This window comes from Triticum urartu, chromosome 3A (assembly GCF_056163025.1).
Source record: "Triticum urartu cultivar PI428250 chromosome 3A, HENAU_Tu73, whole genome shotgun sequence".
NCBI classification, from domain to species: Eukaryota; Viridiplantae; Streptophyta; class Magnoliopsida; order Poales; family Poaceae; genus Triticum; species Triticum urartu.
Window position 1 is genome coordinate 428,593,377 of NC_141875.1, and position 72,089 is coordinate 428,665,465.

A 72,089-nucleotide genomic window follows, 5' to 3' on the forward strand; every position below is an offset into this window, starting at 1 on the left:
TGGCTTTACGCAAAACTGTAACCATAGAGCTTTCCACCAGCCATATATGCATATAGTATAGCTGTTTCATTCCATTACTCTCTATGTGTTACATTGCCAGCATATTCCATGTGCTGACCCGTTTTCGGGCTGCAACTTCTCATGTTGCAGACTTTTCAGACGACGAGTAAGGTGTTTTTAGGTCGTGGTCCTATACTCAGTGATGCCGTTGGAGTTGATGGACCCATTTATCTTCTGAGTCTTGCGCTGTTATCGTTATTAGATGGCCTTAAGCCATATTTATTGTAATAAGTTCTCTTTGAGACAACGATGTAATAAGTGTGTGATTGCCACTCTTCTATAAATCCTTCGATGTACTGTGTGGTGTCAGCATTACTGATCTAGGGATGACACCTGAGCACAGAGCACTTGATCCATTCGGGCCGGGTCGCTACAATATGTGGTATTCTTTTGCCGTTCTAAGCAAATTTGTATGTGCCATCTCTAATTTTCAAAAAAATTATCTTTTGTGTGTTCGTTTCGCTCGCGGAGCAGTGAGGGGTGGCTAATATTTTCCATGCTAGATGTGTTATTCTCACAATGAGTGTTTATTCACTTGTCATTGCACGAGAGTAAGGCAAAGGTCTTATGGATGCCCAGTCCTGAAATAAAAATTGAATTTACTTTATGTTATCAAATAATAAATTCCTTGGGAAGTGATGGTATGGAAGGCACCCGTGGATATGGTTAGCCATGGAAAGTGAAAGTATGGTGGAAAAAGTAATAAACTTTATTTTCTGTTTGGGAACCGCCTACAATATTCTAGCATTGGAAGTGTTGAGAACTCTAAGTCATTTTTGTTGGTGGGATGGATACACCTCCCAAAATATTTTTATCTCTAAATTTTTCTCTTTGAGCTCTAGCACCTCTACAAATCCCTACTTCCCTCTACGAAGGGCCTTTCTTTTACTTTATGCAATTTTTATTTTGAATTTGAGTCTCCATCTTCTCTTATAAAAGCACCAACTAGGAGGCAATATAATCGTACTTGAGTATTGGGTGTAGTTAATATGCAAGTGTGTTTCATGAATGGATCAATGATTGAGCATGATGGGCTAGGGATAGCTTATTTTAGCATTGATATTTTGAAAGACATGGTTGCTTGTCGATATGCTTGAGTATTTAAGTTATCATGTCAAAACTAGACTATTGCTTTGAACAATATAAAAGTCCAAATGTCCATGCTATAAGGAAAAGAATATGATATGACATGATAGCCAGCATTCCACATCAAAAATTCTGTTTTATCACCTACCTACTCGAGGACGAGTAGGAGTTAAGCTTGGGGATGCTGATACGTCTCCAACGTATCTATAATTTTTTATTGTTCCATGATGTTATATTATCAATCTTGGATGTTTCATAATCATTTTATAGTCATTTTATATCATTTTTTGGTACTAACCTATTGACATAGTGCCAAGTGCCAGTTGCTGATTTTTGCATGTTTTTTACATCACAGAAAATCAATACCAAATGGAGTCCAAATGCCACAAAACTTTACCAAGATTTTTTATGGACCAGAAGACACCTAATGGGCCCTGGCTGCGCCTGGGGGTTCTCCGAGGAGAGCACAACCCACCAGGGCGCGCTAGGAGGCCCAGGCGCGCCCTGGTGGGTTGTGCCCACCTCGGGTCCCCCCCCCCCCCCGACCGCCTCTTTGCTCTATAAATACCCCAATATTCCCCAAACCCTAGGGGAGTTCACAAAATATTGATCCAGCCGCTGCAGAGTCCAGAACCACCAGAATAAATCCAATCTAGACACCATCTCGGATGGAGTTCACCACCTCCATTGGTGCCTCTCCAATGATGCGTGAGTAGTTCTTTGTAGACCTTCGGGTCCATAGTTAGTACCTAGATGGCTTCCTCTCTCTCACTGAATTCTCAATACAATGGTCTCTTGGAGATCCATATGATGTAGCTCTTTGTGGTGTGTTTGTTGGGATCTGATGAACTTTGAGTGTATGATCAGATCTATCTTTTTATATCCATGAAAGTATATGAGTTTCTTTGATCTATTTTATGCATGATCTCTTATAGCCTCGTATTTCTTGTCTGATATTTGGGTTTTGTTTGGCCAACTTGATCTATTTATCTTGCAATGGGAGGAGGTGCTTTGTAGTGCGTTCGCTCTTACGGTGCTTGATCCCAGTGACAGAAGGGGAACCGACACGTATGTATCATTGCTACTAAGGATAAAACGATGGGGTCTATCTCTACATAGATAGATCTTGTCTACATCATGTCATCGTTGTTATTACATTACTCCGTTCTCCATGGACTTAATACACTAGATGCATGCTGGATCGCGGTCGATGTGTGGAGTAATAGTAGTAGATGTAGGCAGGAGTCAGTCTACTAATCTTGGACGTGATGCCTATATAATGATCATTGCCTGGATATCGTCATGATTATTTGCAGTTCTATCAATTGCCCAACAGTAATTTGTTCACCCACCGTCTGCTATTTTTCTCGAGAGAAGCCACTAGTGAAACTTACGGCCCCGGGTCTCTTTCTCATATATTCGCCTTTGCGATCTACTTTTCCTTTGCATTTATTTTCAGATCTATTAAACCAAAAATACTTTGCTGCACTTTATTTTATTTAGCGTTCAATCTATCAATCTACTACAATTTTCTCTCACGTCTGTTTGCCAATTTGTGGCACCGTTACCCGAAAGGGATTGACAGCCCCTTTTACACGTCGGGTTGCGAGTAGCTGTTATTTGTGTGCAGGGGCTATTTACGTTGTGTTGCTTGGTTCTCATACTGGTTTGATAACCTTGGTTTCTTCACTGAGGGAAATACCTACCGTCGTTGTGCTGCATCATCCCTTCCTCTTTGGGGAAATACCGACATAGTCCTAGCCGACATCAAGCTTGCACATTTTGTTAGCACCTTTAGGATCAAAAAAACCTTCTGGTTGGATCATATAAAACTCTTCTTTAAGAAACCCGTTAAGGAATTAAGTTTTGACATCCATTTGCCAGATTTCATAATCATAAATGCGGCAATTTCTAACATGATTCGGACAGACTTAAGCATCGCAACGGGTGAGAAAGTCTCATCGTAGTAAACCCCTTGTACTTGTCAAAAACCTTTTGCGACAAGTTGAGCTTTGTAGACAGTGATATTACCATCAACGTCTGTCTTCTTCTTGAAGATCCATTTATTCTCAATGGCTTGCCGATCATCGGGCAAGTCCACCAAAGTTCATACTTTGTTCTCATACATGGATCCTATCTCAGATTTCATGGCCTTAAGTCATTTCTCGGAATCTGGGCTCATCATATCTTCTTCATAGTTCGTAGGTTCGCCGTTGTCTAACAACATGACTTCCAGGACATGATTACCGTACCACTCTGGTGCGGTACGTGCTCTGGTTGACCTACAAGGTTTAGTAGAAACTTGGTCTGAAGTTTCATGATCATCATCATAAGCTTCCTCTCTAGTTGGTGTAGGCGTCACGGGAACGGTTTTCTCTTATGTGCTACTTTCCAATTCGAGAGAAGCTACAATTACCTCATCAAGTTCTCCTTTCCCCCCACTCACTTCTTTCCAGAGAAACTCCTTCTCTATAAAGGACCCATTCTTAGCAACAAAGATCTTACCTTCGGATCTGTGGTAGAAGGTGTACCCAATAGTTTCTTTAGGGTATCCTATGAAGATGCACTTCTCCGATTTGGGTTCGAGCTTATCAGGTTGCAGCCTTTTGACATAAGCGTCGCATCCCCAAACTTTAAGAAACAACGGCTTAGATTTCTTGCGAAACCATAGTTCATATGGTGTCGTCTCAGCGGATTTAGATAGTGACCTATTTAACGTGAATTCGGTTGTCTCTAATGCATAACCCCAAAATGATAAAGGGAAATCGGTAAGAGACATTATAGAATGCACCATATCTAATAAAGTACGGTTACGATGTTTGGACACACCATTGCACTGTGGTGTTCCAGGTGGCGTGAGTTGTGAAACAATTCCACATTATTTTAAATGAAGGCCAAACTTGTAACTCAAGTATTCACCTCCGCAATTAGATTGTAGAAACTTTATTTTCTTGTTACGATGATTCTCCACTTCACTCTGAAATTCTTCGAACTTTTCAAATGTTTCAGACTTGTGTTTCATCAAATAGATATACCCATACCTACTCAAATCATCTGTGAACGTCAAAAAATAACGATACCAGCCACGTGCCTCGGCACTCATCGGACCGCATACATCGGTATGTATTATTTCCAATAAGTCATTAGCTCACTCCATTGTTCCAGAGAACTGAGTTTTTGTCATCTTACCCATGAGGCATGGTTCGCAAGTATCAAATGATTCATAATCAAGTGATTCCAAAAGTCCATCTACGTGGAGTTTCTTCATGCGCTTTACACCAATATCACCTAAACGGCAGTGCCACAAGTATGTTGCACTACCATTATCAACTTTGCATCTTTTGGCATCAATATTATGAATATGTGTATCACTACGATCGAGATTCAACAAGAATAGACCATTCATCAAAGGTGCATGACCATAAAAGATATTATTCATGTAAATAGAACAACCATTATTCTCTGATTTAAATGAATAACCGTCTCGCATTAAACAAGATCCAGATATAATGTTCACGCTCAACACTAGTACCAAATAACAATTATTGAGGTCTAAAACTAATTCCGAAGGTAGATGTACAGGTAGCGTGCCGACGGTGATCACATCGACCTTGGAACCATTCCCGACGCGCATCGTCACCTGGTCCTTAGCCAATTTTCGTTTATTTCGTAGCTCCTGCTTCGAGTTACAAATATGAGCAACCGAAGCAGTATCAAATACCCAGGCGCTACTACGACCATTAGTAAGGTACACATCAATAACATGTATACCAAATATACCTTTGTTCACTTTTCCATCCTTCTTATCTGCCAAGTATTTGGGGCAGTTCCGCTTCCAGTGACCATTTCCCTTGCAGTAGAAGCACTCCGTTTCAGGCTTGGGTCCAGCTTTGGGTTCCTTCATGGGAGCAGAAATTTGCTTGCTATTTTTCTTGAAGTTCCCTTTCCTTCCCTTGCCCTTTTTCTTGGAACTAGTGGTCTTGTTAACCATCAACACTTGATGCTCCTTTTTGATTTCCACCTCCGCTGATTTCAGCATCGTGAAGAGCTCGGGAATTGTTTTTGTCATCCCTTGCATATTATAGTTCATCACAAAGCCTTTGTAGCTTGGTGGCAGTGACTGAAGAACTCTGTTAATAACACTCTCAACTGGAAGATCAATTCCCAGCTGAGTCAAGTGGTCATGATACCCAGACATTTTAAGTTTGTGTTCACTGACAGAACTGTTCACCTCCATCTTAAAGCTATAGAACTTGTTGGAGACTTCATATTTCTCAACCCAGGCATTAGCTTGAAATATCAACTTCGGCTCTTGGAACATCTCATATGCTCTATGGCATTCAAAACGTAATTGAAGTCCCGCTTCTAGGCCATAAAGCATGGCACACTGAACTATTGAGTAGTCATCAGATCGAGTCTTCCAGACGTTCATAACATCTGCAGTAGCTCCTGCAGTAGTTCTATCACCTAGCGGTGCATCAAGGACATAATTCATCTATGCATCAATGAGGATGATCCTCACATGATGGACACAGTCCGTGTATTTGCTACCATTATCTTTCTGTTGGGGAATGTAGTAATTTCAAAAAATTCCTACGCACACGCAAGATCATGGTGATGCATAGCAACAAGAGGGGAGAGTGTTGTCCACGTACCCTCGTAGACCAAAAGCGGAAGCATTAGAACAACGCGGTTGATGTAGTCGTATGTCTTCACGATCCGACCAATCAAGTACGGAACGCACGGCACCTCCGAGTTCAGCACACGTTCAGCCCGATGACGTCCCTCGAACTCCGATCCAGCCGAGTGTTGAGGGCGAGTTTTGTCAGCATGACGGCGTGGTGACGATGATGATGTTCTACCGAAGCAAGGCTTCGCCTAAGCACCGCTACAGTATTATCGAGGTGGACTATGGTGGAGGGGGGCACCGCACACGGCTAAAAGATCAAATCAATTGTTGTGTCTTTGGGGTGCCCCCGGCCCCCGTATATAAAGGAGCAAGGGGGAGGTGCGGTCGGCCAGGAGGAGGCGCGCCAGGAGGAGTCCTACTCCCGCTGGGAGTAGGACTCCCTCCCTTCCTTGTTGGATTAGGAGAAGGGGGAAAGAGGAGGGAGAGAGGAAGGAAAAGGGGGGGCGCCGCCCCCCTCTCCTTGTCCTATTCGGACTAGAGGGGGAGGGGCGCACAGCCCTGCCCTAGCCGCCTATCCTCTTCTCCACTAAGGCCCACTATGGTCCATTAAGCCCCCGGGGGGTTTCGGTAACCCCTCGGTACTCTGGTAAAATCCCGATTTCATCCGGAACATTTCCGATATCCAAATATAGGCTTCCAATATATCAATCTGCATGTCTCGATCATTTCGAGACTCCTCGTCATGTCCGTGATCACATCCGGGACTCCGAACAACCTTCAGTACATCAAAACTCATAAACTCATAATATAACCGTCATCGAAACTTTAAGCGTGCGGACCCTACGGGTTCGAGAACTATGTAAACATGACCGAGACACGTCTCCGGTCAATAACCAATAGCGGAACCTGGATGCTCATATTGGCTCCCACATATTCTATGAAGATCTTTATCGGTCAGACCGCATAACAACATACGTTGTTCCCTTTGTCATCGGTATGTTACTTGCCCGAGATTCGATCGTCGGTATCTCAATACCTAGTTCAATCTCGTTACCGGCAAGTCTCTTTACTCGTTTTGTAATACATCATCCCGCAACTAACTCATTTGTTGCAATGCTTGCGAGGCTTAAGTGATGTGCACTACCGAGTGGGCCCAGAGATACCTCTCTGACAATCGGAGTGACAAATGCTAATCTCGAAATACGCCAACCCAAAAAGTACCTTCGGAGACACCTGTAGAGCACCTTTATAATCACCCAGTTACGTTGTGATGTTTGGTAGCACACAAAGTGTTCCTCCGATAAACGGGAGTTGCATAATCTCATAGTCACAGGAAGATGTATAAGTCATGAAGAAAGCATTAGCAACAAACTAAACGATCGAGTACTATGCTAACGGAATGGGTCAAGTCAATCACATCATTCTCTAATGATGTGATCCCGTTAATAAAATGACAACTCATGTCTATGGCTAGGAAACTTAACCATCTTTGATTCAACGAGCTAGTCAAGTAGAAGCATACTAGTGACACTCTGTTTGTCTGTGTATTCACACATGTATTATGTTTCTGGTTAATACAATTCTAGCATGAATAATAAACATTCATCATGAAATAAGGAAATAAATAATAACTTTATTATTGCCTCTAGGGCATATTTCCTTCAGTCTCCCACTTGCACTAGAGTCAATAATCTAGTTCACATCACCATGTGATTAACACCCATAGTTCACATCGTCATGTGACAAACACCCAATGGGTTTACTAGAGTCAATAATCTAGTTCACATTGCTATGTGATTAACACCCAAAGAGTACTAAGGTGTGATCATGTTTTGCTTGTGAGAGAACTTTAGTCTACGGGTCTGCCACATTCAGATCTGTATGTATTTTGCAAATTTCTATGTCAACAATGCTCTGCATGGAGCTACTCTAGCTAATTGCTCCCACTTTCAAAATGTATCCAGATTGAGACATAGAGTCATCTGGATCAGTGTCAAAATTTGCATCGACGTAACCCTTTACGACAAACCTTTTGTCACCTCCATAATCGAGAAACATATCCTTATTCCACTAAGGATAATTTTCACCGCTGTCCAGTGATCTACTCCTAGATCACTATTGTAATCCCTTGCTAAACATAGTGTAGGGCATACAATAGATCTGGTACATAGCATGGCATACTTTATAGAAAATATGGTTGAGGCATAGGGAATGACTTTCATTCTCTTTCTATCTTCTGCCGTGGTCAGGCTTTGAGTCTTACTCAATTTCACACCTTGTAACACAGGTAAGAACTCTTTCTTTGACTGTTCCATTTTGAACTACTTCAAAATCTTGTCAAGGTATGTACTCATTGAAAAAACTTATCAAGCGTCTTGATCTATCTCTATAGATCTTGATGCTCAATATGTAAGTAGCTTCACCGAGGTCTTTATTTGAAAAAACTCCTTTCAAATACTCCTTTATGCTTTCCAGAAAATTCTACATTATTTCCGATCAACAATATGTAATTCACATATATTTATCAGAAATGTTGTAGTGCTCCCACTCACTTTCTTGTAAATACAGGCTTCATCACAAGTCTGTATAAAACTATATGCTTTGATCAACTCATCAAAGCGTATATTCCAACTCTGAGATGCTTGCACCAGTCCATAGATGGATCGCTGGAGCTTGCACATTTTGTTAGCACCTTTAGGATCGACAAAACCTTCTGGTTGCATCATATACAACTCTTCTTAATAAAACCATTAAGGAATGTAGTTTTGACATCCATTTGCCAGTTTTCATAAAATGTGGCAACTTGCTAACATGATTCAGACAGACTTAAACATCGCTGCGAGTGAGAAAATATCATCGTAGTCAATCCCTTGAACTTGTCGAAAACCCTTCGCAACAAGTCGAGCTTTATAGACAGTAATATTACCGTCAGCGTCAGTCTTCTTTTTGAAGATCCATTTATTCTCAATGGCTTGCCGATCATTGGGCAAGTCAACCAAAGTCCACACTTTGTCCTCATACATGGATCCCATCTCAGATTTCATGGCCTCAAGCCATTTTGCGGAATCTGGGCTCACCATCGCTTCTTCATAGTTCGTAGGTTCGTCATGGTCTAGTAACATAACCTCCAGAATAGGATTAGCGTACCACTCTGGTGCGTATCTTACTCTGGTTGACCTACGAGGTTCAGTAACAACTTGATCTAAAGTTCCATGATCATCATCATTAACTTCCTCACTAATTGGTATAGACGTCACAGGAACCGGTTTCTGTGATGAACTACTTTCCAATAAGGGAGCAGGTATGGTTACCTCATCAAGTTCTACTTTCCTCCCACTCACTTTTTTCAAGAGAAACTCCTTCTCTAGAAAGGATCCATTCTTAGCAATGAATGTCTTGCCTTCGGATCTGTGATAGAAGGTGTACCCAACGGTCTCCTTTGGGTATCCTATGAAGACACATTTCTCTGATTTGGGTTCGAGGTTATCAGGTTGAAGCTTTTTCACATAAGCATCGCAGCCCCAAACTTTAAGAAACGACAACTTTGGTTTCTTGCCAAACCACAGTTCATAAGCCGTCATCTCAACGGATTTCGATGGTGCCCTATTTAACGTGAATGCGGCCGTCTCTAAAGCATAACCCCAAAATGATAGCGGTAAATCAGTAAGAGACATCATAGATCGCACCATATCTACTAAAGTACGATTACGACATTCAGACACACCATTACGCCATGGTGTTCCGGGTGGCGTGAGTTGCGAAACTATTCCGCATTGTTTCAAATGTAGACCAAACTCGTAACTCAAATATTCTCCTCCATGATCAGATCGTAGAAACTTTATTTTCTTGTTACGATGATTTTCAACTTCACTCTGAAATTCTTTGAACTTTTCAAATGTTTCAGACTTATGTTTCATTAAGTAGATATACCCATATCTGCTTAAATCATCTGTGAAGGTGAGAAAATAACGATACCCGCCACGAGCCTCAATATTCATTGGTCCACATACATCAGTATGTATGATCTCCAATAAATCAATTGCTCGCTCCATAGTTCCGGAGAACGGCGTTTTAGTCATCTTGCCCATGAGGCACGGTTCGCAAGTACCAAGTGATTCATAATCAAGTGGTGCCAAAAGTCCATCAATATGGAGTTTATTCATGCGCTTTACACCGATATGACCTAAACGGCAGTGCCACAAATAAGTTGCACTATCATTATCAACTCTGCATATTTTGTCTTCAACATTATGAATATGTGTATCACTACTATCGAGATTCATCAAAAATAGACCACTCTTCAAGGGTGCATGACCATAAAAGATATTACTCATATAAATAGAACAACCATTATTCTCTGATTTAAATGAGTAACCGTCTCGCATCAAACAAGATCCAGATATAATGTTCATGCTCAACGCTAGCACCAAATAACAATTATTTAGGTCTAATACTAATCCTAAAGGTAGATGTAGAGGTGGCGTGCCGACGACGATCACATCAACTTTGGAACCGTTTCCCACGCGCATCGTCACCTCGTCCTTGGACAGTGTTCGCTTAATCTGTAGTCCATGTTTTGAGTTGCAAATATTAGCAACAGAACCAGTATCAAATACCCAGGTGCTACTGTGAGCTCTGGTAAGGTACACATCAATAACATGTATATCACATATACCTTTGTTCACCTTGCCATCCTTCTTATCCGCCAAATACTTGGGGCAGTTCCACTTCTAGTGACCAGTCTGCTTGCAGTAGAAGCACTCAGTCTCAGGCTTAGGTCCAGACTTGGGTTTCTTCTCTTGAGCAGCAACTTGTTGGCTGTTCTTCTTGAAGTTCCCCTTCTTCTTCCCTTTGCCCTTTTTCTTGAAACTGGTGGTCTTATTGACCATCAACACTTGATGCTCCTTCTTGATTTCTACCTCCGCGGCCTTTAGCATTGCGAAGAGCTCGGGAATCGTCTTATCCATCCCTTGCATGTTATAGTTCATCAGGAAGCTTTTGTAGCTTAGTGGCAGTGATTGAAGAATTCTGTCAATGAAGCTATCATCCGGAAGATTAACTGCCAGTTGAATCAAGTGATTGCAGTACCCAGACATCTTGAGTATATGCTCACTGACAGAACTATTCTCCTCCATATTGCAGCTGTAGAACTTATTGGAGACTTCATATCTCTCAATCCGAGCATTCTTTTGAAATATTAACTTCAACTCCTGGAACATCTCATATGCTCCATGACATTCAAAACGTCGTTGAAGTCCCAGTTCTAAGCCATAAAGCATGGCACACTGAACTATCGAGTAGTCATCAACACGCGACTGCCAGGCATTCACAATGTCTGCAGTTGCTGGCGCAGGTGGTACACCTAGCGGTGCTTCCAGGGCATAACTTTTCTGTGCAGCAGTGAGGATAATCCTCAAGTTACAGACCTAGTCCGTGTAATTGCTAACATCATCTTTCAACTTTGCTTTCTCAAGGAACGCATTAAAATTCAACGGAACAACAGCACAGGCCATCTATCTACAAACAACATAGACAAGCAAGATACTATTAGGTACTAAGTTCATGATAAATTTAAGTTCAATTAATCATATTACTTAAGAACTCCCACTTAGATAGACATCTCTCTAATCCTCTAAGTGATCACGTGATCCATATCAATTAAACCATAACCGATCATCATGTGAAATGGAGTAGCTTTCAATGGTGAACATCACTATGTTGATCATATCTACTATATGATTCACGCTCGACCTTTCGGTCTCAGTGTTCCGAGGCCATATCTGCATATGCTAGGCTCGTCAAGTTTAACCTGAGTATTCTGCGTGTGCAAAACTGGCTTGCACCCGTTGTAGATGGACGTAGAGCTTATCACACCCGATCAACACGTGGTGTCTGGGCACGACGAACTTTGGCAACGGTGCATACTCGGGGAGAACACTTTTATCTTGAAATTTAGTGAGAGATCATCATATAATTCTACCGTCAATCAAAGCAAGATAAGATGCATAAAAGATAAACATCACATGCAATCAATATAAGTGATATGATATGGCCATCATCATCTTGTGCTTGTGATCTCCATCTCCGAAGCACCGTCATGATCACCATCGTCACCGGCGCGACACCTTGATCTCCATCTTAGTATCATTGTCGTCTCGCCAATCTTATGCTTCTATGACTATCGCTACCGCTTAGTGATAAAGTAAAGCATTATAGGGCGATTGCATTGCATACAATAAAGCGACAACCATATGGCTCCTGCCAGTTGCCGATAACTCGGTTACAAAACATGATCATCTCATATAATAAAATTTAGCATCATGCTTTGACCATATCACATCACAACATGCCCTGCAAAAACAAGTTAGACGTCCTCTACTTTGTTGTTGCAAGTTTGACGTGGCTGCTACGGGCTGAGCAAGAACCGTTCTTACCTACGCATCAAAACCACAACGATAGTTTGTCAAGTTGCTGTTGTTTTAACCTTCGCAAGGACCGGGCGTAGCCACACTCGGTTCAACTAAAGTTGGAGAAACTGACACCCGCCAGCCACCTGTGTGCAAAGCACGTCGGTAGAACCAGTCTCGCGTAAGCGTACGCGTAATGTCGGTCCGGGCCGCTTCATCCAACAATACCGCCGAACCAAAGTATGACATGACGGTAAGCAGTATGACTTATATCGCCCACAACTCACTTGTGTTCTACTCGTGCATATGACATCTACGCATAAAACCTGGCTCAGATGCCACCTTGGGGAACGTAGTAATTTCAAAAAAATTCCTACGCACACGCAAGATCATGGTGATGCATAGCAACGAGAGGAGAGAGTGTTGTCCACGTACCCTCGTAGACCGAAAGCGGAAGCGTTAGCACAACGCGGTTGATGTAGTCGTACGTTTCACGATCCGACCAATCAAGTACCGAACGCATGGCACCTCCGAGTTCAGCACACGTTCAGCCCGATGACGTCCCTCGAACTCCGATCCAGCCGAGTGTCGAGGGAGATTTTTGTCAGCACGATGACATGGTGACGATGATGATGTTGTACCGACGCAGGGCTTCGCCTAAGCACCGCTACAGTATTATCGAGGTGGGCTATGGTGGAGGGGGGCACCGCACATGGCTAAAAGATCAAATCAATTGTTGTGTCTTTGGGGTGCCCCCCTCCCCCCCTATATAAAGGAGCAACGGGGGAGGTGCGGCCGGCCAGGAGGAAGCGCGCCAGGAGGAGTCCTACTCCCACCGGGAGTAGGACTCCCTTCCTTCCTTGTTGGGTTAGGAGAAGGGGGAAAGAGGAGGGAGAGAGGAAGGAAAAGGGGGGGTGCCGCCCCCTCTCCTTGTCCTATTCGGACTAGAGGGGGAGGGGCGCACGGCCCTGCCCTAGCCGCCTCTCCTCTTCTACACTAAGGCCCACTATGGCCCATTAAGCCCCCCGGGGGTTCCGGTAACCCCTCGGTACTCCGGTAAAATCCCGATTTCATCTGGAACATTTCCGATATCCAAATATAGGCTTCCAATATATCAATCTGTATGTCTCGATCATTTCGAGACTCCTCGTCATGTCCGTGATCACATCCGGGACTCCGAACAACCTTCGGTACATCAAAACTCATAAACTCATAATATAACCGTCATCGAAACTTTAAGCATGCGGACCCTACGGGTTCGAGAACTATGTAGACATGACCGAGACACGTCTCCAGTCAATAACCAATAGTGGAACCTGGATGCTCATATTGGCTCCCACATATTCTACAAAGATCTTTATCGGTCAGACTGCATAACAACATACATTGTTCCCTTTGTCATCGGTATGTTACTTGCCCAAGATTCGATCGTCGGTATCTCAATACCTAGTTCAATCTTGTTACCAGCAAGTCTCTTTACTCGTTCCATAATACATCATCCTGCAACTAACTCATTAGTTGCAATGCTTGCAAGGCTTAAGTGATGTGCATTACCGAGTGGGCCCAGAGATACCTCTCCTACAATCGAAGTGACAAATCCTAATCTCGAAATACGCCAACCCAACAAGTACCTTCGGAGACACCTGTAGAGCACCTTTATAATCTCCCAGTTACGTTGTGATGTTTGGTAGCACACAAAGTGTTCCTCCGGTAAACGGTAGTTGCATAATCTCATAGTCATAGGAACATGTATAAGTCTTGAAGAAAGCAATAGCAACAAACTAAACGATCGAGTGCTATGCTAACGGAATGGGTCAAGTCAGTCACATCATTCTCTAATGATGTGATCCCGTTAATCAAATGACAACTCATGTCTATGGCTAGGAAACTTAACCATCTTTGATTCAACAAGCTAGTCAAGTAGAGGCATACTAGTGACACTCTGTTTGTCTATGTATTCACACATGTATTATGTTTCCGGTTAATACAATTCTAGCATGAATAATAAAAATTCATCATGAAATAAGAAAATAAATAGTAACTTTATTATTGCCTCTAGGGCATATTTCCTTCACTTTCAACTTAACTTTCTCTAGGAATGCATTAAAATTCAATGGAATAGTAGAACGGGCCATTTATCTACAACATAGATTTGCAAAGACTATCAAGACTAAGTTCCTGATAAATTAAGTTCAATTAATCAAATTACTAATGAATTCCCACTTAAATTAACACCCCTCAAGTTATCTAAGTGATACATGATCCAAATCAACTAACCCATGACCGATCATCACGTGAGATGGGGTAGTCATCAATGGTGAACATCTCTATGTTGATCATATCTACTAAATGACTCATGTTCGACCTTTCGGTCTCCAGTGTTCTGAGACCATGTCTGTACATGCTAGGCTCGTCAAGTTTAACCCAAGTATTTTGCTTGTGCAAAACTGGCTTACACCCGTTGTATGTGAATGTAGAGTCTATTACACCGATCATCATGAGGTGCTTCAAAATGACGAACTTTAGCGATGGTGCATACACGGGAAGAACACTCTTATCTTGAAATTAAGTGAAGGGGTCATCTTATAATGCTACTGTCGTTCTAAAGAAAATAAGATGCATAAAGGATAAACATCACATGCAATCAAAAATACGTGACATGATATGGTTATCATCATCTTGTGCTTTTGATGTCCATCTCCAAAGCATCGGCATGATCTCCATCATCACTAGCATGACACCTTGATCTCCATCGTAGCATCGGGGTCGTCTCACCAACTATTGCTTCTACAACTATTGCTAACACATAGTGATGAAGTAAAGCAATTACATGGCGCTTATTGATTAACACACATGTCATACAATAATTAAAGACAACCCTAAGGCTCCTGCCGGTTGTCGTACTCATCGACATGCAAGTCGTGAAATTATTACAAAAGATGATCATCTCATACATCAACATATATCACATCACATCTTGACCATATCACATCACAATATGCCCTGCAAAAACAAGTTAGACGTCCTCTACTTTGTTGTTGCAAGTTTTATGTGGCTGCTACGGGCAACTAGCAAGAATCGTTCTTACCTACGCAAAACCACAATGGTGATATCAAGTTTGCTGTTTTAACCTTCTGCAAGGACCGGCCATAGTCAAATGTGATTCAACTCAAGTAGGAGAAATAGACACCTGCTAGCCACCTTTATGCAAAACAAGTTGCATGTTAGTCGGTGGAACCGGTCAGTACGTGGACATGTAAGGTTCGTCCGGGCCGCTTCATCCCACAATACCACCGAATCAAAATAAGACGTTGGTGGCAAGTAGTATGAACATCACCGCCCACAACTCCTTTGTGTTCTACTCGTGCATATCATCTACACATAGAACTGGCTCATGGTGCCACTGTTGGGGAACGTTGCATGGAAAACAAAAAAATTCTACGCACATGCAAGTTCTATCCATGGAGATGTATAGCTACAAGAGGGGGAGCACATCTACATACCCTTGTAGATAGCTAAGCGGAAGTGTTTATCAATGCGGTTGATGTAGTCGTACACCTTCACGATCCGTCCCGATCAAGTACCAAACGTACGTCACCTCCGCGTTCAGCACACGTTCAGCTCGATGACATCCTCGCCTTGTCGATCCAGCAAGAGAGGCGACCTAGTAGATGTGTTCTGGCAGCACGACGGCGTGGTGGCTGTGCTGGTGAAGAACAATCTCCCCAAGGCTTTGCTAAGCACAACGAAAACTATAGCGGAGGATAAACTAGAGGGGGGTTGCTGGCACACGTCCTAGTGAATCTTTTTGTGTTCCGGGTGCTAGCCCTACCCTTATATTTATATGTTGAGCCCTGGGGTCGTTTCTTGGATAAAGAGCCTCCTCGAAGTCGGTTTAGCCCGCAAGGCAAGAGTCCTTCTCGGACTCCGGGACCAAACACCATGGTTCCCGGTGTCTAGCCCAGACGCCATGGGCCTCGGCGTATGGCCCAGGGTCCCTGGCTTCAGGTCCCTGACCTCTGCAAAACTTTCTTTTGCACCAACCTAAATCCCCATGGGCCTTACCCCTTGGCCCAACCATATCATCCTATATATAAATCTTTACCTCTGGGCCATTCCGGAGCTCCTCATCATGTCCGGATATCATATGGGACTCCAAACAACATTCGGTCACCAACATACTCATATAATACTATATCGTCAAAGAACGTTAAGCATGCGGACCCTACGGGTTCGAGAATGACATAGACATGACCGAGACGCTTCTCCGGTCAGAAACCAATAGTGGGACCTAGATGCCCATATTGGTTCCTACATATTCTATGAAGATCTTTATCGGTCGAACCTTTAAGACAACATACATACTTAGTTCCCTTTGTCGGTCAGTATGTTACCTGCCCGAGATTCTATCGTCGGTATCTCCATACCTAGTTCAATCTCGTTACCGACAAGTCTCTTTACTCGTTCCGTAATACATTATCTCGTAACTAAATCCTTAGTCACTTTGCTTGCAAGCTTCTTGTGATGCTGTATTACCGAGAGGACCCACGGTTACCTCTCCGTCATACGGAGTGACAAATCCCAATCTCGATTCATGCCAACTCAACAGACACCTTCGGAGATACCTGTAGAGCATCTTTATTATCACTCAGTTATGTTGTGATGTTTGATAGCACACAAGGTATTCCTCCGGTATCAGGGAGTTGCATGATCTCATGGTCAAAGGATTATGTATTTGACATTAAGAAAGTAGTAGCAATAAACTGAACGATCATATGCTAAGCTAACGGATGGGTCTTGTCCATCACATTAATCTCCTAATGATGTGATCTCGTTATCAAGTGACAACACATGTCTATGGTTAGAAAACCTTAACCATCTTTTGATTAACAGGCTAGTCTAGTAGAGGCTTACTAGGGACACGGTATTTGTTTATGTATCCACACATGTGTTTAAGTTTCCGATCAATACAATTCTAGCATGAATAATAAACCTTTATCATGACTAAGGAAAAATAATAATAATAACTTTATTATTGCCTCTAGGGCATATTTCCAACAGTGATCATGCCCCTATCCTTTGGGACTCTGGGATGGGACAAATCCCTAGAGGTAGTAGTTATAAGATGGAGAAATCGTGGCTCCTGAGGGGAGACTTTTCTAGTTTAGTGTTGGGGAACGTAGCATGCAATTTCAAAAAAATTCCTATGATCACGCAAGATCTATCTAGGAGATGCATAGAAACGAGAGGGGGAGAGTGTGTCCATGTACCCTCGTAGACCGAAAGCGGAAGCATTAGTTTAATGTGGTTGATGTAGTCGAACGTCTTCTCGATTCAACCGATCAAGTACCGAACATACGGCACCTCCGAGTTCTGCACACATTCAGCTCGATGACGTCCCTCGAACTCTTGATCCAGCAAAGTGTCAAGGGAGAGTTTCATCAGCACGCTGGCGTGGTGATGGTGAAGTGATCCGCACAGGGCTTCGCCTAAGCACTACGACAAATATGCCCGGAGGAGTAAACGGTGGAGGGGGGCACCGCACACGGCTAAGAACAATTGATGTGTCTTAGAGGTGCCCCCCGCCCCCATATATAAAGCAGGGAGAGGGGAGGAGGCTGGCCTAGGGCGCGCCAAGTGGGGGGGGTCCCACTTGGACTCCTTGTCCAATTCGGCCCCCCTTTCCTTTTACCGGAAGGGGAAAGGGGGAAGGAGAGGGAGGAGGACAAGGAAAGGGGGGCCGCGCCCCCTCCCCTAGTCCAATTCGGACTCCTTTCCTCGGGGGGGCACCCCTTGTGGACTGCCTTGCCTCCCTCCTATGGCCCATGTGGCCCATATTTTCCCCCGGGGGGTTCCGGTAACTCCCCGGCTACTCCGATACTTTCCGAAACACTTCCGATGTCTGAATACTATTGTCCAATATATCAATCTTTACCTCTCGACCATTTCGAGACTCCTCGTCATGTCTGTGATATCATCCGGCACTCCGAACAATCTTCGGTCATCAAAACACATAACTCATAATACAAATCGTCATCGAACGTTAAGCGTGCAGACCCTACGGGTTCGAGAACTATGTAGACATGACCGAGACACCTCTCCGGTCAATAACCAACAGCGGAACCTAGATGATCATATTGGTTCCCACATATTCTACAAAGATATTTATCAGTCAAATCGTAATGACAACATACGTCATTCCTTTTGGCATCAGTATGTTACTTGCCCGAGATTCGATCGTCGGTATCTTCATACCTAGTTCAATCTCATTACCGGCAAGTCTCTTTACTCGTTCTGTGATGCATCATCCCATAACTAACTCATTAGTCACATTGCTTGCAAGGCTTATCATGATGTGCATTACCGAGAGGGCCCAGAGATACCTCTCTGATACCCGGAGTGACAAATCCTAATCTCGATCTATGCCAAACCAACAAACACCTTTGGAGATACCTGTAGAGCATCTTTATAATCACCCATTTACGTTGTGACGTTTGATAGCACACAAGGTGTTCCTCCGGTATTCGAGAGTTGCATAATCTCACAGTCAAAGGAATATGTAAAAGTCATGAAGAAAGCAATAGCAATAAAACTTAACGATCATTATGCTAAGCTAACGGATGGGTATTGTCCATCACATCATTCTCCTAATGATGTGGTCCATTTCATTAAATGACAACACATGTCTATGGTTAGGAAACTTAACCATCTTTGATTAATGAGCTAGTCTAGTAGAGGCATACTAGGGAAAATTTGTTTTGTCTATGTATTCACACATGTATCAAGTTTCTGGTTAATACAATTCTAGCATGAATAATAAACATTTATCATGATATAAGGAAATATAAATAACAACTTTATTATTGCCTCTAGGGCATATTTCCTTCATCCAGTAGCTAGGATTTGGAATGAGCCCACCTCTGGTTCCACTTCCATAGATGATTGGTAGGATAAGCTTAGGAAAATCACTAAGGGGTGGAGCTCTAATGAGGAAGCTCAACTTAGGAGATACAGGAAAATCCTACTAGAAGAATATGATAGATTAGATATTAAATCTGAAACTATGCCCCTCTCTGAAACTGAACTTTCAAGACTGAAGTTCACCCACATTGAGCTTCAGAAAAATTGGTTATAGGAGGCGATTAAAGCTAAACAAAGATCTACAGATAGAGATATCAAGGGGGGTGACATAAACACTAGCTATTTCCATGTTGTGGCCAGCCAAAGGAGGAGGAAAACTGTTATCCACTCCCTGGATGGCCCCCATGGGCCTGTCACTAATACTAAATAAATGTTAGATATATCCAGTAAATTTTGTAAAGACCTATTCAAACTAGAGGACAGGGAGGGGTTTCATTTAAACCCCTATTTTTTCTCTGATGATGAAAATGTCAATAGTGCTAAAAATGAGATTCTATAAGCCCCCTTCTCTGAAGAGGAAGTTAAGAGTGTTGTCTTTGAATCTTATCCAGATGGAGCACCTGGCCCTGATGGGATTCCTTTTTTTCTTTTATCAACATTTCTGGGCCCTTATAAAAAAGGACCTCATGGCAATGTTTGAAGACTTCCATAGAGGAAGGCTTGCTATTCATAGGTTAAATTTTGCCATGCTGACCATCATCCCAAAAGAGGTTGATGCTTCACCTATGAAGAAATTTAGGCCTATTAGCTTGCTAAACTGCAGCTTTAAGATTTTAACCAAGGTTCTAACTAATAGACTAGAAATAAAACCCTTCATAGGCTTATAGCTAGTAATCAGTCTGCTTTTCTTAAGGGGAGGTACATACTAGAGAGTGTGGCCACTACCCATGAGGTGCTTCACTCTGTCCACTCTAGTAAAAGACATGGTCTGATCCGCAAGTTAGATTATGAAAAATCATTTGACAAGGTTAACTTGGAGTTCCTGGAAGAGCTCCTTAAGATCAGGGGTTTTGGTGGGAAGTGGATTCACTCGATCCAGCAAATTACCCATGGGGGATCTGTTGGGGTCAAGCTAAACAACACTGAGAATGACTTCTTCCTGACTGGGAAAGGTCTTAGACAAGGAGACCCCATCTCCCCACTTCTTTTCAATTTAGTAGTAGATGCACTCACTAGGATGTTGATCAAAGCTGTTGGCCACCAGCTAATTGTGGGACTGTGTCCTGAGGTTTATCCTGGGGATATCATTTGTCTACAGTATGCAGATGATACACTATTGTTCCTAGATAACAATATTGAACATGCTAAAAACCTCAAGATGGCCCGGAATTGCTTTGAGCAAGTCTTTGGTATGAGAATTAACTATAGTAAGAGTGAGCTCATCCCTATCAATATGGATAGTGAAGAATTCGGTTGCTTTTTAGAGGCTCTTGGTTGTGCTGGAGGTTCCTTCCCCATTAAATACCTTGGGGTTGCCCTCCACCATGATAAACTGAGAAGGGAAGACATCCAACCTCTAATTGATAAAAATATGAAAATAATTGATGGATGGAGGGGGGAGCTACTCTCCTACAAGGGTAGGCTGATCCCCATTCAAGCATGCCTAGCTAGCATACCTATCTACCTTTTATCCTTTTTCAAATTCCCTAAGTGGGCCATTGATTTATTCAACTCCCAAATGGCAAATTGTTTATGGAATTATTTTGAGGGGCATAGGAAGCTCCATTTAGCTAACTGGAAAATGGTGTGCATGAAAAAAGAGTTTTGTGGGTTAGGGATTCCAAATCTCCAAGATGTGAACCTTTGTCTCCTAGGATCTTGGATTAAAAGATACTATGAGGGGGGAGGAAAACCTCGGAAAGAGATAGTAGATCAGAAATACATGAGGGGAAGACTCAACTTATTTGCCCCTAAATCTAGTCTAAATATCTCTAGGTTCTGGAAAGGAGTTAGATCTATCATCCACGCCTTGAAATTTGGGTACAGATGGAAGGTGGGCATAGGGGACAGAATCAGGTTCTGGGAGGATACCTGGTTTGGCACCTCCCCCCTAGGAGTGCAATTTTGGCCTATTTATACAATTTGCAATGAACAGGCCAAGCGCATTAGAGAGGTGTGGGATGGAGATAACCTTATGCTTACTTTCAGAAGAAATTTCAATGAAAACTCATGGAACAATGGTACCAAATTGTGAAAATTGCACATGGGATTGTGTTTAGCAATGATCCAGACTCTCTTATTTGGCAGTTGGAAAATAAAGGGGTTTATTCTTCTAGCTCTTTGTACCATGTGATTAACTTTAAGGGGGTGCAGCCGCTGTTTATTCTTGCTGTGTGAAAACTTGTTGTGCCCCTAAAAATCCATGTCTTCCTCTGGTTGTTTTCACAGAATAAGCTCATGACTAGAGATAACATGAGGAAGAGACACATCATCAAGCCTCTTGACTGTGTGTTTTGTGCTGAAAACGTATCAAATGTCCACTTGTTCTTTGGGTGCATGGTAGCTAGGAATGTTTGGTCATTTGTTGGTGAGTTCTTCCAAATCCAGATAGGCACGGAATCTGTCGCTCGTTTATGGGTTTCCAATAAGAAAAACTCTAAGTTGAATACTATTAGTTCTGCTGTCCTATGGTGTTTGTGGAAATATAGGAACTCTATGATTTTTAACAACACCATTTGGACTTCCATTACACAGGTTTGGGGTCTGATCCTCAGAATACTCAAATTCTAGGGTGTCTTGTCTCCGGAAGCGGGGAGATCAAAACTGGAGGAGTTTCTGGGAGCTCTGACTAGTTTCCTTCAACAACCCTTGTGGATCACGAGTGGCTGACACTAAGGAAGAATGAAGTTGATGCTCGCTGGAGTATGCTCAAGATCTTAGGAGAAGACGATGGCTTCCAATCCCCTGCCAAGAAGCGAGACCCGATGGACAAAGACACCACAGGCAACCCGGCATCAACTCTCATGGCCTGCTGGTCGCCCCAAGCTGCTTTGGCGCGGCTGTTCAAGTTCGGGAGGTCTAGGGCCCTGGTCATGATGTGAAGGCACCTTGGGGGTGTGTTGCTAGGTTACTTTGGCCCGTGTGTTTATCCCTCCCTGACATGTGTGTCCTGAAGGGGTTTTTAGTTCTCCTCACCCCCCCCCCTAGTTGGGTTTGCAGAACCTCACATGTTGGGTTTGAGTCCCCTTTTGCCTGTAATGTTGCACTGGATACTGTGGATTTGGTTTCATTCTGGTAATGGAACCGGGGAGAGACCTCCCAGTTCTTCTAAAAAAATCCATCGTGTCATCGGGTAGTTACCCGCCGCCGATGGCCGTCTCGCCCCGTTGTCCTCTACTCCTGCGCCTCGTCCCCTCTCCGCTCCGACGGCCTCCCCTGCCACAACACCTCCTCACCTGCCCCGCTCCGACTGTGGTGCCGGCGCCATGGTCACCTCCTCCCCGCCGTTGTTGATTGGCCACACCGCCGCAGCTGATTGGTCGCGTCCTCCTGCTACCTCCCATGTGGTGCCGCGCTCCAACCCTCGAACGACAGGATTTGGAAGGAGGCGAGCACATGTCGTCGGCGGTGAGCCCCTATACTACATGCCCGCATCGTCATTCTTCTGCCATTGGGTCACCGGCGGGTGGGCCCCGACAATCCATTCATTAGATTATGGGCCTAAAAGAATTAGAGAAAGAAGTTAACAGGAAGTGAGGAAAGTTGCTTCGAGATAACTTCCCCTAAATTTACGATCGTTCCGTAGAACATGTTTTACAGAAGAAGAAAAACTGGAGGAGTTGTTGGAGTTGCTCTAAGTTAGTTGTGTAGGGGGGAGGTGTGATAATATGGGAGGCACTATTTTGTAAACAAAAACCAAAAAGAAAGGTAGGCTACACCTCCAAAAAATGAAGAAAAATAAATGCTTGGATGTGTATCACTCACTGATACAGTGTACTACTACAGTCACTGATTCGTGTGTTTATTTACTCCAAGAAAGCAAAACCGAGATGAATCCAAATGCAACACGTACGGCTGTGTGATGCTATTCCGTCCCCTACCCAACCGATGCGACGGTGCGCGAAGCTCCGTGGACGTGTCCCGGCAACTGCAAAGCAAAAGAACATTGCCAGAAACCGTCACGGTCAGAAGCAATAGATGCACGAGATGGAGATGGAAACAGTAGCAGCACCGGCGGCCGGCGGCAGCGAAGGAGCGACGACGGCGTCAGGGGAGTACTGGAGCGAGGCACTTAAGTCGTTCCTCGACCACATCCCCGTCTCCTCTCTCTCCGGCGCGCTCCGGCCCTCTCCCTCCCCAGGTACACGCGCCGAGCACGCATGCCACTCTCTTGCATCCTCATTCTGTGCGCCAGTCCGCTGGTGTCATGGCCGTCTTGGTGTGCAGCGTTGGAGCTCAACCTTGATGCCTGCGTGCTGGACGCCATCGGTTCCATGCGCCGCGCCAATGCGAGCGGATCCGTGATCGTCGACGAGGTCCACCGTAGCCTTAGCAAGTTCGTCGACCGCGACATAGGATACGTTGATTTCCCTAGCCTCGTCTTATGGGCACTCGAGGTAATTCTGCTTTGGCTGTCTGTAGATTATTAGTCGTGAGGTTTTACTGAAAGCCAGGTCTGAGCATCTTCTTCGGCTGCATTGCTTCTTCCTAGGAACTTGACAGGGTGAGCACTGAACGACAAGACAAGAGTTCCGACTTCCTCTCAAGTCTGAAACTGCATCCTCAGATTGCAGAAACCAAGGTACATTTTCCTCTACTTTGCAAACGTGTAGCCTACTGCTGGATGTTCATCGCTGCACTGAAATGGATGTGATCCAATGAAATATATGATTGCTTATGGTCCCGGTTCTTGCTCTGATGAACAAAACAGATTTCATGGTTAGCGAAGCTGTTCCTATGGGAGCCATTCTTCCCTGTTCGGTCCCATGATACGCTCTTCCATGCAATGCTGCTCTTCTCCAAACACCACAGGCTCAATGTGATACCTGTTGTTGAGTCGGTCAACTCCAGTGTTGACGGATTTCTTACTCAAGTACTAAGTTGATGCTCAACGCTTTTGAAGGCAGAATTGAATTATGAAAATAACTGCCAATGAACCGCACTACAGAATGCAGTCATGGAGCCGCTTCTCCAGTCAAGTGGTCTTGAATGGCTCGATAAAATCGCAGATAAACAGCTATCTGAATTTAGGTAAGCCCTGTGCTGAAAATCAAGTACCAAAACTAATTTAGGACCGTTTGTTATCAGTAATGTACTTGCTTGTTGCCAGATTTGCCAATGCGAGCAAGCCTGTTCTTGTGTACTCGGATGAGACTCTGGCCTATACATTTCGTGTTCTTTCGAAGGAGAAGACAGGAGTTGCAGTTATCGACCGAAAAACTCGGCGTTTGATTGGAATGATTTAGTGCAGCGATGTTTACCTGCTGTTGGACGATAGCTCCTTGTTCAGCAACAGAAAGCAAGTTTTCTGCTCTTTTTCTTCTCATCCCACTCAATGTTTGACTGAAGATAACTTTTGGTAACAAATAAAAACTGCACGTTGTTTATCAGGATCATGAGTGCTGAGGAATTCATCTTGCTGAAGAACAAGGATGAAAAATCCAGAACGGGGCATTCATCAGAATCTGATAGCATCCCCAGCCTCAGAAGCAGAGTGCAACAACCTGTTGTAACGAACCGGAGGTCCGACACCCTGAAGCAAGCAATGGAGAATCTAGCAGCCTCGGGAAGCAGCTGCAGCTTCATCGTGGACGAGCAGGGGCACGTGGAAGGAGTCGTGACGCCAAGAGACGTCATCTCTGTCTTCTCCCCGCCGTGCATGGACTCGAGGATCGATGGGGGCACCTTCTTCTCGGCCGCGCTTGAGCAGGCCGGCTGCCGCGTTGAGAATGGACAAATGATTAGGAACTCCTAGGCTCTTAGCTAATGATGATCGGATAGATTGCGTTTCGTTGGGGCAGAGTGCAGATAACTAACTCATCAGTTGATCTGTTTGCTCTTCACTAATAGGAGCATTTGGCACTGTCAAAAGCTACTGTCACTCTGTTCTTTTTGGTTAGTACTTGTTCACAAAAGATAAATCAGCAGTTCATAATGACGGTGGACATAATGTAAGAGGAGGGAATTGGTGGAATCGTTTCTTGTATTGCTGAGCCGGGCAAGTATATATTGTGTACATGTCTTGTAGGACAAAAAGGCATTGTAAAGGCGAACCAACCTGTGGTTGAGATGGTTAGGTGGACAGTGGTATCCCCAACCCACCAGGCTTCATAAATCTCAAGATGATATGCCGGCTCAGGTGCTCATAAGGGTAGGGTGTGCGTGTGTGCGTTCATAGGGGTGAGTGTATGCGCGTGTATATGAGCGCTTGTGTCTGTACTGATGCTAAAAAAGGCATTGTAAAGATAATACAGGAGGGATATGGATCGACTAAGGCAACTTTAACCGATCCCCTATCTGGCGCTAAGAGATGATAAATTTGGTTATCCTCCCTTATGCCGCACCTAGCCGATTCCCTAAACCTCCTAAGGGGGATAAATTATCCTCCACTGCCAAAAAAGCCCTAATCTCCCTAAATATGCTCGTGCCGTGTGCGGCTGAGAAAAACTCCTGCCTCCTCTGTCATACCGCAGCCGTCGCCAACCCCCGCCGCCGCCGCCGATGACCGACCTGGCCGTCGGAAGTGGAGCCAGGACCATTCCTCCACCCCGCCGGCCACCGCAGCCCGCGCCGAAGAAGAGCTTGGGGATAAAAAAAGTCCATCGGGTTCAAGCTCCGGCTACAACCGCGGCAAAGGTCGTCGGGGTGGAGAGCACCTCTCTGGCAACGGCCTGCTGCTCCTTACGGTGCCGAAAGAGCTCGAAAGGCGACGACGACGACATCGGCCCTAGCCGAGGAGGCTGCGAGGAAGAAGAAGAAGAGAAGAAGAAATTGACTCTGTTAGAGATATGATAGGCAAATCAACACGACGAAGAACGAAAAGCAACCAGGGGACACGAGATTTAACATGGAAAACCCCTCCAACACGAAGGGGGGATCACGAGCGCCAGCCAACAAATCTTCACTCTATCGGGGGAGGTTACAAACGCCGGGGATTACAATTGATCAACTTGTCCCGTGCGGCGGCTTACAAAGGATATATATAACACATGTGACCTAGGTCAATACTGATCCGTATTGCCGGGGGGCACCCCCAGCCTACCAGCGACAGGCCTCGCTCCGCCCGCTTGTCAGAAGTTAGCATTTCTTTTTATACTTGAATTTGGATCACAACATAACAGACTCCGATGGCACGTGCGGCATCTCCGACGACACCCACGGGCACAGCTCAGGCGCTTCCGGCATCGGCAGCCGGTAAGAAAGGTCGCGGCCCCAAGTGCTCGATCAAATGCCTACATGGTAAAAAAAACATGTTCAACATTTCAGCCGATCGGTGATTGTTGGTAGCCAGTGGTGATGTAGTTTCTTTGTTTCGTTGTTGTAGCGTGGAGATGAACACAAACGAATTCTTAGCTTCTTTGGAGTTGTCGGCCACGATGGGACTTGATGAGCTCTACTACGGCTCCATTTGTCACCATTTGGAGGTGGCCCAATACATGGAGCAAGAGGAGGTGGTCGGGGAAGAGGAGGTAGCCAAGGAAGAGGAGGAGGCCGATTAGGTGGTGGTCGTTGGGGAGGTGACCGATGATGAAGAGGAGGTTGTGGTGGTGACCGAAGCAAGCACGCGGCCGTCAAGGTCACACAACGCCAACTACATTGCAAAAGAAGATGTTGCTCTTTGCGATGCTTGGATGAACATCCCCATGGATGCAATGATTGGAACGGATCAAACCAAGACTATGTTTTGGGAGAGAATTGCCGATCAACAACATATACATGCTATGTGTTGTGGTGATTTTGGATCAAACATTGTGTTTGAAGTCATGTCTTTTGGGTGAACTATGCATGTTTTATTTGAAAATTATGATGATGAAACTATATGTTATGACGGTTATGTTATGCATGTTTGGATTTTAATGTTTTAATGATGTATATTGTGAAGTGTTTAAAGTTCATATGACTAAAACAAAAAAGCTATACAAAATATTTTTTTTACTTCACTAAGTTTATGGGACCGGCTAGATGTGGCCACCTATAAATGAGGATGATTTTCCTACACTAACTTTACTTGACCGGAATACTCCACTAACTTATAAGGGATTGTTTAGAGTTGCCCTAAACTGGATAATTAGGATTTAGGAAACGGTTTTGAGAAGAACAACACGAATATGAAGCAAAAGTTGTGCCATGTGTGCTACGCGCCCGTCGGCCGATGTACTGAAATTATCCGCCGCCTGAACAGCCGTTGGATCCCTGAGCTGTTAGCTGCCTGAGCTAGTGTATGTGTCCTGCATGCTCCCCTCATTATTCCTGTAACTTGTGCATTGTTGCAGAAACAAGACAACAAACTTGTCCCCTGACCCAATAGAGCTATGCCCAGCTTACCACCGCCGCCAACCCGCTCCCAAAATCAGCCCGCTACCGACGTGCAGGAGCTAAGTTGAACTCTTTGCAACACCATGGTGTACCATATCATGCGTCTCATGCTTGGATCAGACGCAAAATCAAGCTCACCGAGGGGCCCTGCTTGGAGAACAGGCGCGGCCTCTACGCCAGCATGATGGCGACGAGCTCCCATGCCGGGAACCCCTTTGACGATTTCTGCAACTGAAGCTATGTTTCTGAGACATGCGTTGTGTTGCAATGCTTTGCCTTGTACGCTCTAACATCATGCGCTCCTCCAACGCTTTCTGCAACCGGGGCTATGTTTCTGAAGCAAGACCCCTGTCGCAGAAGAAAAATATCTTCGTTGTTCAATCATTTTTTCTGAAACAAGACCTTTCTTGCAGAAACTTTCTAAAACTAGGCCCTGTTGCTAAAAAAGACTTCACCACCGAATTATTTTTTATTTCTAAAACAACATCTCTGTTGCAGAAACCATCTGAAACAATACAGTTGTTGCAAAAAAAATTGGCTGCAGAGGACTTGTGAATGCTCGATCAAGACTGATCCGACGGCTATACAGGCGGCGGACTTTGCCCATGCATCCGTCGGCTGAAGGATAGCTTTTTCCTCACAGGAAAGCCTTAAAAATAAATTAGCCAGATAAAGAGTAAAAGTGGGTTCCCCAAAAAAAAGTAAAATTGGGCAGTACGCAATCTCCAAACCGTGAGAAGAAGTCACTCTATGAAACGTCTTGTCTGGCCCCGTCTCACATCTTTGAAATACCAGTAAAATAAATACTGAAATATGGTTTTCAGCTTACTAATACTCCTTCTGTAAACTAATATAAAAGCGTTTAGATCACTACTTTAGTATTCTAAACACTTTTATATTAATTTACGGAGGGAGTACGTTATGAGTTTTTCATCGGCCTCTTGGGGACGGGCGAGGATAAAACTCTTTGCCTCCGCGATGACATTTGGGACCCAGCCGAAAGGGTCTCACAGGAGGAGAATGATGGGCTCGCTCTTGCTTTCCTTCTGGAGGAGATCGATAGAGTTGTGCTCGATATAAAATCGGACACGGCGCCAGGGCCGGATGGGTGGCCGGTCGAGTTTCTCAAAAAAATTGGCCTAACCTTAAGCACCTTTTCTATGCCATTGTGAATGGTTTTGCATTAGGCACCGTCGACCTCGCTAGATTAAACTATGGGGCGATCAGCTTGATCCCCAAAGTAAAAGGGGCTAACGACATAAAACTCTTTAGGCCGATCACCCTGATCAATGTCCCTTTCAAGATTTGCACGAAAACCTACGCATCCTGCTTGGCGCCTGTTGCACAACGGGTGATTAGCCCAAGTAAGACCGGGGTTTTGAAGCATCATAACATTCTAGAAGGCCCTCTAGCGCTTCTTGAAATCGTTCACGAGCTTAAACGAACCAAGTCGAGAGGCATTCTTCTCAAGTTAGATTTTGAGAAGGTCTACGACCGCGTGAACTGGGAGTTCGTGCGTGAGGTCCTCATCAAAAAGGGCTTTGATGGGGGCTTTGGTCACCGTATCATGCACCTGGTGAGTAGTGGACACACGGCGATGACCATCAACGGTGAAATGGGCAATTTCTTTCGCAACAAGCGTGGCCTTAGGCAGGGGGATCTGAGCTCGCCTTTGATTTTCAATTTTGTTGCGGATGCTCTAGCGGCTATGATTAAAAAGGCCAGGGCTGCGGGTCACATTAAAGGGTTAATCTCTGACCTCATTCCCGGTGGCGTGACTCACCTGTAGTACGCAGACGACACGATGTTGTTATTCGAGCCGGACGATCATAGCATTGCTTCGATTAAGTTATTGCTACTAACTTTTGAGATATTGTCCGAGCTAAAGATCAATTTTCTCAAAAGTGAAGTGATCACCATAGGGATGGATGATCGCGAAAGTAGGCGGGTGGCTAACTTGCTCAACTGTAAGCTTGGGAAGTTTCCGATAAAATATCTAGGACTGCCAATTTCGCACAAGAACCTGACCATAGCCGAGTGGGCGCATCTTTATGGCAAAGTGGTGAATCGAGTTAGTCCGTGGAGAGGGAGGTTTATGTCTTCAGCCGCTAGGTTAATTTTGAGAAGTTCATGCCCAGCTTTACAATGGGCTTGTTCCTCCTTGCCGATGGAGTGCATGCCCGGCTTGACACGCCGCACGCCCGGTTCTTTTGGGAAGGAACTGGGACGAAACGCAAATACCACTTGGTCAAGTGGGCTGCGGTATGTAGACCAAAGAAGTTCGGTGGTTTGGGGATCACGAACTCAAAACTTATGAATGTTGCCCTGCTCACCAAATGGTGGTGGCGACTCGCCCAAAATGAGAAGGGTCTCTGGGCGGACATCCTTCGGGAAAAATACTTCCCGGATGGCAATCTGTTTAAAGCCAAGCCCAAGGGATCGTCGTTTTGGAATGGCATCCAAGCAGTGAGACCAGCATTTGCGGTCGGGGCTCACTTTTCAGTCAATAGCGGAAAGTCTACGTGTTTCTGACTGTATTGTTGGAGGGGCCAAACTCCGTTGTGGCAATCACACCCGGAGTTGTATCATCTCGCCACAGACACGCACATTCTGGTAGCTGATGCCCTTAGAGTGCACCCTCCGGCGATATCCTTCCTCGGGACTCTGGAGGCAGGAGAGGCCGAGGAGTGGAATGCACTTGTGGCTAAGGTCGAGGGGAAGAGGCTCAGCCAGGATAAGGACGAGATCTTGTGGAGGCTAACGACTTCACGGAAATTCTCGGTCAAATCCTTATACGAGAAGCTTACGGAGGGGAATGAGCTCGATATGGCTAGGGGGCTGTGGAAGGCTGGCATTCCCCTTAAGATCAAGATTTTTATGTGGCAAATGTTCCGCAATCGCCTTCCAACCTCGGACAATGTGGCCAAGCGCAATGGGCCGGTGAATGGGACATGCGCCATCTGTGGTCTTGGGGAAGACGCTAACCACGTATTCTTCATATGTTGTCTCGCTAGATTTGCGTGGAGTGCGGTCAGAGACACTTTTAATCAGAATTGGAACCCGCAAACTAGCGTCGATATGCTTAACTTGCTATCCGCACAGAGGGGTGCGAATGCGAGGGTAGTTTGGCGCTGCGTAGGGGCGATGCTTTGGTCCATTTGGACCGTGAGGAACAAAATTACTATCAAGCACAAGTTTCCTGCTCACCCCGTTGAGATTCTTTTCAAATGTCATCTTTACCTACAGGCTTGGGCGCCATTGGGGAAGCAATGTGACAAGGATCGCATGATCGAGACGATGGAGCAGATCCAGCTGTGCATGACGAGAGCAAGACTTCAAGAACAACAAGCTTGAGCCTTTTGCGTTTAGTTTATTGGTGTCGCGAACCTTGCTATGAAATATCAACGCGTGTTTGAACTGTTAGCCTTATTTTTACCGAGACGTCGAGCCTGTTGAACTGTTGTCTGTTTGATTTGTAAACCTAAAACTTATGTGAATGCTGCCTTGTGGCTTTATTAATTTAAAACCGGACGCTTCGTGTGTCTATGTTTTTTTTTTTAAAAAGCCTTGCTGAGTGTTTTGAACCACGGCGTCTGCTCTGCCGTCCATAGAGATATGTAGCTGTCGCGGTGTTCAGACCCGTATCTCTCGCTAGGAGATGACCACGTAAAAAAAACAGAAGGAACTGCTTGGCTGAACGGAAGTCACGGCTCAAGCTCCCTCCCGCGTCGCCCATCATCGATCGCCTTGTGTCCGGTGGCTTTGCGGTCTGGCGGCGTGGCGGCCGCGCGCAACAACCAGCAAAATTGCTTGCGGCCTCAAAAAAAGCACTAGGTACCTGTGCTAGAAAATGCGGGGTGAGCGGTCCGAGCCGTCCCACTTGCACCCCTCCTCCATTGTTCATCGGCGCTTCAAACGTAAACCGGTGGGTGCACGTGCGATGCACCTACCTACCTTACTGGTAAATACCCTATTAGGTACCAACGGCACACGATGGCGCTCGCCTCGCGCACTGCCTCTGGAGCGCTCTTGCTTGCTCTCTCTCCCTCTCTCTCTCTCTTATATATAGTCAACCAAACGAAGCAAGTGGCCAAAGCAGCAGCAAGAGGAAGGCTCTTTGAAAGAAAGCTCAAGAAGGAAGTCGATAGAGAGAGACAAAGGGAGAAACAATGGACGGGAGCAAAGGGCCGGTGGTGGTGACCGGAGCGTCGGGTTTCGTAGGGTCATGGCTCGTCATGAAGCTCCTCCAGGCCGGGTACACCGTCCGGGCCACCGTGCGCGACCCGGGTGAGCCTCCGTCTCTCTCTCGACGTGGTAGCTAGCTAGCTTGACCGCATTCCTGATTTGTTTTTTTTTATGTCAGCCAACGTTGAGAAGAACAAGCCGTTGCTGGAGCTTCCCGGAGCCAAGGAGCGGCTGTCCATCTGGAAGGCCGACCTGAGCGACCAAGGCAGCTTCGACGACGCCATCGCCGGCTGCACCGGCGTCTTCCACGTCGCCACGCCCATGGACTTCGACTCCCAAGACCCCGAGGTAAATATCAATATCCGGGATAGCCACGGAAATACTGCTGCTAGTACGCAGTATCAAAAGCTGAGGTGAATGCAGAACGAGGTGATCAAGCCGACGGTGGAAGGGATGCTGAGCATCATGAGGGCCTGCAAAGAGGCTGGCACCGTGAAGCGCATCGTCTTCACCTCCTCCGCCGGCAGCGTCAACATCGAGGAGCGGCAGCGGCCAGCCTACGACCAGGACAACTGGAGCGACATCGACTTCTGCCGCCGCGTCAAGATGACAGGATGGGTGAGACGACAGCAGAGAGGCTTCTCTTCTCCACCTCTACTTGTTGAAGCAGCAATAATAACATGTGATGAGTCGGGTTTTGCAGATGTACTTCGTGTCCAAGGCCCTGGCAGAGAAGGCCGCCATGGAGTACGCCAGCGAGAACGGCCTGGACTTCATCAGCATCATCCCCACGCTCGTCGTCGGCCCCTTCCTCAGCGCCGGCATGCCGCCCAGCCTCGTCACCGCCCTCGCGCTCATCACCGGGAACGAGGCCCACTACTCGATCCTGAAGCAGGTGCAGCTGGTCCACCTGGACGACCTCTGCGACGCCATGACCTTTCTCTTCGAGCACCCGGAGGCCAACGGCCGCTACATCTGCTCCTCCCACGACGCCACCATCCACGGCCTCGCCACGATGCTCCGGGACAGGTTCCCCGAGTACCGCATCCCGCACAAGTTCCCGGGGGTCGATGACGACCTCCAGCCCATCCACTTCTCCTCCAGGAAGCTCCTCGACCACGGCTTCAGCTTCCGGTACACCGCCGAGGACATGTTCGACGCCGCCATCCGCACCTGCAGGGAGAAGGGCCTCATTCCTCTCGGAGACGCCCCGCCGCCTGCAGCCACCGGCAAGCTGGGAGCTCTTGCTGCGGGGGAAGGCCAAGCCATTGGTGCCGAGACATAATAAGCCAGCACTGCTGCTGCATGAATACTATTCTTGTGTTCGGAATTTGCATGGGCAGAGCCCTGTAACTGGTGGGATATCATGGACTATGAGTGCATCATTTTTTTTCCACCTCGGTAGTAGTATGAAATAAAATTAAAAATGACGCATAAACTTTATCAGTATTATTTTTCATATTCACTACTCCCTCCGATCCAAAATGAAGTGTCGCAGTTTTGAACTAGGCTTCAAAACTGCTGACACTTATTATTATGGATCGGAGGTGGTAACATTTACGCCTTTACTTGGGCTGAATGTTGCTGTTTTTCATGGGATAGAGAACAAAGGATGCTCTATTATTTAATTATTAATCTGGTAGAATGATGGTCAAAATTTGTTCCCCAGAACCACATATTTACATCTCTATAAACGATTGATGATATGGCTATATAGATATTAACCTAATTTCCTGTTCTCCCAGGAAAAGAAAAGAATGAGCACCACTGCCTATCTCCCCTCTTAGCGCTCTGCAGAATTGAACTTGTTCCAAGCTTCCTGCACAACGGAAGCACGATGATTTAGTCTCGATTATTGCAATAAGTAATCACACATCAAATCATAGCCTCCATTAAACATAAAATTCCAGGTTTTTACTAGTTTGGCGTTCATGAAAAAGTCCGCATGTGGTTTTCAACTTTATGCAGTAGTACGTCTTAACAACAAACGCACCTTAAGAAGATCAAACACCTTCTCACAGATGTACTTTTGTCTAATTGTAGCACCCCTTTGTTGTAATTTATCAGGATGGACACAAAGGGTTGCCTTCCTGTATGCTTTCTTCACGGCAGCAGCTGTAATGAGATCTGTGAGGGGAACTGACTGCCAGCCACTGTCTGAACCAAGTATCTGCCCACAAGAAAAGGATTAAAAGTGACTTTTTCAGGAAAGCTTTTAGATATAGTGATTTGACTATGGGTAGTTTAATTCAGCCAGAGTAATTCAAATTTGGTATCACTGCATAAATGATAAGGTACAGAATTGCTCAAGCATGAGTGAATTCAAGTAATTACATCCATGAGAAGATTTTTCTCCAAATGAAGCAGATAAACAGATGAACAACAAGTCAGATTTACAGATGATAACATGAAAATTAAATGGTTTGTAAATTTGATTCAACTGTGCTTCTAATACCTTTCATGCATGGGTAACCTTTCCTTTATTCTATAACACTATATAGTGTGACAATAACTTCAAATATTAACCGTTACATATGCTGCATCCAACGGTTGAGAGATGGCAAATCCGAGCATTATCATCCGTTGGACAAAGTTTCAACACATAGAATTATGCCACTGTGTTCTAATTGAACTCCCACTGTATCATCTCATGTATTCTAGAAGCGTCTTTCCCCATGCTTAGCTGATTCTCTAATTAAAAGAAGAGACAGAACAACCTGGATTCTAGAGGATCCCTTGCGTTATTTGGGCCTTCCACTCTCCACACATAGTCTGAAGAAGACAGATTGTCAGTTCCTTGTGGACAAAGTGGCGGCCAAGACCCCCCCCCCCCCCCCTCCCCCCTGGCAAGGTAACAACATCAACTCGGCAGGTCGATCCGCACTTGTCAAATCGGTCTTGACATCACTTGTGATTTACCACATCACCGCGCTTGATGTGCTACCGGGCACCAAAGAAAGTATCACCAAGATTCAGCGGGCTTTTCTATGGGCGGGTACTGATCAGGTTTCGGGCGGCAAATGCAAGGTGAATTGGAGAACGGTTTGTCGCCCTACAAATCTTGGCGGATTGGATATCCTGGATCTTGACAAGTTTACCTGCGTGCTCAGGCTGCGATGGCTCTGGTTTGCTTGGGTGGACCCACAGAGGGCTTGGGTTGGCCTTGAAATACCTTGTGATGATGAAGACAAATACTTATTCTATGCCGCGATGATGATAACCATTGGGGACAGCATGACCGCAAGTTACTGGCACTCTCCCTGGCTCCATGGACCAAAGCCTAAAGACATTGCTCCGGGCATCTTCGCCCTTTCCAAGCACACCAATTCCTGCGTTGCCAAGTCCTTGCAGAATAATGACTGGGTCAGGCACATAAACCTGTAAGGTGGACTCTCCGTTGCCCGCATCCAGCAATTCTTCGACCTTTGGTCCAAATGCCAAGAGGTCCACCTTTCGTCGGGTACCAGTGATGGCATCCATTTGGAAGTTCACTGCCGATGGATGCTATTCTGCCGCCACCGCTTACCGGATGCAGTTTGCCAGTTTGATCAATTCAGAGATGCCACATATGGTTTGGAAGGTCTGAATTCCACCTAAGATTAAATTCTTCTCATGGCTTATTCTTCAAGATAGGATTTGGACGGCGGACAGAGACCAAACTACGGTCTTTGCCAACTTTGCAAAAGAGAACCTGAAACCGCTGCTCACCTGATGTTCAAATGTGGATTCACTATCAGAGTTTGGAACATAATTTACAATTGGCTGGGAATACAATCGGTGACTCCTAGCTGGAGCAACCTTCAGACAATCAAGCAATGGTGGAGATCTAATGAGGGTAGGCCAGGCTACTCCAGGAAAACCAACAAGTCTTTACAGATGCTCATATGTTGGGAGATTTGAAACGAGAGGAACGCTAGGGTGTTCCATTCCAAAGCTTCCCATCCTATGAGAGTGGCCGCGACGATTAAGGATGAGGCAAAGACTTGTTGCCGGGGCTAGATTCTTGGGCGATTTAATTCCGGGAGAGTGATCCCTTTTGTTCGGACCTGCGTCGTCCTGTAACCTTAAAAACATTGTCTTACTCCTTAATTAATGAGATGAGGCAAAGCTTTTGCCTCCGTTCCATGAAAAAAGTTGGGATAGAGTTGGATCTTGTCCAATATGATTCGCAGGAAAGGAAATTAATATCGGGATTGTATTTTTTAATGCTATTATGTATCTGATGACCTGCAAAGCACGTATAATTTATCAGTTACTTGTAAAGATTGGAGCCCCATTCACTCATCTCCCATGCTTTTTCCTCTCTATTCTGACGGGTGGGGCCAGCAAACCTACAAAGACAACAGCAACAGAGCCCTCCCGAACCCCCCTCCTTTTGTCTCACATCACCCAATTACCTCCTGCTGTCTCCCACTGTCATGACCGGCATATACTACAGCCCAGGCTTCCGCGGCGCCCCAGTTTATCTTATCGTTATTAGGGGCTTAGCCCAGTTATCGTATTTGGAGATTATATAAACTCATGTACCCTCCCCCTCCCCCTCCCCCCCTCCCTCCTCTCTCTCTCTCTCTCTCTCTCTCTCTCTCTCTCTCGCGCGCGCGCAACGGCGGCGGCACCCCAGCGACCACGCCATCCCTCCTTCCACCCCTACAACCTAAGACCACGCCCTGGCAGGGACCCGATTCCTACCAATCCGGTATCAGGTGTCTCAGGCTTGATCATGTCCGCGCCACCGCCCACCCCCTCCCTCCCGCTGCCGATCGCATCCTCGTCGCCGATGACCACCGTGGCCAGCACGCCGTCCCTGACCGGGCCGGTCTCCTCCGCCGCCTGGACGCCACCCGCGCCCGCCCCCGCCGTGCTCACCTCGGAGGAGATAACAGCGGCGCTCCGGGACCTGACTCAGGCGGTCCAGGGCATCTGCACCTTCCTCGCGGGGCACTATGGGCTGCCGCCGCCCGCCCCCCGTCACCACCATCACGGGGCCGCAGCAGCTCCCGTGGCAGCCGCCACCACCGGCGACTTCCGTCGCATCCATCATGCCGCTGCCGCAGCAGCCGCCGCCACCGGCGATCTCAGGGCTGGGCCTTCCGTTGACGGCGCCCGGGGTGCCCATCCACCAGGTCTGTTTCCCCCCGTCGCCATCTCCGCCACCGGCCTGGCTCGCCGGGTCCATCGAGTCGGTCTATACGATGGCCTCAAGATAGCCGCACGTGATGTCACCGCCGGCGCCGCCCCCGACCATGCAGTTCGGCGGGTCCTCAGGTGCCGCGGGTCCCTACGATGGTGTGGACAGGCCCCTTTTCCATGGCTGTACTCTGCAGCCCGCACACTCGGCGCCGTCGCCCTCGCTGTTCCGCGCGGATGACACATACCCGCCCGTCGTCCATGCCCAGCCACCGCCGAGATTCTCCAAGCCGGAGTTCGCGACCTACGACGGCACCGTCGACCCCATGAATTGGCTCGACCAATGCGACCAATTTTTCAGGGGGCAGCGCACGCTCGCGTCCGGCCGCACCTGGATCGCCTCCTATCATCTACGCGGCGCCGCCCAGATGTGGTGTTACGCCCTCGAGCAGGACGAGGGCGGCATGCCGCCATGGGAGCGTTTCCACGATCTGTGCCTCTTGCGCTTCGGTCCCCGCCCTCCTATACGCGGGAGCCGTCTGGCGAAGCTTGGGCGCCTTCCGTTCCTTACCACAGTGCAAGACTTCGCCGACCGCTTCCAGGCACTGGCGTGCCACGCCCCCGGCGTTTCGGCTCGTCAGCGAGCTGAGCTCTTCGTCGGCGGCCTACCGGACCACATCCGCGTGGACGTGGAGATGCGCGGGCCACAAGATCTCCAGACGGCCATGTACTACGCCCGCGCGTTCGAGCGCCCCGTTGTGGCCATGCAGCAGGCACCACCGCCCCAGGCCGCTGGGCTGCCGCCCTGGCCGGAAGTTCCCGCGCAGGGTCGGCTTGCTCAGGCTTCCGTGGCCAAGCAACTCAAGCGTCGCTGCCAAGGGTTGTGCTTCAACTGCGACGAGCCCTACGTGCCCGGCCACGTCTGCCCGCGACTCTTCTACCTAGAGGCTGCGGACTACATTGAGGAGGACGCTGCCGCCGCCGGGCTCGGCGACCTGCCCGCCCCAGCTGACGCGGAGGTGTTTGGCGCCCGTTAATCACCTCGAGTAGTTCCGCAAGCGTTTCCCCGCCTTCCAGCTCGAGGACGAGCTGTTTGTGCAGGCGGGGAGAGATGTTATGACCGGCATATACTACAGCCCAGGCAGTTAGGGGCCTGGCCCAGTTATCTTATCGTTATTAGGGGCTTAGCCCAGTTATCGTATTTGGAGATTATATAAAATCATGTAAAGACTCGTTTCAAGTTAAGCAGAAGCAATCATATTTGCTCGGCTTCCTGAAGGGAGCCGGGAGACCTAACCCTAGCCGCCGCCTCCTGCGCCCTCTCTCTCGCGAGCGCGCACGCAACGACGGCGCCCCAGCGCCGGCGACCACGCCTTCCTCCATGCCATCCCTCCTTCCACCCCTACAACCTGAGACCACGCCCTGGTAGGGATCCGGTTCCTACCACCCACTACCAATGCCAGTCGTGCCAACTGCCAAAACTCATCTAAGCTAGCATACAATGTTTTCGAGTAAACCAAATTACACCTTGCTAGATTGGCATGTGGGGAAGAGTGTATCTATTTATTGTGAAGGTTGTTCGACCCACATGTGAACTTACCACCAACTCTAATCTTTATAAGTAGGAAAGAAATGAAGCAGACAAAAGGATAAGCAACAAATAAAATATTAATAAATCATACCATAAAAATTAAATGGTTTGTAAATTTGATTAAACTTGGCATCTACTGTAATATCTTTCATGCATTGGGTAATATATGTTCAGAATAGACTTCTAAAAGCTATAACAAACTGGAAAACTGTCCTCTAAAGCTCTCGACTACTCACCATACACAGCCTTCCCGGTTTAGACATCTATCTTCTGGATAAACTGGATAAGTGGATATGTATACATATATTCCACGACCAAACTGTTACTCCATAGTTTTCGGGTAACATATTATTTTAGCTGAAGGAGATTCCGTACCAGATTTCTGTGATAGTGTTTCTTTGTATTGTGCAATAATTCCAAACCCAACTAAATTCAAAATTTACTGAATTGAGTTGTCTAGAACTTCTTGTGTTTTCATCATGGATTTACAGTGTCCCATACTGATTGATAAACTCAATATTTTCTACCATTTACCCAAAAATAAATTAAATTGCAAGAATGTTACGATGTTTGATTTTCATATTTTCCTTTCAGCTTATGTGGTTAATCAGTTATGCTTAGTGCATTACAGTACTTTCTGGTACTACTGTAACAGCATAAGCATGTAAAGGAAACTGTTAGGTATAATTCCATAAAAAGTGGAATTACAGAAGTTGACTTTAGAGAGTTGTGTTGTGGATGTTTTGAGTCATTTCTTAAGCTGATCATTTCTGTAACTGAGTAATAAGTGGAAGCTCCCAACTCTCAAAGTCATTTCTTAAATTTCCTGAAATCAATTTAGCACAGAATTTATTGGAAGTCAAAAGTAATATATATTCTAAAACTGAAAATGGACATGCGAAAGGTATACAAGGCTCAGCGAAATTTATAAGCAACAAAGAAAAATGGTTGAAACAGAAGTCATGTAAGTCAAAATACGTACATATTGCAACGTAGAGAGCAATGCTCGTAGATTTCCTTCCTTTCCATTTGACCATCTCTTGACTTCAGGATCAAGGAATTCAGCCAATCTCTGTATCAAAGATATATGAACACCAGATTGCAGAAGAAAAGACTATTAAGAAACAGTGCAATATGTTTGCCTTCCTGGTGAGTGATAACTTATTGTCTTACGTGTTTTTCTGTTTGCTCCCTCTGAGCCAGCATGTCCCGCATATTCTTTTCGGCTAGAGCTTTTTCCTGAAAATTGGTGATGATGAAACTACCAATAGATGTCAAGACTAACAAGTGAAGGAGAAAACAAAACATCTGAGTATACCGCTCGTTCAGCTGTCCGTTGGTGCCTCTCCGATCTTGCTTTGTGTCTTAGCGCTGATTCAAACTCAGTTGCTGTAAATAAATGCCAAAACATTCAAATAAGGCAAAGAACATAAAGTTCCCACAAATCATCATCACATAACATACTGTAAAAAATATTACAGGAAAAGGTTACGATGACATGACAAAAATTGTCCCCCCTTATACAGGGAAAAAGGTTAGAAACACTTCTGGATATCAGCAGTACCTTGATTACAAGAATCTGTGCTTCTTCCATGGTCGTTAGAAGCTGTCTTCTGAAATTGTGTGTTCTATTTATTATCCAGCATCAAGACCAAGGATGAGAAATTACTTAGGGCATCATTAGTAGCTGCTTAGAGTAAATAAAAAAATAGTTTGGTAGCTGTGCCAAAAAGTCTTTTGTAACAACATCAGTTACCTGATTAGTAGCCTTAAAACTATCTTTGAATGGGACCCTGGCCTTTTCTATTCGCTCCTTAGCATCTGCAGCAGCCTTTGCCTTTTCAATTGCCCTCTCTCGAGCTTCTGCAGTTGCTCTCTCAACTGCTGCACGTTCCACTTTTATTCTAGCTTCTCTAGAAGCCTTCTCTGCAACTGCCTCATCACTTGCCTTCTCTTTAACTCGTGCTTCTGCAGACGCTCTTTGTCGTGAAGAGGTAATCCTTTCTAATGCTATTCTTTCAGCCTTTGTACGAGCCTCAGCGAATGCCCTCTCATGAGCTTCTCTGGTAGCCCTCTGAACAGCAAGCCTATCTTTTGCCCGCTCCCTCTCCCTCTCCTTCTCTTCTTCTAGTTCTCTAATTGGTTTCTCCTTACTTTGTTCTTTTTCCATTTTGTATTCCCTTTCTTTATCTTTATCTGGTCTTAGGGAGACATCCTTTTCAATTTCAATTTCTGCCTTTCTTATATCATCTCTCCCTTCAATTCTCTGGGCATCAGAGGTCTCTTTTCTTGATTTCTGAACAAACTTTGATGCACTACCCTCTCCAAAAGATTGCTGATCCTTCAAATTTACACTCGATATTTTGCCTTTGCCATCTCCTTCACTTTTGCCGCCTGTCTTTTTCCCTTGTAACGCTGTGTCTCTTATTGTCGAATATTCACTATCTGCTTTTATGCAGTTCTCTTCAAGATTTACAAGGAAAGATATGCTTTCTTCAGACGTCAGAGCAGAAATAGATTCAGCATTTTGAGGCAAGTGATGCATGCTAGTGCATGCTTCTGAGAATGAAGCATGCATATCTTTAGAACATGTGGTATAATTATTGTAATCATCGGTGATAACTTCAGCTCCAGAATGAAGTACATTACCCACCCTATTATTCTTTGCAATTATTTCTGCATATACATCATTTAGTCCTCTGGTGGCACCAGTTTCCGTGGATGTCTGGCCTTCCGCCGTATCATGGTTTAACGTTTTTTCCACCAGTGTCGTCTCACTGTTCCCTAACAAGGTATTCTTTGCTTCTTTTCCGTTACCATGGGATACAAAATCCTCAATTGTATCCATATTGTTTGCCAACTCTTGAGGTTCCAATAATGACTCCTGAGATTCTGGGAGTTGATCTGAGTGTTTGGCAGAAGTAGCACATGTTCTAACATTGTTTTCCATCAAGTCACTGTCTGCCACAAATACATTCAGCACCTCTGCTTCGTCATTTTCATCAGCATCGGTATCAGAAGTAACACTAGTTTCCTTTTCAGGAGATCCCGCATCCCAGTATACATCTTCATCTTGGGAATCTTCATGCAGGCTTTCTTTCTCCTCAATTACAAATCTCTCCATTTCTTTATGGATGAGCGTTTCTGAAGGTAGTTCAGTTATTTTTTCTTGTTCACTTTGCAGGCATGCTTCATCAACAAAACTGAACATCTTGTCTTCCTCATAAGTTTTAGCCTCCCTGTGAACTGTATTTGACAGCTTTGGGGACCACTGGTCTTCGTAATATTCTGCAGGCTCTTCTAATGTGGCTACTTTCGCTTGAATCGTCTCAATTTCATCAATGATAGGAACTTCCGGATGTTCATCTGATATTTGATTCCTTGCGGAAGTGCAAAGTGTCTCATCAGCACATGGAATCTCAAGTCCCTCTTTATTGTTGTTTTCTTTGTCATATTTTCCTACTGGTGGAGTTTCTTCAGTACTAGCATCAGAACAATTTTGGTTACCATTGGCATGACCTACCGGTATACAAACCTTCAAAGACAAACTGGATGTATCTGGAACAACATGCAGCTTTGGAGGTATGCCATTCATACATGAAGCCTCAAATATCCCATCATCATCATGACCTTTTGGAGAATTGCTTTGCCCTACATGTTCTTTGATATGAGAATCGTTTGTTTCTTGGTATACCACCCTTTCCTCCCATAGTGAACCTTCAGGAGCTGTAGGAGCCTCATGTTCAACCACTAGAGCAGCTGTATCATCTGCTATAAGATTTACATGTAACGTTCCCAGCTCTGTTATTTCATTACAACCCAACAATTTCCCATCTCTTTCCAAATCACCTGCATTAACCCCTTCTTTTACTTTCTCAGAATGGCCATGCTTAGTGAAGGGATTTGTTGTTGGACCATTATCACCTTCACATGCAGCTGTGCTAGTTGCAGATTTCCGATGATGGCTAACCAGATCGTAGAATTCAGCATCTGATGCCCACTTGCCTAGTTGATCAACTTTACTGTCACTTTGTATTATCTGCTGAGGCTTCCCTGGAGATAGAACCCCTTTTCCGTCTTGATAACAGTCAGCTATCTTAACTGCACTACTGCCTCTGTGTTTATCCAGGAAACTTAGATTCTCATAGTTTTCCTCTTCTGCTAACTTTCTTGAGGTCAGCTTCTCTTCAAATATATTCACCTCTTCAGGACTCTTATCTTCCTTGATTTCTGTCGATTTTGTGCCTCTATGATGACCTGGCCTCTTCCGAAGTTTAAAACTGTCCCCTTTTCTCTCCATCAGTTCTTTTGCAGCTTTTAACCTCGCTTCAGCAAAATCCATTGCTTCCTTTATAGCATCAGCAGCAGCAGAGTTAGGATTGACCTCAGAATCTCTGTCAGATTTACTTTCCTTGTTATTAAGAAAATTAGATGGTAGGATTGATGGTGGCTGTACTTTGATGGGCGGTGTTTGAATATGGGTGTTGGACACCCTTAAGAATGGATAGTCGGGGGAAGGCACTTCCTCACTTGATGCTGAATGAGTGCTAGATCTCTTGTGGTCCTTTTCATCTTCATAGAGATTTTCAGAATTGAGAAGACAAGTTGAGATATTTTGCTTCACATCCGTTGCTTCCTTTATAGCATCAGCAGCAGCAGAGTTAGGATTGACCTCAGAATCTCTGTTAGATTTACTTTCCTTCTTATTAAGAAAATTAGATGGTAGGATTGATGGTGGTTGTACATTGATGGGCGGTGTTTGAATGTGGGTGTTGGACATCCTTAAGAATGGATAGTCTGGGGAAGGTACTTCCTCACTTGATGCTGAATGAGTGCTAGATCTCTTGTGGTCCTTTTCATCTTCATGGAGATTTTCAGAATTGAGAAGACAGGTTGAGATATGTTGCTTCTCATCCGTTACAGCATCACCATTTACAGGGAGTTGTGGTGGGCTAGTCTCCTTATTTTCATCATTAGCAGTTGCACCATTGCTCTCCTCACTTGATGCTGAATGAATGCTAGAGCTCCTGTGATCCTTTTTATCTTCATAATGATTTTCATAAATGGGAAGGCATGGAGAAATATGCTGCTTCTCATCAGCTACAGAATCACCGCTTGCAGGGAGTGGTGGTGGGCTCATCTCCTTATCTTCACCATTAGCAAGTGCACCATTGTCCATTACTGGAACATGATTCGTTGCTGAATCATTTGACAAATTGCAAGAGTCAACCACGTAACTTATTGAAGGCTCCACCATGCAAGTAGTCATTTCAACTAGATCATCTAGCCTTCCCCTGGTTGCCTTATTATATGACATGTTGAACTGTTGTTCACCATCTGGAGGAAAGGAGATTGGAGAAAACTGTTCCTCATCAAACTGTTGGTCATAGACCACATTTGGATAGTGTTGATAGAGTAGAGATGGCTCAGAATCCATTTCAGCAGATTCTTTTCTGATTGATGATCTGTAGAATTGAAAATAATGAAGAATGAGTCAGAAACAAAGCGTGTGCATTCGCTTTTTCCAATAGTAATGGAAACAAGCTTCTGTCAAACAAATGTAAAGAAGATGATGACAACACAACATTCGCAAAGCAAGTTGTCAGGTATGCCACATGCATAACACGTGCTGCTTAAATGAAAACAAAGGATTTAACTTGTGCACGCGACCTCGGTAACAGTTGAAGGATTGATCTTACAGCAAAAATGGTTAATAATGAACAGGCTCAAATCCACAAGTAATGGTTTCACATTGATTTTGAAGCCCTGTCAAGAACAGATTTCAGGAAATAAAATCCTACTTATTTGTTTTCTTGCGGGGGAAAATCCTGCTTGTTTAAATCAAAACTCAAAAGATGACACAGATGATGTGATATCTGGGCCCGGGCAGCAATTCAACACTAACAGTGTGCTTCCATTAAATCTACGTGCTTCCATGGACCACATGGAGCTGATTGTTGGCTGTAGGCTCTATGCATGAGTAGCAGCCGATGGAGTTCATCCACACACGTGGGCAATCATGAACTAACAAATGTAAGAAAGAATTTGCACTGTGGGTCAAATTACAAGATCTATATATGGAAAGCAAGTATGATTGGCCTGGTCCAAGCATTACTAATTTACACAAAAAGGGGGTATGAAAAGGCCAGGGGATGTGGGATTTCCGATAGAAGCCGAATAATCAAGCCGCTTGCCAACAACAACAACAACAACAACAAAGCCGTTAATCCCAAACAAGTTGGGGTAGGCTAGAGGTGAAACCCATAAGATCTCGCGACCAATTCATGGTTCTGGCACATGGATAGCAAGCTTCCACGCACCCCTGTCCAAGGCTAGTTCTTTGGTGATACTCCAATCCTTCAGATCTCTCTTTACGGACTCCTCCCATGTCAAATTCGGTCTACCCCGACCTCTCTTGACGTTATCCACACGCTTTAGCCGGCCGCTATGCACTGGAGCTTCTGGAGGCCTGCGCTAAATATGCCCAAACCATCTCAGACGATGTTGGACAAGCTTCTCTTCAATGCCATTAGTGAAAAATTGCTCCTACTCAGTAATAACTACTTTTGCTTTAAGATCTGTAAACACTTTAAGGTGGACTGCCCAAGCAAATTCTAACCAACTTAATCTCACATTAAAGGCCAACTTGGCATGTTTGTTTTGTCCTATAGAAGAAACAGAATAAAGTTTGATATTTATTCTAAAAAAGGAATAAAGTTTGATATTCCTTCATGGCTTTAAGAGAGAGGTTACCAATTAGTTCATATGTGAAGAGAATTAGAAATGGCCAAGCAAAAGCACCTTTAAGAGTCACCACTCGCCAAAATGCTAAAGGCACCCTATTAGTCTATGAATCAGCTTGGTGGCAGTTGGTTACCTTCAGCAAGTTAAAGTGGATATTCATGGCATGGGAGTTAAGAGACAAGCATTTGTATTTTGGAAGATCCAACAAATTCCCAAGTGGCAAACCTTCATAAGTTGACTAGTACCACAAATATGTGAGGCCCTTGCTCAAAATAGACAAAGGAAGTCAGTCACATTTTACCACGGAACTACTGCTAAATTAGGCGGTGAATCGCAAATAAAATGCAGGAGCAGTAAGGGGAGAATTTGGTGGAAAAAGGGGTGAATACACTACATGAATAGATCTGATAGATAAATGTTTCCTTAGGAATCATGTGCTATTTCCAATCTGATAATATCTTTCCGTGAAATTGTAGTCTCCATATAGTAACTTTTAATTCATAAGTGACCATCACTGAGACGAACGTCTCACAGAAAATTCCTAGCAACAAGTACACGTACCACGCATGTGACTGATTATACTAGAAATAAGCCCTGAACAGCAGCATCTGAAATAAGATCTGAAGGTGGAGTTATGGTTTGTGCGTAACCACCCAAATTCTTCTAGTTCAAACCAACTGGAAAGGTGAGGAGAAAAGGCACCACTTGGCCCAAAAGGAATCACCTTTCTGCAAAAGAAGTGCACCCAAAACAAACAGAGGTACATATAGCGTAGCTAAACTATCCAATCGCATAGTTCCACAGTATGCATGGAGCTTAAATGGTGACAAAAGTTAGCATCTCTACCCAGCAGAGGCATTATAGTACACGTAGCTCGCAAATGACATGCCACCACACTCACCGAAAGACAAGCAGAAATTGAATAAAATCTTATAAAGGAAAAATAAAGCTACAAAGTGGTCGTGTATAGGTATAGCAACATTTGTCCTAAAAAAGCGGTGGCATTGACGCGTCATATATCGCGTAGGAAACATTCTGGGATACACGAGGAATGGCTTTATGGTGTCCAGTGTCCACCCCACGGCTCGTCGCCTCTAAACCACGATCAAACAGGGCCTAAAAATGGCGTGGAAGGCCAGCATTCTTATCCCCAAAACACAGAGCACGCAACAGTAGCACAGCGAGGGTCATAGAGAAGAAGAAACGCAAAATTCCAAGAATGAGCACAGAATCCATACCTCGAGCTCCCGCTCCATGACTCGATCTCGTCCGGCATTCCCTCCGGCTCCGCGAACATGTCCTCGTACGGCGCCGCGTACTCCCCGAAGCCGGCCCGCGTGAAGATCTCGCCGTACCTCCCCGCGCCGCCGTCGCTCCCCGCTGACGCCGGGGGCAGGTCGAGGTACGGGATGGAGCAGGAGGCCGCGACGCCGCCGAACACGTCCGCGTAGTCCGCCGGAGCCCCTGCGAGAGGGGGCGCGAACCGCGGGCCCCCGCCGAACACGTTCCCGTACGTGGCCGAGTCCGACGCCTTCCTCCGGTGCCTCCGCGCCCGGTGCCGCGGTGGCGGTGCGGTGGCGAGGTCCTCCATGCGGGCCTCGCGGCGAATTGGAGAATGGGGGGAGAGGGGAGCAGGCACCAGCAGTCCAGCAGGCAGCAGGCAGCAGCCTCGCGTCGCACTGATTCAAATAGCTTTGCTACGCTACGAGTAGAATTTGGGTTCGAGTACGGGGGGAGGAGCGGAGCTTGGGGCCTGGGGCGATTTGGGAAGTGGGCGCGGGGGGACGAGTGGTAGGTCGAGCCGGCGCCTGTAGAGCTCTTTTGTTTTCTTTCTTTGTTTCTTTTTTGATTGATGATTGGTGACATGGTTGTGCCGGTAGAGAATCCGCGTATATTTTGGGTCGACACATGGTGGAGCCCGGATGTCCAGTCACCAGCGTCCTCGCCGTCGGCCCAGGGAAGGCCAGGTTGTCTTGAACAATTTACTGGAGAGGCGACTTGACTTCTGTCCGGCAGCGGCCCCACCACACCTACTTCTACTGCAACTCACATACTGTAAAAAGAAAACTACTCCTACTGTATGGCAACAGCTTTTCGTTTCGGCTCCCAGACTACAATTTCACTGCTCAGAATAGATCAAGAACAAATGGGTAAAACTTCAGCTCACTTGTGTGTTTAATGGCATCTTGTAATCAATCAAATATACTAACATCACTTTTCTCGGCCATGGTTGTTGTCATCACCTTCCCTCTTCCTTTCTCCGCAACATCCAGCAGCTACAAAGAACATGCCAAGAGGTTCATTGTAATACCACAAATGGAACGGAGTTTCATATCTAGCATGAACATTGCTGGAAATTTTGTATATCCTTGCGGATCTTACTAGTTGTTGCCACTCTAGCAAAGCACTCATGCTGGTAATAAATTAGACTTTTGAAAAGCTTTTCACTCACTTTCCAAGGCCTCGGTAGCAAAGCTCCTACAATATAGAACACCCCCCCCCCCCCCGGCCCCCCGCGCGCCAACCCAAAAGAAAGCTCAAAGGTTGGATACACGATATTATCTCAAATGGCAAAAACAGTGATCCTACTAAAATGGAGTTCTAGATGCATGGATCAACTGTAAGAATCGGCTTCCTCAAGGTGATCCTCTCTACCCCTATCTCTTCATTATGGTAGTTGGTCTGCTTCAACAACTTATATCGCACAATCTACATACCGAGTATCTATGTCACGTAATTTTTACTCATCTACCATCTACGATGCTTCAATTTTCGACAATACTCTAATCGTCGCAGCCGCTTCACCTTCAGCTGCTTCATCCCTCAAAGCCCTCCTCAAGGAATTTGCTCTCTCAAGTGGCCTCACCATCAACTTAACTAAAACAAGCTTTGTACCCTTACGCATTGACCAATCTAGCGCGACCACCATCGCAAACATCCTAGACCGTTACGTTTCTTCTTTCCCTCAAATTTACCTGGGCATCTCCTTGTCTCCCATTCGCCTGCCACCAAATAACTTTCATCCAATACTTGAACGCTACAAAAAGTTCCTCGCCGGTTGGCGCGCTAAGCTCCTTGCTAAAGGAGACCTCCTAATCCTTATCATAGTTGTTCTATACTCACTCTTAACCTACTCCATGTACATTTTTCAAATCCCCAAAATTTTCTAAAAGCTATTCATGCGCTTAGATGTGCCTTCTTTTGGATGGCTGAGGACACCTGCTAGGGAGCTCGGTGCCTCATTGCTTGGAATAACGTTTGCAAACCTAAAAAGTATGGTGGTTTAGGAATTAGAAACTTGCACATTCAAAATATTTGCTTACTAATGAAATTTGTTGTTAACTATCACATTCCAGATTTTTTTCCCCCAAATATGGTATGTTAAATTTTTACAGTGAATAAAAACTTTTCTAGGAAATACCTATGGTTGCCTAGGAATGCTTGTCAATGACTTTGATTTATTTGATTGTTTGCCTAGAAGGATGAAAATCCAAATGCCACTAGTGAAACCCTAGCTAGCTTTGGTAGAGACCAAGCCATTTTAAAATATTGTTGGGCAAAACGCTAACTTAAATAAGTCCCAAGAATATCAAAGCCAAAATGATTCCCCTAAAAGAATTTGAGTTGGTTTTATTTTGAAATCATTTCAAAGGCCAAAGGGAATTATTCAAAAATAGTTTTGTATTTTATTTGGCAGGAAATAATATATCATAAGTCCAAATAATAGTCTTAGCCCTCTACCATTTTCCAGATTGAATTTGAAACACTTTTGGTTTTGAAACCAAGTTCGAATTCAAAATGAAAATGTAAGTGCAGTAAAAATATGTCCATTTTGTCCCAATGAAATGTTCAAACATTTCTAAATATTCCATTTGGAATTTAGAAAACAATTACTGTTTGAAGAAAATTCAAATTCAAATTCATTTGAAAAAGACACAGCAAAACAGAAAAGAAAAAGGAAAGACCAAACAAAAAAGGATAAGACAAAAAAGGGCCCAACTGGACCAGCCAGCCGAGCCGAGGCCCCACTAGCCAGCCCAGCTCATCCCGCGCCCCTCTCTCTCTCTCTCTCCCACTGACTGGTGGAACCCGCGCGTCAACACCTCTTCCCAACCTCCGGCACCCAAGCATGCACATCGCCCCGCAACAGTCGTGCACGCCTGCGCCCACGTCTCCCACGTCCATGCGCTCTGGCCGCCCCAGCGCCACCGCACCTATTTAAACCCAGGACCCCCTCTCCATTTCGCCCAACCTCACAGCCCACATTGCCGTCGGCGAGACCCCCGAGCACCACCTCTGACCTAGCCACCTTCGGCCAATTTTCCGAACTAACATAGAGTTGCCCGAAACACTTTTCCCACCGCCGCAAACTTCTGTTCTTCCACGATCCCATCTGGAGGCCTTTTCTGGTACTCTTCCGAAAGGGGAATCGATCACGGAGGGCTTCTGCATCATCCTTGCTAACTTCCGATGATGCATGAGTAGTTCACCACAGACCTACGGGTCTATGTCTAGTAGCTAGATGGCTTCTTCTCTCTCTCTTTGATCTTCAATACCATGTTCTCCTCGATCTTCTTGGAGTTCTATCCGATGTAATCTTCTTTTGCGGTGTGCTTGTTGGGATCCGGTGAATTGTGGCTTTATGATCTGAATATTCATGAGAGGTAATTGAGTCTTTTCTGGATTTTATTATGCAAAATTATTATATATTTGTATTTCTCTTCAATCTATCCATTTGGTTTGGCCAACTAGATTGATTTATCTTCAGTGGGAGATGTGCTTTGTTATGGGTTCAATCTTGTGGTGCCCAATATCCCAGTGACAGAAGGGGACAAGACACGTATTTGTATTGTTGCCATTAAGGGTAAAATGATGGGGTTTATTCATATTGATTGGGTTTACTTTGTCTACATCATGTCATCTTCCTTAAGGCGTTAATCTGTTTTATGAACTTAATAGCATAGATGCATGCTGGATAGCGGTCAATTGGTGAAGTAATAGTAGTAGACGCAGGTAGGAGTCGGTCTACTTGGCTCGGACGTGATGCCTATATACATGATCATTGCCTTGGATATCGTCATAACTATGCGCTTTTCTATCAAGTGCCCAACAGTAATGTGTTCACCCGTCGTATGATATGAGTTCGAGAGAGAAGCCTCTAGTGAAAACTATGGCCCCCGTGTCTACCTTAATCATATTACAAAACCAAAATTCATTTGCTGCAATTTTATTTCTTTTATTTTGTTTTGCAATTTATCCATCTACCTATACAAGATTTAATCCTTGCAGGTAACGAGTTCAAGGGGATTGACAACCCTCTTGCCCGTGTTGGGTGCAAGTATTTGCTTTTGTGTGTGCAGGTGTTATTCATGAGGCTTTGTGTGATTCTCCTATTGGTTTGATAAACCTTCGTTCACACCGAGGAAAATACTTATCTCTATTGTACTGCATCTCCCCTCCTCTTCGGGGAAAATCCCAACGCAGCTCACAAGTACCAGTCCGAGGACTACATCGGTGCATAGACACATCAAAAATATCATCATGCATGATTGCCTCTAGGGCATATATCCAACAAGGGTGTCATGTAGCCCGACAAGTTTGACCAGTCATTGGCGTCCTGGCCGTTCTGGCCTTGCAGGTGTTCATGGATCGTCTGCTAGTACATGGTCCTGGTGTTTCGGAGCCCGAACGGCCCTCTTGGGCCAGGGTTTGGTGGTGAAGATGCCACGAGGGATGGCGAAGAAGCCGATGCAATCTGAGGGATCAGCGGGACGCACATACGAAGATCGTCGTGGTTGCTGATGACGAAAGCCACGACGTTGATGTAGATCATGTAGAAAGGGTGGTGCGGTGGGTTGATGTTGACCTAGCCCGCCCAGTCGATGGTGAATGTGACGGAGCCAAATGTTAGGCTCTCTCGTGGCGGGAGGCCACTTGAAGCTGAGGAAGATCCGATCTGAGATCGGTCTCCAGCCGAAACAACCCATTGAGGGAGTCCTGGATTAGGGGGTCCTCGGACAGCCGGATTATATACTTTGGCCGGACTGTTGGACTATGAAGATACAAGATTGAAGATTCGTCCCGTATCCGGATGGGACTCTCCTTTGCGTGGAAGGCAAGCTTGGCGATTCGGATATGTAGATCTCCTCCCTTGTAACCGACTCTGTGTAACCCTAGCCCCCTCCGGTGTCTACATAAACCGGAGGGTTTAGTCCGTAGGACAACAACAATCATACCATAGGCTAGCTTCTAGGGTTTAGCCTCTCCGATCTCGTGGTAGATCAACTCTTGTAATACTCATATCATCAAGACCAATCAAGCAGGAAGTAGGGTATTACCTCCATCGAGAGGGCCCGAACCTGGGTAAACATTGTGTCCCCTGCCTCCTGTTACCATCCGCCTTAGACGCACAGTTCGGGACCCCCTACCCGAGATCCGCCGGTTTTGACACCGACATCGGTGCTTTCATTGAGAGTTCCACTGTGTCGTCACCATAAGGCTTGATGGCTCCTTCGATCATCGGCAACTGTGCGATCCAGGGTGAGGTTTTTCTCCTTGGACAGATATTCGTATCCGGCAGCTTCGCACTGCGGGCCAACTCGCTTGGCCATCTGGAGCAGATCGAAAGCTACGCCCCTGGCCATCAGGTCAGGTTTGGAAGCTTGAACTATACCGCCGACATCCACGGAGACTTGATGTTTGATGGATTCGAACCCATGTCAGGTGCGCCGCACAGTCACGATGAGCATGATTTAGCTCTGCCGTCAGACAGTGTTCGGGAGATCACACCTGTAACTACTCCGGCCCTCAATCCGGAACAGATCGTGCCATCCGAGGACGGGTGGATGGACCCCGCTACGGAGGCCACACACTCAGCGGCGATAGAGCCGAATACTGACTTCACTTCCTACGAGACTTGTGTTGCCGGACCTTTGGATTCGTCCCTGGCCACGGTCTCCAAACTGCCTGCGTCCGTACCTATCAAATCTGATTGGGCGCCGATCACGGAGTTTTCCTCCGCGGATATCTTTCAGCACTCGCCCTTGGGTGATGTGCTAAATTCATTAAGGTCTCTCTCCTTGTCAGGAGGCCCTTGGCCGAACTGCGTTCGGCTCGAGTGGGAAGCGGACGACGAAGAAATTCGTTCCCCACCCACCACCCACTTAATAGCCACTGTCGACGACTTAACCGACATGCTTGATTTATGCTCTGAAGACATCGACGGTATGGACGACGATGCGGGAGACGAATAGGAACCACCGCCCGCAGGGCGCTGGACTGCCACTTCATCACATGATGTATACATGGTGGATACACCCAAAGAAAATGACGACAAGGAGTGGGAGGAAGCAGCGAAGGACAATTCCCTCGAGAAGCAACCAAAGCGACGGTGTAAGCGCCGCTCTAAATCCCGCCCCGGCAAAATAGCGATAGTAGTGCAAGAAAGAGTAACACCCCGGTCGACCCCAAAGGAGACAACGACCACATGAACCTCGCGGTGGAGCAGGGTGAACCAGCGGACGACGAACATAGTACGGAGCCGCTGTCCGGTCACGACGACCCCGAGGGTAAAACTCATCAATCTGTCTCCGAAGACATGAATAGTCCGGACGGCGATGCACACATCATCCCTGAAAGACACTTGGAACAAGAGAACCTTCATAAAAGGCTCATAGAAACCGCACGGAGCCTGAAGAAGCAGAAGCAAAGGCTTAAGACCGCGCAGAATACGCTCAACAGCAGATGGAATAAAGTGCTTGACACAGAAGAAAAGTACGGCGGTAATCGCTACACAATAAGCTTTCCAAAGCGCAAGTTGTTGCCTGAATTCGGCGACGAGGCCTTAGAGCCCACTCGGTCGGAAAATAAAACTGCAGATCAATCGGACCGACCACCCCGTGGTTGCGACAGGGCGGCTAACGATGACGTACACAAGTCAGCACACAACCTACGTGAGGACCTACACAAAAAGCCAGTTTGACCAGGTCCATTTACGGACCTAGGAAGCACGTTTCGGCACAAAATCATCACCGCCCAAATGACTATACTGACAGAGTATTAGTTCGGAATCAAAATCGAACACTACAACCGTCAGACACGCCCAAATACAGGGGTGTCGCGCACCCCCTATGCTTCACCGACGAGGTACTGGACCATGAATTCCCAGAACGATTCAAGCCCGTGAACATAGAGTCATACGACGGAACAACAGACCCTAGGGTCTGGATTGAGGACTTTATCCTTCACATCCACATGGCTCGTGGAGATGATCTCCACGCCATCAAATACTTACCCTTAAAGTTAAAAGGACCAGCTAGGCACTGGTTGAAAAGCCTCCCCGAAAACTCAATTGGAAGTTGGGAAGAGCTCGAGGACGCTTTCAGGGCTAATTTTCAAGGGACCTATGTCCGACCTCCGGATGCAGACGATTTAAGTCACATAATTCAACGACCCAGAGAGTCAGCCCGAAAGCGTTGGAACAGATTCCTCACTAAGAAGAATCAAATTGTCGACTGCCCGGACGCCAAAGCCTTAGCGGCTTTCAAACATAGTGTCCGGGACGAATGGCTTGCCAGACACCCCGGCCAGGAAAAACCAAGGACAATGGCAGCCCTAACAAGCCTTATGATCCGCTTTTGCGCGGGCGAGGATAGTTGGCTGGCCCGCAGCGGCACCAGTGACCCAAGCACATCCGAAGTCAGGGATGGCAATGGAAAACCACAACGCAATAGAAGCAAGCGTCGAAGCAATGAAGTCAGCCCAGACAATACGGCGGTAAACACCGGATTCAGGGGCTCTCGGCCTGGTCAATGGAAAAAGCCATTCAAAGGCAGCAGAGATGGACCGTCCAGCCTAAACAAGATTCTGGACAGATTATGTCAGATTCACAGCACCTCCAATAAACCTACAAAGCACACCAACAGAGAATGCTGGGTCTTTAAGTAGGCCGGCAAGCTAAACGCCAAACATAAGGGGAGGGAGACACCAAGTGAAGACGAGGATGAGCCTCACCAACAAAACACTGGGGACAGAAAAAAATTCCCACCAGAAGTCAAAACAGTGAACATGATTCACGTGACGAAGAGGAGGAGCACACGCGACTCCGAGACGTACGCGCCATAGAGCCCGTTACCCCCAAGTTCAACCCTTGGTCGGCCTGCCCAGTCACTTTTGATCGCAGGGATCACCGGACTAGCATCTGGCACAGAGGATTGGCCGCCTTGGTACTAGACCCAATAATTGACGGATACCATCTCACTCGAGTCCTTATGGACGGCGGCAGTAGTCTTAATCTGATATATCAAGACACAGTCCGCAAAATGGGGATAGACCCAACAAGAATCAGCCAAAGCAATACTACCTTTAAAGGAGTAATACCATGCCCAGAAGCCCGATGCATGGGCTCTATAGTACTAGAGGTTGTATTCGGTTCTCCCGACAACTTCCGAAGCGAAGAATTAACCTTCGACATCGCTCCATTCCGAAGCGGCTATCAAGCACTACTCGGAAGAACAGCCTTCACTCGTTTTAATGTAATACCGCATTACGCTTATCTTAAGCTTAAGATGCCCGGTCCACATGGCATCATCATAGTTAGCGGAAACTCAGAGCGTCCCTTACATGCGGAGGAAAGTACGGCGTCTTTCGCAGCCGAACACTGAACGACCCCTCCAACCGGAATAAATGATCGGTCATCAAGACCGCGGACACGGCTAGACGAGTCCGGCGCACCCCTCGCTATAACAGTTCAGACAAACCCGAGATTGGGTCGATGGATATACCCTCATAGGTGGCGCTAGGGGCTTCCCGCATGTAAAAAAGGACTATAGTTCAGTTTGACCTTACTTAGATTGAATTTCAATAGTCTATTAAAAATATCCAATTTTCCGCATGTAGAATTTCACCTGGGTTTTTCTCTCTTGCAGATGACAATCGTGCTACACCCTTCCAGGACACGGCACAACGGAGACACAGGCGCAGACGTGCAGCAGGGCCCCGCTCAAAGGTTTCTTTCTAGATTAAGACCCTGTGTAAACCTTTCTCACTGTCTCTTGTTGCCTCACGCCCTCCGGATACTTAGCACAACCGAGAGGGATGCTGACGTTATTGGCATTTTTGCCACGTTGGACTGATGCACATACCTGGAAATTTAGGGTTCATTATTAAGGGCTTTGCTCAGCCCAGTATATGTTGTAAAGTCCGAATACCTTAGGGAGTGTTCGGCGTCGCGAGTTTGGCCTTATATGCATCAGCTCCGAATCATGTCTTTGGTCAAATGTTGGGTTTGCCCGGCTCCCGTGTTTTGCTACCTTACGTTCCGCTCTATCGGCTAAGGTGGCACCGGGAGAACTACTGCGATTGTGCCCTGGTTCATCTGGATAAGCACCTCAATAGAGAAAGCTGAAACCTGACTGTCATGATAAAGCGCGAGACTAGTCAACCACTTGAGGACTCAGCGGAATCTTCGTGATTCCTCCGCATTAACGAAGGACCGGTTTCCTGGTCAGTATGTACGCGCACCGTATTCGGATAAGCGCGGAAGTACCAGGGGCTATATAGTAGCCCCATTGTCAAACTCCTATGGCTAAGTGAAAGTGTTAAAACAATATAGTCCGATTGCCTTGTTCGTCGCGCTATCACCTCCTTAATGGACCAAGACATTGGATCAAGTGTGAATACACGCTTAACACCCCCGCGTTATATGCGTGGGGGCTGAAGCCGACAACTGCAAACTTTCAGGTTATATACATACATAAAACGGCCGCACAGGAGGCATCATAATACTTTCAGGCAAAAGTATAAACACAGCCTTTATAATCCAAATAGCATCGGTTTTACAATTGGGACACACGTCACTCGAACATGATACTCTTCGAACACTGAGCCTCCATTAAACGAGCGCCTTCTAGGACTTCTTCTAAATAGTGCTTGATGTCTACTACACAACCTTCTTCTTGTAGACGTTGTTGGGCCTCCAAGTGCAGAGGTTTGTAGGACAGTAGCAAATTTCCCTCAAGTGGATGACCTAAGGTTTATCAATCCGTAGGAGGCGTAGGATGAAGATGGTCTCTCTCGAGCAACCCTGCAACCAAATAACAAAGAGTCTCTTGTGTCCCCAACACACCCAATACAATGGTAAATTGTATAGGTGCACTAGTTCGGCGAAGAGATGGTGATACAAGTGGTATATGGATAGTAGATAATGGTTTTTGTAATCTGAAAATATAAAAACAGCAAGGTAACTAATGATAAAAGTGAGCGTAAACGGTATTGCAAGATATGAAATAAGGCCTAGGGTTCATACTTTCACTAGTGTAAATCCTCTCAACAATACTAACATAATTGGATCATAGAACTATCCCTCAACATGCAACAAAGAGTCACTCTAAAGTCACTAATAGCGGAGAAAGAACGAAGAGATTATGGTAGGGTACGAAACCACCTCAAAATTATTCTTTCCAATCAATCCGTTGGGCTATTCCTATAAGTGTCACAAACAGCCCTAGAGTTCGTACTAGAATAACACCTTAAGATACAAATCAACCAAAACCCTAATGTCACCTAGATACTCCAATGTCACCTCAAGTATCCATGGGCATGATTATACGATATGCATCACACAATCTCAGATTCATCTATTCAACCAACACAAAGGACCTCAAAGAGTGCCCCAAAGTTCTACCGGAGAATCACGACGAAAACGTGTGCCAACCCCTATGCATAGGTTCATGGGCGGAACCCGCAAGTTGATCACCAAAACATACATCAAGTGAATCATGTGGTATCCCATTGTCACCACAGATACGCACGGCAAGACATACATCAAGTGTTCTCAAATCTTTAAAGACTCAATCCGATAAGATAACTTCAAAGGGGAAACTCAATTCATTACAAGAGAGTAGAGGGGGAAGAAAACATCATAGGATCCAACTATAATAGAAAAGCTCACGATACATCAAGATCGTATCACCTCAAGAACATGAGAGAGAGAGAGATCAAACACATAGCTACTGGTACATACCCTCAGCCCCGAGGGAGAACTACTCCCTCCTCATCATGGAGAGCACCGGGATGATGAAGATGGCCACCGGAGAAGGATTCCCCCTCTGGCAGGATGCCGGAACGGGTCTAGATTGGTTTTTGGTGGCTACGGAGGCTTCTGGCAGCGGAACTCCCGATCTAATCTCCGTTCTGAAAGTTTTAGGGTACGACGATATATATGGGTGCGGGAAGTACGTCGGAGGAGACACGGGGGCCCCACGAGGCAGGGGGGCGCGCCCTAGGGGGGGCGCCCCCACCCTCGTGAGCACCTCCCATATCTCCTGACGTGGAGTCCAAGTGTATCTGGTGGCTTTCATTCCAAAAATAACTTCTCCAGTTGATTTCATTCCGTTTCGACTCCGTTTGATATTCCTTTTCTTCGAAACACTGAAATAGGCATAAAACAGCAAATCTGGGCTGGGCCTCCGGTTAATAGGTTAGTCCCAAAAGTAATATAAAAGTGGATAATAAAGCCCAATATTTCCCAAAACAGTAGATAATATAGCATGGAGCAATCAAAAATTATAGATACGTTGGAGACGTATCAAGCATCCCCAAGCTTAATTCCTGCTCGTCCTCGAGTAGGTAAATGATAAAAAAATTGATGCGGAGTGCTACTTGGCATAATTTCAATGTGATTCTTCTTAATTGTGGTATGAATATTCAGATCCATAAGATTCAAGACAAAAGTTCAATATTGACATAAAAACAATAATACTTCAAGCATACTAACTAAGCAATTATGTCTTCTCAAAATAACATGGCCAAAGAAAGCTATCCCTACAAAATCATATAGTCTGGCTATGCTCTATCTTCACCACACAAAATATTTAAATCATGCACAACCCCGATGACAAGCCAAGCAATTGTTTCATACTTTTGATGTTCTCAAACTTTTTCAATCTTCACGCAATACATGAGCGTGAGCCATGGACATAGCACTATAGGTGGAATAGAATGGTGGTTGTGGAGAAGACAAAAAGAGAAGATAGTCTCACATCAACTAGGCATATCAATGGGCTATGGAGATGCCCATCAATAGATATCAATGTGAGTGAGTAGGGATTGCCATGCAACGGATGCACTAGAGCTATAAGTGTATGAAAGCTCAACAAAAGAAACTAGTGGGTGTGCATCCAACTCGCTTGCTCACGAAGACCTAGTGCATTTTGAGGAAGCCCATCATTGGAATATACAAGCCAAGTTCTATAATGTAAAATTCCCACTAGTATATGAAAGTGATAACATGAGAGACTCTCTACTATGAAGATCATGGTGCTACTTTGAAGCACAAGTGTGGTAAAAGGATAGTAGCATTGCCCCTTTTTATTTATTTTCTATTTTTTTGCCCTTTTTTCTTTGGCCTTTTTTTGGGACAATGCTCTATTAAATGATGATCATCACACTTTTATTTACTTACAACTCAAGAATTACAATTCGATACTTAGAACAAGATATGACTCTATATGAATGCCTCCGACGGTGTACCGGGTTGTGCAATGACTCATGAGTGACATGTATGAAAGAATTATCAATGGTGGCTTTGCCACAAATACGATATCAACTACATGATCATGCTAAGCAATATGACAATGATGAAGCATGTCATCATAAATGAAACGGTGGAAAGTTGCATGGCAATATATCTCGGAATGGCTATGGAAATGCCATAATAGGTAGGTATGGTGGCTGTTTTGAGGAAGGTATATGGTGGGTGTATGGTACCGGCAAAAGTTGTGCGGTACTAGAGAGGCTAGCAATGGTGGAAGGGTGAGAGTGCGTATAATCCATGGACTCAACATTAGTCATAAAGAACTCATATACTTATTGCAAAAATCTACAAGTTATCAAAGCAAAGTATTACGCGCATGCTCCTAGGGGGATAGATTGGTAGGAAAAGACCATCGCTCGTCCCCGACCGCCACTCATAAGGAAGACAATCAATAAATAAATCATGCTCCGACTTCATCACATAACGGTTCACCATACGTGCATGCTACGGGAATCACAAACTTCAACACAAGTATTTCTCAAATGCATAACCACTCAACTAGCATGACTCTAATATCACCATCTCCATATCTCAAAACAATTATCAAGTATCAAACTTCTCATAGTATTCAACACACTCATAAGAAAGTTTTATTATTCTTGAATACCTAGCATATTAGGATTTTAAGAAAATTATCATGCTATTTAAGACTCTCAAAATGATATAAGTGAAGCATGTGAGTTCATCTATTTCTTCAAAATAAAACTACCACCTTGCTCTAAAAGATATAAGTGAAGCACTAGAGCAAATGACAAACTACTCCGAAAGATATAAGTGAAGATCAATGAGTAGTCGAATAATTATGCAACTATGTGAAGACTCTCTAACATTTAATAATTTCAGATCTTGGTATTCTATTCAAACAGAAATCAAATCAAAATAAAATGACATTCTAAGAATGGCAAACATCATGTGAAGAAGCAAAAACTTAGGATCAACCGGTACTAACCGATAGTTGTTGAAGAAGAAAGGCGGGATGCCAACCGGGGCATCCCCAAGCTTAGATGCTTGAGACTTATTGAAATATTATCTTGGGGTGCCTTGGGCATCCCCAAGCTTGAGCTTTTGTGTCTCCTTAATTCCTCTCATATCAAGGTCTCCCTAAATCTCAAAAGCTTCATCCACACAAAACTCAACAAGGACTCGTGAGATAAGTTAGTATAAACTATTGCCAAAACCTTATCATACTCTACTGTAGCAAATCACTAAAATTATTATTCAACATTGCATACTAAAAGTCTCTGCATATTTAATAGTCCCATCCTCAAATAGAATCATTAAAGATGCAAACTTTTGCAAACAATGCAAACATAACAGCAATCTGCCTAAACAGGATAGTCTGTAAAGAATGCTGTAACATCCATACTTCCCTAGCTCCAAAAATTATGAAAGAAAATTCCCACTGTATTAAATTTATCAGATCTTAATATGCAAAAGGTTTCAACATTTTATCACATTCTGACTTTTCTAGGGAATTATTGCAACAGCGGTAAACTTTCTGTTTTCAAACAGCAACATGTATACTTGTAACATAGGCATAGCAAAGGCTATCAATGCCACTTTTATTGGAATAAAAGATGCAAAACATTGTTCTAAATAACAGCATGTAAATCGTAACAAAATAAATTGACGCTCCAAGCAAAACACATATCATGTGGCGAATAAAAATATAGCTCCAAGTAAAGTTACCGATGAACGAAGACGAAAGAGGGGATGCCTTCCGGGGCATCCCCAAGCTTAGGCTCTTGGCTATCCTTGAATATTAACTTGGGGTGCCTTGGGAATCCCCAAGCTTAGGCTCTTTCCACTCCTTATTCCATAGTCCATCGAATCCTTACCCAAAACTTGAAAACTTCACAACACAAAACTTAACAGAAAACTCGTAAGCTCCGTTAGTATAAGAAAATAAATCACCACTTTAAGGTACTGTAATGAACTCATTATTTATTTATATTGGTGTTAAAACTACTGTATTCCAACTTCTATATGGTTTATAAACTATTTTACTAGCCATAGATTCATCAAAATAAGTAAACAACACATGAAAAACAGAATCTGTCAAAAACAGAACAGTCTGTAGTAATCTGGATCAAAAGTATACTTATGGAACTCATAAAATTCTCAAATAAATTGCTGGACCTGAGGAATTTATCTATTAGTAATCTTCAAAAAGAATTAACTAAATATCACTCTCCAAATAAAAATTGCAGCAATTCTCGTGATCACTAAAGTTTCTGTTTTTGACAGCATGATCAACAAGACTTTCCCCAAGTCTTCCCAAAGGTTCTACTTGGCACAAACACTAATTAAACACATAAAAACACATCTGAACATAGGCTAGATGAATTATTTATTACTAAACAGGAAAAAAAAAGCAAGGAACTAAAATAAAATTGGGTTGCCTCACAACAAGCGCTATCGTTTAATGCCCCTAGCTAGGCATGATGATTTCAATGATGCTCACAGAAAGGATAAGAATTGAAACATAAAGAGAGCATCATGAAGAATATGACTAGCACATTTAAGTCTAACCCTCTTCCTATGCATAGGGATTTTGTGAGCAAACAATTTATGGGAACAATAATCAACTAGCATAGGAGAGCAAAACAAGCATAACTTCAAAATTTTAAGCACATAGAGAGGAAACTTGATATTATTGCAACTCCTACAAGCATATGTTCCTCCCTCATAATAATTTTCAGTAGCATCATGAATGAATTCAACAATATAACCAGCACCTAAAGCATTCCTTTCATGATCTACAAGCATAGAAAATTTACTACTCTCCACACAAGCAAAATTCTTCTCATGAATAATAGTGGGAGCAAACTCAACAAAATAATTATCATGTGCGGCATAATCCAATTGAAAACTAAAATCATGATGACAAGTTTCATGGATATCATTATTCTTTATAGAATACAAGTCATCACAATAATCATCATAGATAGCAACTTTGTTCTCATAATCAATTGGAACCTCTTCCGAAATAGTGGATTCATCACAAAATAAAGCCGTGACCTCTCCAAATCCACTTTCATCAATATAATCATCATAAATAGGAGGCATGCTTTCATCGTAATAAATTTGCTCATCAAAACTTGGGGGACAAAAAATATCATCTTCATCAAACATAGCTTCCCCAAGCTTGTGGCTTTGCATATCATTAGCATCATGGATATTCAAGGAGTTCATACTAACAACATTGCAATCATGCTCATCATTCAAATATTTAGTGCCAAACATTTTATAGATTTCTTCTTCTAGCACTTGAGCACAATTATCCTTTCCATCATACTCACGAAAGATATTGAAAAGGTGAAGCGTATGAGACAAACTCAATTCCATTTTTTTGTAATTTTCTTTTATAAACTAAACTAGTGATAAAACAAGAAACTAAAAGACTCGATTACAAGATCTAAAGATATACCTTCAAGCACTCACCTCCCCGGCAACGGCGCCAGAAAAGAGCTTGATGTCTACTACACAACCTTCTTCTTGTAGACGCTGTTGGACCTCCAAGTGCAGAGGTTTGTAGGACAGTAGCAAATTTCCCTCAAGTGGATGACCTAAGGTTTATCAATCCGTAGGAGGCATAGGATGAAGATGGTCTCTCTCGAGCAACCCTGCAACCAAATAACAAAGAGTCTCTTGTGTCCCCAACACACCCAATACAATGGTAAATTGTATAGGTGCACTAGTTCGGCGAAGAGATGGTGATACAAGTGGTATATGGATAGTAGATAATGGTTTTTGTAATCTGAAAATATAAAAACAGCAAGGTAACTAATGATAAAAGTGAGCGTAAACGGTATTGCAATGATAGGAAATAAGGCCTAGGGTTCATACTTTCACTAGTGTAAGTCCTCTCAACAATACTAACATAATTGGATCATAAAACTATCCCTCAACATGCAACAAAGAATCACTCCAAAGTCACTAATAGCGGAGAACGAACGAAGAGATTATGGTAGGGTACGAAACCACCTCAAAGTTATTCTTTCCAATCAATCCGTTGGGCTATTCCTATAAGTGTCACAAACAACCCTAGAGTTTGTACTAGAATAACACCTTAAGATACAAATCAACCAAAACCCTAATGTCACCTAGATACTCCAATGTCATCTCAAGTATCCGTGGGCATGATTATACGATATGCATCACACAATCTCATATTCATCTATTCAACCAACACAAAGGACCTCAAAGAGTGCCCCAAAGTTCTACCGGAGAATCACGACGAAAACGTGTGCCAACCCCTATGCATAGGTTCATGGACGGAACCCGCAAGTTGATCACCAAAACATACACCAAGTGAATCACGTGGTATCCCATTGTCACCACAGATACGCACGGCAAGACATACATCAAGTGTTCTCAAATCTTTAAAGACTCAATCCGATAAGATAACTTCAAAGGGGAAACTCAATTCATTACAAGAGAGTAGAGGGGGAAGAAAACATCATAGGATCCAACTATAATAGCAAAGCTCGCGATACATCAAGATCGTATCACCTCAAGAACACGAGAGAGAGAGAGAGATCAAACACATAGCTACTGGTACATACCCTCAGCCCCGAGGGAGAACTACTCCCTCCTCGTCATGGAGAGCACCGGGATGATGAAGATGGCCACCGGAGAAGGATTCCCCCTCCGGCAGGGTGCCGGAACGGGTCTAGATTGGTTTTTGGTGGCTACGGAGGCTTCTGGCGGCGGAACTCCCGATCTAATCTCCATTCTGGAAGTTTTATGGTACGACGATATATATGGGTGCATGTAGTACGTCGGAGGAGCCACGGGGGCCCCATGAGGCAGGGGGCGCGCCCTAGGGGGTGCGCCCCCCACCCTCGTGAGCACCTCCCGTATCTCCTGACGTGGAGTCCAAGTGTATCTGGTGGCTTTCGTTCCAAAAATAACTTCTCCAGTTGATTTCGTTCCGTTTCGACTCCGTTTGATATTCCTTTTCTTCGAAACACTGAAATAGGCATAGAACAGCAAATCTGGGCTGGGCCTCCGGTTAATAGGTTAGTCCCAAAAGTAATATAAAAGTGGATAATAAAGCTCAATATTGCCCAAAACAGTAGATAATATAGCATGGAGCAATCAAAAATTATAGATACGTTGGAGACGTATCAGTGCTCGACCGAGACCCGGCCTACGCCGGACCCTGGGTTGCAATAGCGGTGGCATCCATCTCTGCCCAGTATGTCTTAACACGGGCAAGAGCCATCCGCGCACCCTCTATGCACGCCAACCTCTTTACGGCATCGATATGCTGCACAACATCAAGGAATCGTTGCACTAAACAAAAATAACTATTCGGCTTTGGTCCTTCCGGCCAAAGATGATCCACGACAGACCCCATGGCAAGCCCGGACAACCTATGGAACTCAGCCCACTCGGCCATTTTCTCATTTAACAGGAGCGGACGTGTCGGAGCACTGAACTGCGACCAGAACAATCTCTCTACTTCGTGATCTTCTTGATCTTTGAAAAACTCAGTCGCATCAGCAACACTCATTGCCAAGTCCACATACGCGTCTACAACACTCCATAATCGATCCAGAGGGGCATACTTCGGATCTCCGAACTTCGTCCGCAACAAAAAGGGCTTCCTAGCCGTGATATCTCCGGCTTGACGTAGCTCCTCCTTTGCCGCTCTGATTTTAGAACGGGTTTCCTTGGCTGCCTCCACGGCTTTCTTCAGGTCCGCCGCTCTCGTTTGGATTTCCTTTTCAAGAAGCCCATATCGGTCGGCGGCATCTTTCAGCTCATCAGCCATCTTGGCTATTTTATCTTCGTTGTTGTGATGAGCAGCCTGTTCGGCTCTTAAGTCTTCTGCCGCCTTTAGGGTGGCCGCATCACTCCTCCTGGCTTATTCCTTGGCTCGGGCAAGTTCCGCCCGAAGGGTCTCCACGGCGGCAGCTCCATCTGCAGTCACAACATATTATAGATACTAGCATCATGCTCCTCTTAATATTTGTTGACCACCCGAAAATACATACCCTGTGCCTCGTCAAGCCGCTTGTTCACAAGCGCAATGTCGGCATCTGTCGCATCAAGTTGCCGGCTCAAACCGGCAAACTCAGCAGTCCGGCCAGCCACCGGACGTCAGCCGTCTGCACATGAAAGCAGCACGATTATTTACCTGGGACTATGATCCTCTATTTGTTGCCCCTAGACAGCAAACCAGAGTCTCAGGGGCTACTATCTGTATAGAGCACACCTAGCGTGTGCGGTACCGTCAATTTTTTATATATATTACTTTGCGTACCTCAAAGCCTCTTAGCAGGCTCGTAGAAGCTTCATGCAACCCACTTGTGGCGGATGAGATCCTCTCAACCACCGTACTCATTAAAGTACGATGCTCCTCTGAAATAGCCGCTTTCTCCAAAAGGCTCATCAGTGTGTCCGGTTGCCCACCGGACAGTCCCAGACTCTTTTTGTTGCTCTCCATAGGAGACGAATATTCTGGATTGCGGGTGGCCGAAGGGTTACCTTCTGGCCTCGGCGGATCAGGAGAAACCCTCTGTGATGACACCTCAGGGTCGTCTGTCCCAAGAGGCGGGGAGGCAGGGAGAGGCGTTTCGCTCTCCATCATCTCTGGAAGAAGATCCCCGAAGACGAACTCTGCTGAGAAGGGCTACGAGCCGGACTGCAAGATATATGTCCCGGTTATTGCCCTCGGAGATAAAGTAGGATATATTTACCAAAATTACTCTTGATTCACTTACAGCTTGGTGGAGGGCTGGCCCCCTTGCGGGCACTGTGCGGTAAGGACGCCCTCCGGGGCATTGCCTCCTGACGAAGATTTCTTCCCTCGTTTGGAACCTTTCGTTTCCAAGTCGTCAGAGACAGTCCTTTTCCTTCCTTGGGGGGAGGGGATTCTAGATTCTTCTCCCCGATCATCCTCCTTCATGGAGACGCCAATTCCCCCGGTTTGGACGAGTAATGCGTGAGGCTCGCTTTCGGCTTCTTTATTCCTCCCTTTATCTTCCCCTGATGGCACTTGATAAAGTGCGTGCTCGAGCATCCTGGCTAGTACAGGATCCAGGGAGCCTTCGGGAAGGGGGGCCGAACACCTGATCATCTTCGCCTTTCTTATCCAGTCCTGGCCAAGATCGATTTTCTCAGAATGATGTTGTGACAAATAAAAAAACAACATGTCCGGCCGCAGAATTACTCACCTGGGTATCTGGACGATTGCAGTTGAGACCCGCATCCTCGGTGGTGTCCGGACACTTTATTCGTGCTTTGAAGAACAATCCATACATCTCTTCAAGCGTCATGCCGAAGAACAGCTGAATAACTCGCGGTCCTTCCGGGTTGAACTCCCACATACGGAGAGATCGATGTTGGCATGGCAGGACCCGACGAACTAGCATAACTTGCATTACTTTGACGAGACCGACATCCCTCTTGAGGAGATCTCGGATGTGACTTTGCAATGTCGGCACGTCATTAACCGCCCCCCAGTCTAGCCCCTTATTGACCCATGACGCCAGTTGTGGTGGGGGCCCGAACGAAAGGCGGGGGGAGCCACCCACTTAGTACTTCGGGGAGCTGTAATGTAAAACCACTCCCGCTGCCATAAGTTGGATATCTCCGGGAAGGAACCCTTTGGCCATGGGGCATCGACGCCTTTGCTTATTGTGGCATCTCCGCATTCTGCGTGTCGCCCATTGATCATCTTCGGCTTCACATTGAAGGTCTTGAGCCATAAGCCAAAGTGTGGGGTGATGCGGAGGAAGGCCTCACATACGACGATAAACGACGAGATGTGAAGAATGGAATCCGGAGCTAGATCATGGAAGTCGAGCCCATAATAGAACATGAGTCCTCTGACGAAGGGATCAAGGCTAAAGCCTAGCTCTCGGAGGAAGTGGGAAACAAATACGACACTCTCGTTGGTTTCGGGAGTAGGGATGACATGCCCTCGGGCAGGCAGCCTATGCAAGATTTCGGCGGTCCCTTAGCTTCTTGATGTCCTCCTCTGTGACGAAGGAAGCCATCCACCGGCCCTAAAGGTTGGATCCAAACATGATTGAAGGTCCGAAGCGTTTCGCCTGAGCCTTGGGTGTTGGAACTCGGGGTGGGGGAAGGGAAGGATTGAGCGCGAGAAGAAAAGGACAGGCTTTGGCCCCTTTATAAAGAGGGCAAATATCAAGTGTCCTCCGCGTGGCCGTTTGGAACTTGCCTAAAATCGAGGAGTCGTACTAACGAGCATAATTGGGTTACCCACACCAATCCCGTGATAAGGGGACATGATCTCTACTTCGACAAGACGTACCAATAAAACTGCCTCGCAACACGTGCCGTGGCGGGCAGGGAAAAACGGTTCGAATAATGACCAAGGCCATGGCGTGATGTCACATTATGAAAAGATGTCAGTAGATTAGATTTGTGGAAATATTGTACTCTCTACGGTGGTATGTGGAATTTGTTTTGCAGAGCCAGACACTATCCTTGTGTTCAAAATCCTCTATGGAGTATTTGGAGGAGGAACCCGCCTTGCAATGCCGAAGACAATCTGCGCGCCAGACTCGTCGTCATTGAAGCCTGGTTCTGGGGCTACTGAGGGAGTCCTGGATTAGGGGGTCCTCGGACAGCCGGATTATATACTTTGGCCTGACTGTTGGACTATGAAGATACAAGATTGAAGATTTCGTCCCGTGTCCGGATGGGACTCTCCTTTGCGTGGAAGGCAAGCTTGGCGATTCAGATATGTAGATCTCCTCCCTTGTAACCGACTCTGTGTAACCCTAGCCCCCTCTGGTGTCTATATAAACTGGAGGGTTTATTCCGTAGGACAACAACAATCATACCATAGGCTAGCCTCTAGGGTTTAGCCTCTCCGATCTCATGGTAGATCAACTCTTGTAATACTCATATCATGAAGATCAATCAAGCAGGAAGTAGGGTATTACCTCCATCGAGAGGGCCCGAACCTGGGTAAACATTGTGTCCCCTGCCTCCTATTACCATCCTCCTTAGACGCACAGTTCGGGACCCCCTACCCGAGATCCGCCAATATTGACACCGACACCCATGCCTGGCGCGGAAATTGACGATGTAGATTTCTCTCAGTACCTTCGGTAGGGTACCTTGCATAGCTCGAAGTTACAGATCGGAGGCCGCACGGGGATTTACCCATGTTTGGGCCTCCATGGTGGAGTAATGCCCTACCTCCTACTTGATGTTATTCATTGATGGTGGAATACCTCGTGTGAGGGTTTACAATGGGGTGGATGAGATACTACCAAGATTTGTTCTACTAGGGATTAGGTCGAAATGAGAGCCCCCTAGCCTCCTGATAACCCACAAGTATAGGGGATAGCAACAATTTTTGAGGGTAGAGTATTCAACCCAAATTTATTGATTCGACACAAGGGGAGCCAAAGAATATTTGAAAGTGTTAGCAGCTGAGTTGTCAATTCGACCACACCTAGAGATTAATTATCTATAGTAAAGTGATCAGTAGCAAAGTAGTATGATAGTTTTCATAGTAGTAGCAATAGTAATATTAACAGTAATAGTGATAGCAATGATTTTGTAGCAAGCGTAATAGTAACAGCAGCAGTAGTAACTTAGCAAGAACAATATAAGAGAAATTCGTAGGCATTGGATCGGTGAATTCTTTGGATGATATTCATCGTATAACTGTCATAACCTAGGGCGATACGACACTAGCTCCCGTTCATAAATATAATGTAGGCATGTATTCGGTAAATAGTCATACATGCTTATGGAAAGAACTTGCATGACATCTTTTGTCCTACCCTCCCGTGGCAGCGGTGTTGGGAATCGTTGCATGGAAAACAAAAAAATCTACGCATACGCAATGATCTATCCATGGAGATGCATAGCAACAAGGGGGTACTACAGAAAAAGACACATCCGTGACATTTTGGGCCGAACGAATTTTTTTCCTGTCATGCTTATGACACTTCTATGTCGACAATTGTGACAGAACCCGGTATCATCATAGATGTGGGGGGCTACTTCTATGACAGAAAATCATGATAGAAAATGGGCTTTTCGTCCTGGGCGGGCCGGAGACGCAGCTGCATGACATTCTTTGGGTCGTCGATGACGGAGAAAACCATGGTAGAAGCGAGGGCGAGGAAAATATCGGGGGAGTTCCCGGTTACAGTGGGTGGTCGGGGGCCGAGTGATGCGCGTTTCTCTTGTACATACGCGCGTGTGTGCGAGGCATTGCGCTCTAACTGAACCCGAGTGATTGCACTGCAGGCTACGCATTACTGAACCCGAGCAATTGATCGATCCCTTGTTGTTAACTGAACCTGAGTGATTCCTTCGCTACTGCTGCTAACTGAAGCCGATCGATGCTGCCTCTTAATGAACAGTGAGCGTTGTTTGGGGGGGATGGATGAACAGTTCCCGGTAGGGAGTTAGATGAATAGGACCACGTGGTAGTAGAGGTTGTTGCCGCTGGATGAACAGGACCCCTATCGATCGAGTCGGTGGATTGATAACCCACAAGTATAGGGGATCACAACAGTTTTCGAGGATAGAGTATTCAACCCAAATTTATTGATTCGACACAAGGGGGGCCAAAGAATATTCTCAAGTATTAACAGTTGAGTTGCCAATTCAACCGCACATGAAAGACTTAATATCTGTAGCAAAGTATTTAGTAGAAAAGTAATATGGAAGCAACGGTAATGATGGAAAAAGTAATAGTATTGGTTTTGTAGTGATTGTAACAGTAGCAACGGAAAAGTAACTAAGCAAAGATCAATATGTGAAAGGCTCGTAGGCATCGGATCAGTGATGGATAATTATGTCGGATGTGATTCCTCATGCAACATTTATAACATAGGGTGACACAGAACTAGCTCCAATTCATCAATGTAATGTAGACATGTATTCCGAAAATAGTCATACGTGCTTATGGAAAAGAACTTGCATGACATCTTTTGTCCTACGCTCCCGTGGTAGCGGGTTCCTATCGGAAACTAAGGGATATTAAGGCATCCTTTTAATAGAGTACCAGAACAAAGCATTAACACTTAGTGAATACATGAACTCCTCAAACTATAGTCATCACCGGGAGTGGTCCCGATTATTGTCACTTCGGGGTTACCGGATCATAACACATAGTAGGTGACTATTGACTTGCAAAATAGGATGAAGAACTCACATATACTCATGAAAACATAATAGGTTCAGATATTAAATCATGGCACTCGGGCCCTAGTGACAAGCATAAGCATAGCAAAGTCATAGCAACATCAATCTCAGAACATAATGGATACTAGGGATCAAACCCTAACAAAACTAACTCGATTACATGATAAATCTCATCCAACCCATCACCGTCCAGCAAGCCTACAATGGAATTACTCACGCACGACAGTAAGCATCATGAAATTGGTGATGGAGGAAGGTTGATGATGACGATGGCGATGGATTCCTCTCTTCCGAGCCTCGAACGGACTCTAGATCAGCCCTCCCGAGAGAGATTAGGGCTTGGCGGCTGCTCCGTATCGTAAAACATGATGAACCCTTGTCCTTGATTTTTTTCTCCCCGAACGTGAATATATGGAGTTGGAGTTGAGGTTGGTGGAGCCTCAGGGGGCCCACGAGATAGGGGGCGCGCCCCCACCCTCGTGGACAGGGTGTGGGCCCCCTGGTGTTGATTCTTTTGCCAGTATTTTTTATAAATTCCAAAAATATTCTCCATGAAGTTTTAGGTCATTCCGAGAACTTTTATTTCTGCACAAAAATAACACCATGGCAATTCTGCTGAAAGCATCATCAGTCCGGGTTAGTTCCATTCAAATCATGCAAGTTAGAGTCCAAAACAAGGTCAAAAGTGTTTGGAAAATTAGATACGATGGAGACGTATCAACTCCCCCAAGCTTAAACCTTTGCTTGTCCTCAAGCAATTCAGTTGACAAACTGAAAGTGATAAAGAAAAACTTCTACAAACTTTGTTTGATCTTGTTTTTGTAAATATGTAATGCCAGCATTCAAGTTTTCAGCAAAGATTATGAACTAACCATATTCACAATAACATTTAGGTCTCATGTTTACTCATATCAATGGCATAATCAACTAGCGAGCAATAATAGTAAATCTCGGATGACAACACTTTCTCAAAACAATCATAATATGATATAACAAGATGGTATCTCGCTAGCCCTTTCTGAGGCCGCAAAACATAAATGCAGAGCACCTCTGAAGATCAAGGACTGACTAAACATTGTAATTCATGGTAAAAGAGATCCAGTCACAGTCATACTCAATGTAAACTAATAGTAATGCATGCAAATGATAGCAGTGCTCTCCAACTGGTGCTTTTTAATAAGAGGGTGATGAGTCAACATAAAAGTAAATAGATAGGCCCTTCGCAGAGGGAAGCAGGGATTTGTAGAGGTGCCAGAGCTCGATTTTTGAAATAGAGATGGATAATATTTTGAGTGGTATACTTTCATTGTCAACGTAACAACTGAGAGATCTCGATATCTTCCATGCTACACACATTATAGGCAGTTCCCAAACAGAATGGTAAAGTTTATACTCCCCACCACCAACAAACATCAATCCATGGCTTGTCCGAGACAACGGGTGCCTCCAACTAACAACAATCCTGGGGGAGTTTTGTTTGCAATTATTTTAATTTAAGCATGGGACTGGGCATCCCGGTTACCAGCCATTTTCTCATGAATGAGGAGCGGAGTCCACTCCTCGTGAGAATAACCCACCTAGCATGGAATATATAGACAACCCTAGTTGATACATGATCTATTCGAGCATACAAAGCAGAATTTCATTTGAAGGTTTAGAGTTTGGCACATACAAATTTACTTGGAACGGCAGGTAGATACCGCATATAGGAAGGTATGGTGGACTCATATGGAATAACTTTTGGGGTTTATGGAAGTGGATGCACACGCAGTATTCCTGCTTAGTACAAGTGAAGGCTAGAAAGAGACTGGGAAGCGACCAACTAGAGAGCGACAACAGTCATGAACATGCATTAACATTAATCAACACTGAGTGCAAGCATGAGTAGGATATAATTCACCATGAACATAAATATCGTGGAGGCATGTTGATTTTGTTTCAACTACATGCGTGAACATGTGCCAAGTCAAGCCACTCGAATCATTCAAAGGAGGATACCACCCTATCACACCACATCACAACCATTTTAATAGCATGTTGGCACGCAAGGTAAACCATTATAAACTCCTAGCAAATTAAGCATGGCATGAGCAGCTATAATCTCTAATTGTCATT

General features: G+C 45.2%; 2 protein-coding genes and 3 pseudogenes across 3 annotated transcripts; 3 read left to right on the forward strand and 2 right to left on the reverse strand.

Moving 5' to 3' along the window:
• Positions 1–4,665: 4,665 nt before the first annotated feature.
• On the reverse strand, positions 4,666–11,289 carry LOC147979949 (uncharacterized; annotated as a pseudogene).
• An 11,921-nt stretch (positions 11,290–23,210) lies between these two features.
• Positions 23,211–25,219, forward strand: LOC125548436 (SNF1-related protein kinase regulatory subunit gamma-1-like; annotated as a pseudogene). The gene is made up of 7 exons (XR_015599754.1): positions 23,211–23,404; positions 23,491–23,660; positions 23,756–23,845; positions 23,975–24,136; positions 24,212–24,294; positions 24,374–24,562; positions 24,655–25,219. The product of XR_015599754.1 is annotated as an SNF1-related protein kinase regulatory subunit gamma-1-like (transcript).
• Positions 25,220–31,576: 6,357 nt separating this feature from the next.
• On the forward strand, positions 31,577–33,210 carry DFR (dihydroflavonol 4-reductase). The gene is made up of 4 exons (XM_048707812.2): positions 31,577–31,866; positions 31,943–32,112; positions 32,188–32,382; positions 32,468–33,210. The coding sequence occupies exons 1-4, from the start codon at positions 31,749–31,751 to the stop codon at positions 33,047–33,049; spliced, it is 1,065 nt and encodes a 354-aa protein (XP_048563769.1). The 5' UTR covers positions 31,577–31,748; the 3' UTR covers positions 33,050–33,210.
• Positions 33,211–33,363: 153 nt separating this feature from the next.
• LOC125544209 (uncharacterized) lies at positions 33,364–47,202 on the reverse strand. Its single transcript, XM_048707811.2, has 8 exons — positions 46,465–47,202; positions 40,239–43,947; positions 40,047–40,110; positions 39,801–39,871; positions 39,656–39,721; positions 39,465–39,554; positions 33,758–33,934; positions 33,364–33,583 (listed from the first exon to the last, which is right to left on the reverse strand). The coding sequence occupies exons 1-8, from the start codon at positions 46,815–46,817 to the stop codon at positions 33,548–33,550; spliced, it is 4,566 nt and encodes a 1,521-aa protein (XP_048563768.2). The 5' UTR covers positions 46,818–47,202; the 3' UTR covers positions 33,364–33,547.
• LOC147979950 (uncharacterized) lies at positions 35,234–37,928 on the forward strand (annotated as a pseudogene).
• Positions 47,203–72,089: the final 24,887 nt, after the last annotated feature.

Bases quoted from the DNA above. Each gene is read 5' to 3' on its own strand.
- DFR (XM_048707812.2), top strand. From the start codon at position 31,749: ATGGACGGGAGCAAAGGGCCGGTGGTGGTGACCGGAGCGTCGGGTTTC. The intron at 32,113-32,187 runs GTAAATATCAAT...AGGTGAATGCAG, and splicing joins TCGACTCCCAAGACCCCGAG to AACGAGGTGATCAAGCCGAC. The intron at 32,383-32,467 runs GTGAGACGACAG...CGGGTTTTGCAG, and splicing joins GCGTCAAGATGACAGGATGG to ATGTACTTCGTGTCCAAGGC.
- LOC125544209 (XM_048707811.2), bottom strand. From the start codon at position 46,817: ATGGAGGACCTCGCCACCGCACCGCCACCGCGGCACCGGGCGCGGAGG. The intron at 40,111-40,238 runs GTAACTGATGTT...GATAATAAATAG, and splicing joins GTTTTAAGGCTACTAATCAG to AACACACAATTTCAGAAGAC. The intron at 39,555-39,655 runs GTAAGACAATAA...TCTTTGATACAG, and splicing joins GGGAGCAAACAGAAAAACAC to AGATTGGCTGAATTCCTTGA.